A 72,089-nucleotide genomic window follows, 5' to 3' on the forward strand; every position below is an offset into this window, starting at 1 on the left:
TGCTGTCTTTGTTACTCTGGACAATTTACCACTGCTATCCAGTGCTAAAGTGCAAGTGCTCCTGTATAAAATGTGTATGTGATTGGCTTTCCATGATTGGCATATTTGATTTACTGGTGCAGTAGAGGTGCCCAGGGCCTGTAAATCAAATGCTACTAGTGGGCCTGCAGCTCTGGTTGTGCCACCCACATCAGTAGCCCTGTAAACGTGGCTCAGACCTGCCACTTCAGTGTCTGTGTGTGCAGTTTCAAACTGCCAATTCGACTTGGCAAGTGTACCCACTTGCCAGGCCTAAACCTTCCCTTTTCTTACATGTAAGACATCCGTAAGGTAGGCTCTAGGTAGCCCCATGGGTAGGGTGCAGTGTATGTTTAAGGTAGGACATATACTAATGTGTTTTATATGTCCTGACAGTGAAATACTGCCAAATTCGGTTTTCACTGTTACAAGGACTATCTCTCTCATAGGTTAACTTGGGGGTTACCTTTAAAAATGATTAAAGCGTAGATTCCCTTTGGGAGCAGATAGACATGTGGAGTTTGGGGTCTCTGAATTCACAATTTAAAAATACATCTTTTAGTAAAGTTGGTTTTAAGATTGTGTGTTTGAAAATGCCACTTTTAGAAAGTGTGCATTTTCTTGCTTAAACCATTCTGTGACTCTGCCTGTTTGTGGATTCCCTGTCTGGGTCAGTTTGACAGTTGGGGTGTAGCCTGCATATCCTGATGAGTCATCCGTGCTGGGAGGGAGGGGAGGAGTGGTCAGTTACACCTGAAAGGGCTGTGCCTGCCCTCACACAATGCAGTCTCCAACCCCCTGGTGTGTGTCTGAGGCCTGGCCTGGGCAAGGCAGGATTTCACAAACAAGAGAGACTTTCCTTTGAAGTAGGCGTACTTCAAAGGCCAAAATGGGGATAAGAAGGGCACCCAGAACCACAGACTTTAGATCACTTCTGGACATCAAGAGGAACCTCTGCCTGGAAAGGAGCTAAAGAGCTGAGGAGAAGTGCTACCCTGCCTGAGACTGTGCTTTGTGGAGCTATCCTGCAGTTGCTGCTTCTTCCTGTGCAAGAGGACAAAGATTGGACTTTTTGTGCCTTCCTGATTGTGAAGAAATCTCCAAGGGCTTGTCCTGAGCTTGCCTCCTGTTGTTGAAGTCTCAGGGCCATCAAAGACTTCTCATGCCAGCACCTGGACACTCTGCTGAGATTCCTGCCCTGCCAAGTGGTGCCCTATCCAGATCCTGGGGCCTTGGAAGGTGAAGCTGGCAGACCAAGACTGAAAATCCACGCACAGACCGCTGTGCAGGGAAAAATTAGACGCATCTTCCGAGACGCGGCTGAAAAATGGCACGCCGCTGGCTTTGTGGCAGAAATCAATGCTCCACCGGCATCGCAGCTGGAAAATTAATGCACGGAATAGGAAGAACGGTGTGCATCTCCTGTGGATGGAGGCTGTTAACGTCGCAACCCACATTGTGCGGTTTTGCTGATACCGTGCAGCAGGATTTTTGTCGCAAACCTTGCTGGGTACGGAAAAACGACGCAATGCCTACCCGGACCCGAATGCTGCTGGATCGACGCATCGCTCCCCTGTGGGGAGGGAAAACAACGCACACCGACCCGACCGTAGAAGGAGAAACGACACACGGTCTCTCTTGCGGGTGAGAAATCGACGCACCGCTTACCTTTTTCGACGCACACTCACCCGTGCGTGTTATTTTGACACTACCCAGGTACTTTTCAATGCTAACAGTGTTTTACCTGTTTTCTCCAGGATTTAAGACTCTTTTTGCTTTTTAATTAATAACTTGACTTGTGTATGTTGGATTTTTGTCATTTTGGTCTTGGTTTGTTTAGATAAATATTTTCTATTTTTCTAAAAAAGTGTTGTGTCATTTTGTAGTGTTTTCATTAAGTTACGTTGTGTGTTGGTACAAATACATTACACCTAGCGCGCGGAAATTAAGCCTGCCTGCTCGTGCCAAGCTACCAAGGGGCTGAGGGTGATTCTCCTTTACCCTGACTAGAGTTAGGGTCCTTGCTTGGACAGGGGGTAACCTGACTGCCAACCAAAGACCTCATTTCTAACTGTGCACGTCTCACACACTGAAGTGGTCTCACTCAGTACGTTTGAGCCCTGAGTCTGCAGCTAGTGTGCCTAGCTCGTTGGGTGCTGCTCTGAATCTTAAAGTGTGAGTTTCACACCTTGGAGCACTTTTTCCCATCTAGTCTCACACTCTAATGTATTGTCTCACTACCCTAGCACGAGCCTCAGAAACTGAAGCCCTGCTTGGCCTGAGGCTAGGCTCTGGAGCACAGCCTCACAACTTGCAGCACCGGCTTGCGATTGGCTAGTGACTTGGGCCCCTCCGCCTGCCTCTCTGGGATGTGGAAGCATTTGTGCCTCACACGAGAGTTCACTTAGCTTCTTACCCTCTGACCTCGCGCCAGGGCTAACAGGAGGAAAGTAGAGCAATCTGAGGACCTTCCTCCAGGAAACACAAGTGCAGGACATAGTGATGGCTAGTGTGCTGCTAGTGTGCTACTAGTGTGCTGCTAGTGTGCCACTAGTGTGCTGCTAGTGTGTTGTTAATGTGCTACTAGTGAGCTGCTAGTGTGCTACTAGTGAGCTGCTAGAGAGCTGCTAGTGTGCTACTAGTGAGCTACTAGTGTGCTACTAGTGAGCTGCTAGTGTACTAGTAGTGAGCTGCTAGTGAGGTGCTGTTGTTCTACTAATGAGCTGCTAATGTGCTACTAATAAGCTGCTAGTGTGCTACTAGTTTGCCACTAGTGAACCCCTAGTGAGCTGCTAGTGTGCTACTAGTGAACTCCTAGTATGCCGCTAGTGTGCTACTAATGAGCTGCTAGTGTGCCCAGATGAACTACCCCTCGGTCAGTGTAATCCAAGCAAAACTCAACACACACTCCGACAAGTTACTGTGTAATACATCCAACAACCAGGGTGCACACTGTATTCCGGAGGAGAACTCGGGTGTTTACAGGTAACCTGGTTCTGAAGTTGTGGGCACGCTAGAGCAGCGGTTCTTAACATTTGGACTACTGTGGACCCCCAGTGACTCATTATTGGAAGTTGAGAACCCCAACATATGTAATTTCTAAGATTCGAACCTCAGAACAATACACAAAAATACAGAAACAATTATACATCAGGCAAACCTGCAAAATATGAAATATTTTATGTAAAAATACAAAAGCTAACATTTTAATTTTAATGGAAAAGTTGGAGCTTTTCTAAAATGTCACTTTGTCTTTTTTCTCCTAACATGCTTTCTTTTTGGCGGTAAACACAGGTTCTTCAGCTGAGGCCGCAGATGGTCCATCCATCGCCCCCCCCTAAATTGTCTGCTGTACTTGTGCTCCCACAACAATCCAATCTAAGGACCAAGGTCATGTTTAGCCTCCTAATTAAAATTCCTCCACATTTTCAGAACATTTTAAAGATGTCGATTTTACTTGTTGCCTTTTTATGTATCTATACTTTATTAATCTGCTAACATTTAATTGTCTAAACAGTGGTGGCCCCCTCGGTGAGGTCTTCGGGTTCCAGGCTGTGAGTCACTGCACAAGAGTGTACATTTGGAATGTGATTTGCACACTTCAAACATTTATGGAATGTGAAGTCTGAAGTTTTTGCATTGACTTAAACATTTGAATACAATTTTAAAAAAGGTCATCTGGTAGGTGACAAAGTAATTCACTGGCTAGGGATGTCCACTTGCATTTTGGGTGGTAAACAGGTATAAAGTCTACAGAGATCCTAAAAAGGTATAGATTTCTAAATAAAATAATCCAATTTATCAATTCAGCAATTTGTATAGATTGCTGAAGTGCTTCCCAAACAAAATAGTTGTTGAAACAAAAAAATAGTGTCGAAAAAAGAGATATGGGCAATTCGGTTTCTCCCATAACTTTTTGCACATCAGACAGAACACCCCCCCCACCCCCCCAATTGTGTGCCATTGGACTCTTCTGCTGGCGGAGTTTTCATGGTTTGCTCCATAGCCCACGGTGGCCAACACCGGTTATCAAGCCCTGCTTTACAATATTTTTCAGTACAGTAAAAAATATTATGGGAAAAAATAGACTCAAAAAAGTTGTGTTAAAAATATTGTCTACTGACAAAATATAAAGAAAAAACTTGTGGCTACAAAAAAATCCGAAAATGTGGTGTTATAGGGGTTGGTAGGGTTCAAGGGCCGGCGGCGTAAGAAGGTACTTGGGAGTTTTTATGCTTCAGGGAAGGGTAGGGTTTTTTGGGGTGCATTGAAGGATAGCTGGGGCTTTAAGGGTTCAGTAATTGGAAGCGTTAAGGGGCTCTATGGGGGTTATTGTAAATGTAAATTAGCACTTGTATAGCGCACTACTCACCCGTTAGGGTCTCAAGGCGCTTTACTCATACCACTATGGAACCCCTCCTGGCTTTTCCCTGTGAGGCGCCCACTCCTGAGCACCCCCAGGGTGAAGCCAGGCATCCAAGCGCTGTTGGGGCCGTTGTGGAGATTAAGCAAGCTATTGCCCAGAGTTGCAGAGTGGGACCCATGAATTAGATTAGGCACCAAGGCGAGAATTATCTGGTCAAGGGGAATTGAGCCCAAGACTTGCCGAAGCAGGACTTGAACCCTGGTCTTGAGCCAGATCTCTGCTTCAGGGTCTGCCGCTCTAACCATTGAGCCACACTTCTCCATTAGGGCGTTTGATAAATCAAAGAACGCATCTAATAAAACGGCTTTTACAATTCACCATTTTTGGACTAGTCAATGGTAATAATGAAGGGCACAACATTATTATCATGACAATTTCAAGTCAACTCTTAAGGAGTCAACATTTTAGAAGTCAACTTTATTGCATACAACCATTTATTTGCAGTATGCTGACTCAGCATGTATCTCTTGATAATGAAAAAATGAATGAATAAAAAATTGTGGGGAATGAAAACTGTATCTTCATAATGTCCCCAAGATTCTGAGTTTAGGTTCATGGGGTTATTTGAACCACTTCACATACTGCATTGCCTAAAATGCCAAGTAGTTCTCAGGAGTTTTGAAAAAGTGTTATTGAAAACATTGATTTACAACAAGAAGTACAAAATATAGCTAATAGCATGATTTTGGGATGTGGGTACATGAGGTATTTTGGGCCTGGCGTGGCTGGCACTTACTGAACACACAAGCCCCAGCTATTCCTGAAAAATAGACGTATAGAGGACTCCTGAGTCTGAGGTGTGGCCTACATAGATATTACTACTTTTTTACAGCTTGCAGGGAATTCTGGGTAACAAAAAGTGGCAGCAACCATGCAAGCCACACCACCCAGGTTTGCCCTCTGGAGGCGGCAATGTCCCTATGTCAATACATAGCGAAAACTTTTAAAAAAATCATTAAACTTAAAAAGAAATGTAAAAATTGTGTATTTATAGTTGTTTTTATGTAGGACAAAACACAATGTTACAACATTAATAACTTAATTTAAATTTAAAGTTGAACTACCTAATTATTTTGAATATATTCAATTACATTTATTTTTCAGAAGTTTAAATTAGAATGAAATGTCTCACCTAAAATGAAAATAGTTTAAAAAATATATTAATAATTATATATCAATAATTAACAGCGATGCATAGAATTCTTTTAAAGTAATTTAATTATGTTTTAATAAACAATGTCATTTTTAAATTCAAAAAAGGTTATTAGGCTATGTTCAAATAAAATAAAAAATGCTTCATTTTTAGATACTTTTTAACATTAAATTATAATTATTTATGTTTTTAACAATTTAAAATACACGAATTAACTTTAACATTGTTTCATATGGGATTTCACTTTAGGTCCCTAACTCTGACATTTTCTATGGGGGTGGGGGCGCTGCAACACCAGAGGTTGGCCATTTGTGGTGTTGGACTTACTCCAGCTCTGAGTTAGAACATGTTTACTACTCTTTTGGGCCTTGTTTGCTGCAGTAACTTTAGAAGTGCAGTTTGTGAATAGCATTAGGCATAATCCTTTGCTGGGGGGGGCATGTCCCTCACTAAAACCCTCCATAGACCATTCTAAACTCCTCCTTACCCCTCCGTAAATCCCTCCCATTTCATGGTAATTTCATGGCCACTTTTACAGCCACTCCCCTTGGTCCCTCCCACATTTACTACTAAGTAATAAACCTTCATATGGGAGGATCTCTCCATAGGAAAGATAGGAGCGGTGGAAGTGTAGATTTACCCTTGTAGGTTTGTGAATAGCATTTCAAAGCACTTTTTAGAGGTATTGCCATAGCACTACTAAACATATCCCAAGATGCAGCTTGTGAATAGGACCCTATATGTTGACTGTTAGTGGCATTGTCTGATTGTTCCTCTTCATGTAAGTTCACCAAACTGTTAAACATTTTTTCTAACTAATTGTGCATGGGTGAGTCTTGCTTCTGGGTTGGTAATCCCTGTAATACCTGTGATCTGTAGCTGAGCTGGAGTAAAGCCCTGGGCAGTGCCATTCCTGTTCTAGAGCTGTGGTGGGATAGGCTTCCTTACCATGCGTTGCCTCTCACTCTTGTGTCTGTCTCCGCTCTAATGCCTCATCTCCTCCCTTTCTGATCCATGATCCACCCTCTCCCTCCCTTGTCCCCTTTTTTCCCCCACCCCTCCCTGGCCCTGGCCACGTTGAGCGCTCAGCCAGTTCACTTCCTGCCTGCGGCTGTGTGTTTCTCTTCTGTTTTCTTTCTGTGCCCTCACGCCGCCTCCTACCCCAGGAGCGGAGGTGACCTTTCCTGCTCACCGTCGGCCTGGAGATGTGTCTGAAATAATATCCTGCCGCGTCTCCAATTAGTGTGAATTATTGTCGATTACAACCCAGCGTCAGCTCATTAATGATGCAAGCCCACACCGACACCTCTGGTCTGCACATGGCGGAGGGGGTGTCTCAGTCTCTCCTATTGGCATCCTGTATGTGGGGGATACAGGAGGCAAGGAGGTGCCGTCTGGTGAGGGTGGAAGGGGCTACAAGAAGGAAACAGGAGGGGAAAGGAGAAATGGAAGGAGGGTGGGGTGGGTATGTGATAGGAGAGAGGAGATGGCGCTTGCTAGGTGCTGGCAATGGTTAGAGTGGGAACAGATGGAGAGACAAAGGAATGCAATGCAGTGTTTTATTAGCATGAACGGTCAAACACGTGCTGCCAAGGAATTTATGTACAACACGTTCAACATTAATGACCTCATCCATCTTCCTCTTGCCAGTCCCAAACAATGAGTACTTTGTGTCTCACCCACAGAATTCACCCATGCAAGTAAAACATTCAGGGCCTGATTTAGATGTTGGGCGTAATGGTCCTGCCGCCAACTTTTTAATTGAAAACCTGTCCTCCGCTACGACGGTCCGCCCGCCATATTTAGGTGTTGGAGGTCCCAAAGCTGAAAGACTGCCTGAGTTCTGCTGACTCCGCCCAGAAACATCACCCATGTCAGTGGCACAATTGGATATACTGCCTGACGATGGAACTCCGGCTACACTTACCCGAGATCTGGATCCGCTTTACTGCCAATGAAAAAGTGGCGGTCCGATCTCCAAGTCTGAGCTGGAGTATTGGGGGGGGGCAAGGGGGTGAAAGCTCACCTTTATTTCACTCCCCCCCATCTTTGACTGGATACAACTGGACAAGTCCTGCCATCACTGCTCTCACTGACCCACTGTGAAAACATAACCCCCACCCCTCATAGACAGACTCAAAGATAGGGACACCACATTGCCAGGTTACATTGGGTGGGCATTGCACAGGAAGTGGGGACTACTGCAGGCATATGCAAGTCACATGATTATGTGGGGTACACAATGGTGTCCACATGGCTGGGGACACACTGGCACAACACGCACATCACACACATACACAAATGACATTGTGGTGTCATCATTCATTGCAAAATGAATGCTGCCCCCACAATGATGGTACACTTCCATTGGACAATGGTGTCCACGTGTACACATTGCAAGGGGGCCCGTACAGGTGAGTTTGTGATATCTGTTGTGTATTTTAGTGTGTTTGTGTATATGTGTGTGGATTGGTTGGTTGAGGTGGAGGGAGCTGGAGTGGGTGGTGTGATTGTGTCTGTATGTGTGTCACATGCTTGTGAGACTGATGTTGTGTATGTTGTGTTGCCGTGTGATCCATTTGGGGGATTTTGGTTGTTATGTGGCAGGCATGATGTGTGTAGTTGTGCCTCGTGTCAGTGTGTTTGTGTAGCTGAATGTGTAGTTGTGTTGGTTGTTGTGTCATGTGTGGGTGCATTGTCAATGGTGTGTGTATGTTGTGTCATGGATGTATGTCAATGTTTGTTTTCAGCATGTACAGGTTGTGTTATGTTGGATTGGCAATGGGTTATTTTGTCAATGTGTTGTGTTTGTGGTGTGTTGTGTGGTGGTACACATATGGCTAAGGTAGAGTGTGTGTGTGACTGACTTACATCTATTCCATATCCACTACAATTGTACGAAGTCCATTGGGTCACGCCATCATCTCTCTTCGTCAGCGAACCGCCACCATTCAATTCGCTTGCAGAGCTCTAACATCTTAATAGGGTGGGCGGAAGACCGCTGACTTGGCGGTGTTCTCGGGTCTGCCGCCAACACAGCTTGCCTATGCGACCACCAAGACCTAAATCAGGCTCTTAGTTATGCCTCATCCAATATGGCCCACAAGAAATGGATAACACATGACCTGTGAAGGAGGGGCTGAGAAGATGTTTCTTCCTGTATCTTCCTGTTTTTTCTTCTGTGTTCTTGTGCAAGAATCACTCAGATACAAGATCTAGGATACATTTTATTAGTAAACATTTTGTATTTGATGTTCTTTGTTTACAAAGTATTTGGCATTCCCAGCAGATACCTGCTATGGTGGCCAGTGTTTGGTTTGGTATGAGGTCACATGCAACCTTCTCTGCAGAGTGATTAGGAGGTAGCCGCTGCCTTTGTCCTACAAGCAGTCTTCCTTTTAGCGGGTTTGAATTACCAAGCTTGCGGGACTGCTCTGCCGGGTCCTATGATGGTAACACAAAAGGATGATGGACGGAACGTTAAAACTTTTCAAACACTCATCCCCAGCCACAGATCTGCGTTTAATCCATCGTTCTTTTGCTCACCATGCCACCCCAGTTTGGACCCAGCCATCTGCAAATCAGTCTTGACCCTGTTCCCCATGGGAACAGACCAGCCCGAACTGCCAGGCCAGGTCCTCCCTGGACCGGAAACAAGCATCCTAGGACCAGTTTCAGGGTATCACCCTGCATCTGCTACACTAGCTTGAATCCAGTGGCACAGTGAGCAAGGGACCCACATCTGGGCATCATCTGTTTTTGCATTTGTCGTCCCAAGTGGGAAGGGTATGCCCAGATGTGGCTCCCGTGCTTGCTATGCCACCAGGTTCAAGCTAGCCTGGTTGATGAAGGGTGATACCCTGAAACTGGTCCCAGGATGCTTGTTTCTGGTCCAGGGAGGACCTGGCCTGGTAGTTCGGGCTGAACTGTTTCCATGGGGAACAGGGTCACAACTGATTTACCTATGGCTGGGTCCAAACTGGAAATGCATGACAAGCAAAAAAATTATGGATTAAACCCAGATCTGTGACTGGGGGTGAATGTTTGATTTGCTCTGCAGTCTGTCCCTCATCTGTTGTTTTTGCATTTGGGTCCTGTGATGGTGGCGGCCCGCAAGGATTTCCAAAGATCAGGTCTCTGTTGCCTAGCAACATGAGAAAATAGGATCTGAGGTCAGCCATCTCTTTCGGTACATTAATGCACTCGATCTCTTTCCATTGCTGCTGCTGGTTTTAAAGTTGGAGCACAATGGAGGGAAAGCGAGCCGCCAAACAGAGGCATATACTTGAGTTCAGCCCAGCGAGATTCTGCCTCCACGCCGCTTATCCAGGGGGTGATTTTGGACTGGATGTGGCCCTTTTACAGGTAATGATCAATACAGCTGTAGAGTTGGCCTTTGCTTCAAGAGAAGGCCAGCCTGAAGCAAAAGTCCCCAGGCCTTCTCCTCATGCAGACCCAGTCTCCGGTGGCTTAGAAGGTGAGGAGAGGAGGGCAAGGTAAGTTAGGGGATCTGGACCAAAAGATTGAAAGACAATTTCTAATTCTCTACTGTTGATCCTCAAGCTGACGAAAAGGATTTTTTCTACCTGTACAGGAGAAAGGAACTGGAGACTCTGATCATTCATAAAGCAGTCAGAGGATTGTTATGTAGAGAATTGGCATAGGTGCAAATATCTAGCTTTTTGAGATTCCTTGCTACAAAAACACCCTCTACAGAACTTTCAGGAAGAGTTTGCTGCTAATATAAAGGCTGTGTCTCCTATGGATGGGTTGGCCTCAAGCATTACTATCATCTTTGAGGATGTCTCTCCTGTGGATCAAGTTGATAAGAAAGTAGTGTGGGTAAGAGAGCACACTCTGCCTTACATTTTGCCCTCTGCCACATATACATTTCATTTCCTTCTTGGCGAATTCCAGGCATTGGCAGAAGAGCTGAAGCTTGGAGAAGATGCAGGTGGAAATGTGTTGATTATAATGGACAACAGCTCAGATTCCTTTCTGACATAACTTTGATTCATATCTGCTGCTGCTGCATCTAGTTCTATCATTTCAACTGAGCAACACATCTGGGTGTGGTCATGAAAGGTGGACAACTCCCAAAAAGCTCTCTTGAGTGAACTTCCCTTCAATGGCTCTAAGCTTTTCATCCCTCAGTTTGAAGATCTTGTAAAGAAGTCAGTAGAGGATTGTAACGACCTAGCCCCAATGAAACCCCTTCTAGCAGAAGGGGTTTTGAATTCAGGTGACATTTTGGTCCAGCATCTCCCTCCAGGGGGGCTAGCCAGTCCTTTTGTGGAAGGGGACGTTGGGGTTGTTTAACCTTAAATCTCATAAACGACTCTCAGTGTCTCCAGCTCTTACAGCTAATCCTAATGCATGACTATCCGGAAGTGAGAGGAAGAATGAATAATTTTTTTTTTTTGGTCTGAGAAAGATGTTTCAGATAGCTGATTCCGCCAATTGGTACAAGGAAGTGCAAGATTGAATTTTCCTCCCGTCTGATGGATTTCTTTGTTTCAGCTTCCAATCCTCACAGCCCTCAAAAGCCTGAGGGTCTTGCCAGGGGGATTCAGAACCTTTTAAAAAGTGGCCATCATTCTGGTGCTGGAACAGGAAAAGGATTAGGATGCAAGTCCCTAATGGTTTTAGTACAAAAAAGCTTGGGAGAGTACCTTCCCATCCTGGACTTAAAGCCTATTAACATTTGAACACCTTACTGAAGATTTGAAATGGTGAATTTGCAGCATAGGTCGCCTCTAGCATCCTCAGGTAAGTTTTTAGCAGCTATTGAATGCTTACTTCAACATTCCCATTCATCCTCTTTCCCCAAGATATCAGAAATACTTTGCACTGAATCAGAACGTTCAGTTCTTGTCTTTCCTCTCTGGCCTTGCTTCTGTGCTGAGGATTTTTACTAAGACCCTGGCACCTCTGGTGGGGAAGCTCCATTCCTTGGGTATGTTGGTCTTTCCTTATTTGGACAACTGGTTAATTTGTGCCTCTTTTTGGCTTAGGGGTCAGGAAGCCATCCAATTGCTCTGCAATTGCCTAAACAATCACAGTTTTTGCTCACCCATGGGATGTTTCACTTGATTCCATTGCAAGAGACCCAGTTCATCAATGCCCTGTTCAACACAAGGATCAGGAGGGTCTTTCTTCCTCCTCTGAAGCAGTCGAAGCTAAGGGGTTATCTGAGGAATCTCCTGGACTATCAAAGTGCCCCAGCAAGGGAGTGGTTGAGGTTGCAAGGTGACATGGCTGCTTCTCTACTTGTTGTTCCTTGGGCTAACAGTCATTTGTTCAGTCTTGTCTATCACCTTCACTCGTCTGGAACCCGAACTCTCAGAAGTAGGACCTCTTGGTCCCGTTCCCAAGACTGGTTTCTCAGAAGCTGCAATAGTTGCTCAAGCTATTGTATCTGGCAAAAGGAATACTGTTGACCCTCTCCTCCAAGGAGGTGCCAGCCCACTGGAGGATCAATCGGCCCAGGCTCTTTGGGCTTCACTAGTGTTCAGGATATCTCCGAACTGGAAGAAGTTGGCATCTGTCTGCAAAGCTCTGTTGGCCTTTGCTTTTGGACTAGAGGAAAAGCAGTGCAGCTCAGAACAGACAATCAAGTCCGGGTCCTATGTAAACCATCTGGGAATCACCAAGGTCCCTTCCCCAGTGTTGCTAGGGAAGCAGATCGGACCTGTGCGGAGGACAATCTTTTGTCTTTGATAGGGATTCATCTACCGGGGAAGGAGAATGGGTGTGCAGACCAGCTGAACCGGTCCTTTCCCTCCTTGGTCTTGATGTCCTTCCCTCTCCAGATTTACAAGACTTTAGGTTGGATAGGTGTCCCATGCCCGGACTTATTTGTGCCTCCTCCTGATGCCCTTCTTCTGAGCTTCCGCTACTTCCTTCTATGCTAACATTAGTGGAGGGTGGACATGGTCATCAGGACTCCTCGCCGCTTTTCTTCCTTATGCTATGCTCAGCAGAATGTTGTTAAAGATCAAGAGGGAGTGGCTAGATGTCTTACTGGGGTCCCCTCCTCGACCCATTATCCATGGTTCCCCTTACTGCATCATCTATTGATTCTAAATCCCTGGATCTTTCCAGCAGCACCATCCTCTCTCAGATTTTCTCCTTTTCCACAGAGGACTCTCAGTTGATTGTCCCTGGATGGAGGAGGAGCTTAGAAATAGTAGTTTATTCATTTGAAATTGCGTTTTCTATCTAGATCTCCAGTAGAGAGAGCACTTTTAAAATTTATGAGACATTGGACGATTTCTCCCAAATGGTGTTCATCGAGGGGGTATCTTCCAGTTCCTTGTGAAGACAGTAGGATACTGGAATTCCTCAGGGATGGTTTCCTTTTGTGTTTATCTGCATCATTGTTGCGTAGCCAGTGGATGGCAATCAAGACCCTCATGGGTCCTTCCATCCCACACTTTGCTCCTTTGGCTTTTAATTTGCTTTGAAGCTTTGCTTTAAAAGACTAATTATCCATTCCCTGGTCTCTTTTTGGGGCTTACCTCTTGCAAACTTCTCTGTTTGATCCTCTGTCTTCCGTTTATCTGAAAATTCTAACTCTTATGGATTTTTTTTCTGGTGGCCATAACCTCTGGCCATAGGCTGGGAGAAATTGGAGATTGACTGTGCCATACTTCCTTTGCAAGATTTTTATTAAGACAAAGTGGTAGTACGTCCTTGCCAGAAGGTTCCTCTGCCTTCCACTTATCCCAGGATTTGGTGCTTTCATCTTTTTACCATCTCCTTCTGCAGAGCAGGGGTCTTTCTGGCATTCTCTAGATCGTCCAATGGCCCTTTCTGTCTATCTTGAGAGAACTTCCTCTTTTAGAGAGGTAGACTTTCTTTTCATTATTTTTTGTTTGTCCAACAAGGGCCATCACCCTCTTACTTTGTTGGTGGCTGATGTCGTTGGATAAGGACGATGATTTCCCGTGACTATCGGAATTCTGGAGTCCCCCTTACTCCCGACATTCAAGGGTGGTCCACTACAGCTATGTCTTTCTGATGGCAGCTTTCAGAGGTACTTCATTAAAGGACATCTGTACTGCAGCTACATGGTCCATCCCTCACACATTTATTTCACACAACCAGTTAAGAATGGGAGAGTTTTTTTCTTCTGATTTTGTGGCAGTTGTTCTGTCCACAGTTCATTACAAGATTATGGCTTCATTTCATATAAAGAAATCACTTAGGTGTTGCATTAACTCTTGTTGCATTGTGTAATTGTTTTCTTAAGCAGCTTTGGTATTTGCTCACTGGTCAGGACCGGGACATGTGAGATGGACAAGGTAGGTAGTGACTTGGTTACTTACTGGTAATCTTCATCTCTCCGAGTCATAGTCTGCCTTGTCACAGTCCTGATTTACCTTCCTCCTTCCCTGGCATTTCAGGAGGAGACATCATCCCACGCCTCCTTTTTCTTCTTTCTTTTTAATACCAAAGCCCTTGCAGAAATGTAGGGCTGTTGGTGTCCTGGGAGTATTTGTAACCAGTCAGGTAAGGAGAAGTGGCTTCTGTCCCACTTTGGGCAGATTCTGCCCTCTCTTGTTCGATGGTTGGTTATGTGTCAGCCGGTCTGTACGGCCACTCACTGGTCACGCAGTCTGGATTTGGTGTGCGGTGGCCTGTACTCTGGGTTATCTCCACAGTTTGGGGGCTTTGCAAGGATGAAATCTCTTCCCAGTGATCTGCAACATTCTACTGTGTTGTCTTCTTCCAGGTGTATCTCACTGTATATTCGGTGGTGCTAACTTTGGGTCTGCCGTAAGTCTCCGTTGCCCAATGTTAGGGTTTTGTGGGGGTGTTGTGTAGCCATTTTAGTTATAGCTTCATACACGTTATTTTAGCTCACTAGGCCTTCTGCTGTGCACTTTAATCTAGACATATTTTATTCAGCTTTGTTTATTATTTTAACAATTATTTCTCTCCATGTAGCTGTTCTTTGCCTAGGTCAGCACTGCGTTCTTAAACAAGAATTTTCTTTCACTCTGTGCTTTTCTCAAGGCTGCAGTAAGATAGGTTGGTAACGGTTTGTCTCTAGCGTTCATAGAAACATACACATTCTTACATAGGGACATTTTCTCAGAACATCAGAAGTTTCATTATGAAAACCTTTCTCTGTCCCATACACGTTGAGGAGAGATTCCAGGCAGATGACCACGACTGTATGCTGATTGCTGAACGCTTCGCTACAGCTGCTTCTGTAGACTACAGGCCTCTTGCTCAGGTATGAGGGATGATGTCTTCCCAGGGAACCTGAAGGGCAGAACTAGAGCTTAACATGCTGTGCTCTAACATAGCCTGGGTAGGAACTATTTTAACGATTTTAGTGACAATATGGTAGCGTTATTTTTAAGCTTCACTTTCCTTGTCACAATTTTAATCCTGTCATGCTTTATCGTCCTAGTTATTGCAGTACATGCTTTATTATCTAAGATGCAGTTGCTTCATTAAAACCTTATTTAAACATATTCTACTTCTGATTGTCCTTGCATATGTGAGACTAATAACTGAGAGAAACTGATGCGATCTGAGTGACCACGATTTCCCTGAGGAGTCAATTGTGTCCTGCGCTCGGCTGCACAATCATCCCTGCTCTTGAGTGGAGATGAGGCACTGCTAGGTAGCCGGAGCAAAACCCGGATTAGGCCGAAAGATGTCACCTGTAGTGGGTCAGACTCAGTCTCCTACACAGGAGGTGATTCTGCCGCTCAAATCCAGTAGTCTCATTAGGATAATGAGAGCCTACGCGACAGGGGGTCATCTAAATCGCACAGGTACGTAGAAGGGGAGTAGAGTGAGAGCGAGGTAGGAAGGAGGAAAAACAAGGAAAGAAAAGAGGGAGACAGATGGGGCAGGAAATAATGGATGAATTAAGGGGGAGAATAGAGAAGAAAGAAGGGTGACACAAACAAGAAAGGGAGAACGGGAAGGGGAAGAAGGGAAGCAGGTAATTAGGAACGAGTGAGGAAGGAGAAGGCATGGATCGACTAGCGCTTGGATGGTGGTACTGGCCCCCTCCACTGCCTCCCAGACTATCCACTGGCACCTCTTAGGGGGATCCTACACGCTGCAGCACATCATCCAGGACGAGAAGAAGTATCACATCATCCCCAATCTGATGGAACTCCATTAGCTGTCCCAGCTGCGTCGCCTACAGAGCCCTGACGACCAGCACCCTTTCCTATTCAGCTAACAAGCTCACCATCTCTGGACACAGGAGCCAGGAGACCATCAGACTAAGAAGCGTAAAAATGAAATAACAAGACACCAGGCCTTTCCCATCCATGCACCCAGGATCTGTAATAACATCTGTGTATCCATCGGAACTGCCGCAACGCTGCTCCAATTTAGGGAACAGTCAAAGACGCTCCTCTTTAAAGGACACCACATCACAATCCCTTAACCTTCGGCAACCCAGCTACCTCTCCGTTGCTCCATGCTTGTCTTTGACACTCTACAGCACTCCACTGCCTTTGCGCTAGGTTTCTGCTATAGAAATAAAATACACATGCATAAGTACATACATGGATAAAGGGCCAGAAGGAGAAGAGAGAAGCCACGGATAGAGGAGATGAAGGTGCCAGATGGAGGTACAAAGAAGGAAGAAAGGTAGGGATGAGGAGAGGAGGGAAGGAAAGCCGGAAGGCTGTCGTTGATACACCACACAAGCCCTGCTGACGAGCGAGCCGCAGTTGCCTAAACCCTGCACAAAGCCCCTTGCATAGGAGTTGGAATTTTCAGTTGTGTGGAGTTTACTACCCATGGTAATAGTACCTTCCCTGTGTGGTACTCATAATCAGAGACTTAGGGCCTCATTACGAGGCTGGTGGGCCGACCGCCGGCCCACCAGCCCTAAGGAGAGGAGACCGCTGCGGAGCTGGCCGTCACCCCCGCCACCTGCCCTGTTACAAGGTTTCCACTGGGCCGACTGGCTGAAACCTCAAAAATCTGAGGCATTGGCCTCAGCTCGTCATGTAGCTGAGGCCAATGACGCCGAACAGAGAGTGCTCCCTGCACCCTCGGAATGCAGTGTGCAGTCCAGGGGATCTGGGCAGGGCAGCCCCTGCACTGTCCATGAGCTGTATTGTTCTCCAAGACCGACAAATCACCTACCTTCAACAGAACACCAAACTCTGCCCAAATATTCACCTAAGTGGATACAAGGGCAGCCAACACTACATGCATGCACTGGCTGCCTAACACACATGTACATCTGCTGGGCAATGGGCATGTGCACTGAATGAGAAGAAATGAAAGTGAGCTGCCGTGCCCTTTGACCTCACCCTTCCAGACCTGCCAAGTTTCACAGTTCCATGCGTGATGCGCTGCTCCAGTCCCTGTTTTTTCTTTTAATTCTGGGACTTGTCTTGTTTATTCCATTATAAATCAGAACTACAAGTCCCAAAATTCAAGAAAAACCCTAGACTGGAGCAGCACATCACACCTGGGAAACATGGCATCTGTGACTTCAACCCCACAACCACTAAGGCAGACACACTCACTTATGAGAGGGACACACCTTCCATCCGCTGACCACTGACTGTACATCTCCACAAACTGATTCAGTGACTAATTGTGTAGTTTACATGTGACAAACAAAAGGAAGGAGGAAGGAAATGATGGGAGAGCGGAAGGATGAGAGTGAGAATGAAAAGATGGATGGACTGAAATGGACACAGCATTCAAAGGAGGCGGCAAAGAAACAATGCACTAGAACCATACACAGCCTGTGCTGCCCGTCCCTTTGTTGCAAGAGTACACTGCCCCAGGTATCAGGATACCCTGTCACTGACAGTACTAGGGGCATATTTTCAAGGAATGAGCGTAGGGTAGCACTGCACGTATTTTTGCTGCATTTCCCTATGCCAATTTGAAAGGGCAGGAATGCAGTGTATTTATGTTATGTTATGTTATGAAAGTTTATAGAGCGCATGGCTACCCAAAGGCCTCCCAGCACTACACAGAAATATTCTAAAACAATGCCTTAGGTACAAAAATGAAAACAACCATGTTTTCAGTAGCCAACGGAAGGATAACTCGTGGCTAGTTTGACGTAAGGCCAAAGGTAGAGAATTCTACAGTTTGGCGCCAAGATAGGACATAGATCTTCCGCCCGATTTGGCCTTTTTTATTGACGGAATTACCGCTAAAGCGGCGGATGATGATCTAAGATGTCTGACAGGCTTGTGTAAAGTGTCCAGAGTTCGCAAGAACGGAGGACCTTTGACATACAGAGCTCTCTGAATGCAGCCTTATGATTTGAACTTTATCCGTTGCTCCAATGGGAGCCAATGCAGGGCTGAAAGAGCTGGCTTGGCCGATTCATGCCTGGGTATATTGAAGAGAAGGCGGGCAATGTTCTGCAACACCTGCAATTTCTTTTTGACATATTTTGGAGCCCCAAGAAACAAGACATTCCCATAGCCCAGGTGAGAGACGATTAATGCCTGTATAAGTCTCTTTGTGATAAATGGAAGTATTTTCAACACCTTTCTGACAAGTCTGAATATGCCAAAACAAGTGGAAGATATTATCTTCGCCTGATGGTCCATGGTCAGCCATGGGTTGAGCCATACACCAAGACTTTTGATGTGTCCCTTGGGCAAGGGAAGGTCTCTTAGCGAGTGCAAAACAGGTGAGATTAGATTTGGTTGTGCAAGATGACCCAAGATCATAACCTCTGTTTTGTCTCCATTCAACTTGAGTTTACAATCAGACATCCAAGTGGATACTGCCCGTAACCAAGAGGCAAGCAATGAGTCAAATGAATTCTGTGGAGTGGAGAAGGATACCACAAGCTGGGTATCATCTGCATTTGATGCTAAGGAGAGGCCATATGGTTCCACTACCTTTGCCAGTGGCGACATATAGATATTGAACAACGTAGGGCTAAGAGAGGAGCCCTGTGGCACTATCGAAAAGCTATTAAAGCAACTCGAATAGAAAGAGCAATCAAGTACCTGGAATGATCTTGCATCTAAAAACTTGGTAAACCAACTTAAAGCATTCCCTTTGACTCCAATTTCCCTCATTCTCCGAAGTAAGATACTGTGATCTACAGTGTCGAAGGCGGCACTGAGATCAAGAAGCACAATTGCCGAAACCAGTCCCTGATCCAGGCGCTTCCTGACTTTCTCCGTGACTCCAGTCAATGCCTATTCCATGCTGTGTAAGGGTCTAAAGCCCATCTGGGAGGGGTGAAGAATGTTATTGTCTTCCAGGAAGGTAGAGAGATGTGTGTTCACATGTTTTTCAAGTATCTTAGCGAGAGCTGGCAACATAGAGACAAGTCTGTAGTTATTAAGTATAGACGGGTCTAGGTTGGGTTTCTTAAGCAGAGGTTTCACAATAGCGTGTTTCCACTGTGGAGGGATGGTACTACTAGCCAGTGAGAGCTTCAACAGGTCGGTCAAAAAGGGGACTATTACTGATGATCCTTGTGCTAAAATTGACGGGGGTGCAGGATCCAAAGGAGATCCCGATTTAAGGATGCCCAATCATGTTAAAACCTTTTCCGGGGAGAGAGGCGGAATCCGTGCTAGCCTCACTGAGCCCTTGAAACATTGCTTGTCTATAGCTTTAGGGCTACGGGATCCCGTCGGGAAGGCTGAATAGATATCTGACATTGTTTTCTGAAAGAATAAAGCTAGGTCATTGCTATGTGTATAAGAAGCTTTTACGTCTTCAATTTGAGGATGTGGGGAGGCAATTTTTCTTAGTAAATGAAAAATTTCTTTGGGAGAGTTGCCACTCTGTTTTATTTTGGCCGCATAGCAGGCCCTTTTTGCTGCTTTAATTTCTGCATGAAACCCTCTTATAGCCTTCCTATAATCTTCTCTAAGTAAGGTGTCATAGGATTTTCTCCATAACCTTTCCAGACGTCTGCAGTCCCGCTTTCATAGACGAAGATGGGTGGAGAACCAAGGAGCACTTTTTTTCCGATGACCACCCTACCTTGCCTTATAAGGGAGCGTAATGTCTAGGATATTAGTGATCCAATTATTACATATTTCTAAGGAACTGGCCATATTTCCCTTCAGGGCAGGTTTTAAACTCTCTAGGACACCAATCCACTCATTAACCTTCAGCAAGTACCAGCGCCTATAGGGTTGGGTTATAATTTGGAGAGAATTGCCCAGCCATGAGGTAGGAAGGTTAAAAGAGATTTTAAAATGGCCCGACCAAGCTAAAGGGGTGGGAGGTGAGGCAGTCAGATCGACTATATTGATTTACGAGATATGGCACATTCCTGTCCTTTCAGCCAGCACCGTCACACAATTAGGTGCCCAGCGCCAACCCAGATACCCTTGCACAGTAGTGCAAGGGTGTCTGGGTTGCATCCAGGATTGTTTTTGTGCAGGAAGGAGTACTGTCCTGCACAAAAAGAATCTCTTGAGGCTTTTTCCTCTTTCTACGTGTGCTGCAGAATGGAAAAAATGAGGATAAATAGAGACATTTCGTACGGTTTTGATGCATTCCCAGATTTATACGTCCTGGTAAATCTGGGAATGCGTAAAAACCCATGGATGGTTCTTGGGAAAACCCACTGCAGTGCCAATGGAAAGCCCCCCCTGATGCAGAGTAAAGCAATGGAGCGACTTGTGCTGTGTTGACTTACTCCATATCAAAGAGGCCATGAAAAGCCACTGAAAGTGCCTTTACATGGCCTCATAGATATGGGTCTGCACTCTGCACTGCCGATGGATCAAAAAAGTGACGCACCAGCGGCATAAGGGGCTTGTAAGTAAGCTCCTATGTATTTAAGGTCTTGGGTGTCCAAGTCATGGCAGTGGCATAATGAAACTTGAGGGGGCCCCCCTGCAAAGTCCTTGGGAGGACCCCACTCCGGGCTCACTCAGGAGGTCTCAGGCCACGTTACTGTGCTGAGGGGGCCCCCTGGAGCCTGGGGCCTTCGAGGTAAAATCTGAATAGGTGAGTCATTAAATCCCTTATGAATTCCAGGATTTTCAGTTTCTGTGACCTATTGTACCATCATCATCATCATCATTATCACATGACTTTATTTCGGTCCTAAAAGACCAGAGAAGTACATGATCAAAATATATCACATTTAGAAACCAATGATAAACAGTAGAATATATCTAAATAGCAGCTGAAGATACAAGAACAGATAAAAGCCGTACATATGCGACCCGTGCTGCTGATGAAAAGAACAATAAATCCCAGGTGCCGGGTACCATTTTTGAGTTTAGCAGCTCATGTAATATCATAAAACACAGTCCCCTATGAAAAGACCAAATTAATTGAAAGCACGTAATGCTAGGCGTGCCCCATTTCCTGGGTCATTGTTCAAGCAACAACAGTTAATCATGACGACTCCCCGTTGAGGAGCACTTGCGAAGCCCAAGCTCCGTACAAGAGAAGCTGTCATAGTGAGAATTACATAGGCCAGGCCTGGGCAGAGTTTGCAGAGATCTGCTATGCAGAACTCCGCAAAGTGTAAAAAATGACTCTCCTGTGCTACGCTGAGTTCCGTGAGCGGCAGAGTTTGGATAAGTTGTGCTGTTTGCACTGATTTTCAGTGGTAGGAGTTTATCCTGCGATGTAAAATCAGACATCAAACAGTGCGCCCTTACTTCTTTCTGCCACTCATGTCGATTTTCTACTCGAGCGGCAGCTTCCTCAATGTGAGCGGTAGCGACCTGACACGACCGCCCATGCTAAAAAATCGCGCTCACCAACTTAGCCATTTCTCTCGCTCACCAACTTAATATTGGTGAACCGCACAGGAGAAAAACTCCACTATGTCACTTCGTGGACTTTTTCGGGACTCCATGCGGAGTGGGTAAAACTCTGCAAACTCCACCAACGGAGCAGAATTCTTCATCCACGCCTACAATTACACTTCCATTTAAATCTTAGACTGGGCTTAATGCTAGGATCTAGATATTTCTGTTTTCAGCAGACGTGAGAAAATACTAAATACAATTCTGCAAAAGGTTTTACAATTTCAAATATACACTTTACCCAAGTAGAGGGGAACTTTTCTTTATCAAAAAAACTATAATACCTCATCTTGCCATAGTCAACTTAAACATCTAACTGACTAGACAGGAGAAATTCTTATTCACCAGGTACAGGATCAAATAAAGGAAAAAGACTCAAAAGTAAATTGTATAATCAACTGTGACATCTCAGGTCCGAGTCTTCAGTGCAGCTGCTCGGAGTGACCAAGCCCACTTCATATATCTTGCGGCATTTCATTTTCACCATTCAGGAGCCAAGAATGAGAAAGCTTGGTTTATGGCTTTGGTATTCTTGCCCTAACATATCTAGACCTACCAACTCACGCAGTGTCACTGTGTGTCACACAATATCAGATCAGTTCACACGGTCACCCGGCGAGGAGCCGATGTCACACGGTGGGAGACATCGAGAACTGGAAACTGCGGTGCATAGCGCCTTGCTAGCTTCAGTGTCGATTCTGTGCACAGCTGATCTCAACGGCGGAGTTTCCAATCTCCCCAGAATTTAAAGGGACAGCCTTGAAAGCTTATGTTTGTTTTATTATTTTTTTTCTTTAAGAGGAGGGAGGTAACAGTATCTCTGGAGAAGTGGTGAAGTGTGGCACAATGGTTAGAGTGGCAGACCCTGATGCAGAGATCTGGTCTGGGACCAGGGTTCAATTCCCACCTCAGCGGGTTTTTGGCTCAATTCCCTTGGACCAGAAAATTCTCGCCTCAGTGTTTAATCTAATTAATGGGTCCCACTCTGAAACTCTGGGCAATAGCTTGCTTAATCTCCACAATGGTCCTCACAGTGCTTGGATGCTTGGCCTTACCCTGGGGCTGTCGAGGAGTGGGCGCCTCACAGGGAAAAGTCAGGAGGGGTTCCACAGTGGTATGCATACAGTGCCTTGAGACCCTAACAGGTGAGTAGTGCGCTATACAAGTGCAAAGTTTTAAAGCAGTATTAAGCCCTGCCCCCTCGTGGCTAGTGATAGTAATGGGCCCAAGGCTCCATCCCTGTCCAGAAAAAGCCCCTTGAAGCCCCCTCCTTCTGACAGAAGATTGTTTTCAAAGTTGTTAGCATGATGTACCTCCAGCATCTAGGCCCTCATTATGAATCTGGCAGTCCATGGACCGCCAGACTCATGGTGGCGGGCGGACCGCCGCAGTAGTGGCAGTCCGCGCGCCCTATTATTACAGTGGCAAAAACGCCACAGTGGAAACACCGCCACCGCCAGGCTGCCATCACCAGTCAGCCTGGCGGTGGCGGCGTTTCACATCCAACAGGGCAGCACTGCACGCAGCGCTGCCCTGCGGATTATGAGTGCTATTCCGCCAGCCTTTTCCTAGTGGTTTACACCACCTGGGAAAGGCTAGAGGAAAGGGTGACTCTGGGCCCCCCTGGGGCTCCTGCACTGTCCATGCATCTGGCATGGGTAGTGCAGGGGCCCCCATGCACAGCCCCATCGTGCATTTCACTGCCAGAATTACCGGCAATGAAATGCGCAACAGATGCTGCTGCACCCGCCGCATTGCCGCATTGCCGCTGGCTCCATTTGGAGCTGGCGTCAAGGTAAAGGCCCTGTTTTCCACTGGGCCAGTGGGCGGAAACACAATGAATTCAAAACTCTACCGCTAGACTTGTCCTACATGTAAAGCCACAATCACACGTCTCCTGCCTTGAGGGCGCTACACTGGTTACCAGTTGCCAGAAGATTCTCCTTCTAGCTGCTTTGTATCACACGCAAAGCAGTACATGGCAAAAGACCACTTTATATCGGGACAAAAATCAACAAATACATGCAACGAAGGAACATACGCTCAAGACTGGCTGTCCACCTCTTAATTCCTACACACAAGGAAAAGAACATGAATGAAATATCTGTCACTGTTCAAGCAGCCAAATTATGGAATTCCTTACCGGCAAACATAAGATCCACAGACAACCATCTCCTCTTCAGAATATTAGTCAAAAGCTAGCTCTGTTCCTCATGATGAATATGCTAACAACTCCTGAATGTACCACAACAGTATACACAGACATGACAAACTGTGCTTTTTACGATATAGAAAATACTATTGCCATACAAATTCATGTCACTGCAATCTGAACTATGCCTCCTGTTATAAGCAGACCCATTCCCATTCATATTAGAGAAAATTATATATGGCACCGCAGGATACAAGTGTATATCAGACCATGTCAGATTTGCTGCTTCTATGTAGATATAAGTACTTGGATAGAGCATTACGCCTGCTACTAATAACTACAGTAACTGCTCTGTGTATATGTTTCTATATATAAGGTAATTACAGTTATTTAAAACCATACAAATTTCCCACACCATAAATGTGGACAGTAGACCATGTGAATATTGCAACTTCAATGTACCTACGTGTACTTATATACAGGGTTTTAATGAAGCAAACAAAACTCTGCCAAAGATCATGTGTGTGTGTGTTTGTGTATGTATATATATTTTGCTTTTATTTAAAAAAAAAAATTGTCCCTCCTATCCCTTCTCCCTCTGACTCATACCAAATGTTCTGACTACTATGATCTCTCAAACACCCTTTTTATTCTTTCACCCCTCCTTTTTAAACCATGCACCCAACTAACAAGCACATACCACTGATACTTACAAAACAACTCACTACTTCCCTTTTCAACCCCACTTCTACCTTTCTATTCCTACCCCAAACTCTACTAAGCAGTTAAAAGAAAATCGAGAGTACAATCCTAACAGAAGTAATGCAAAAAAGAGAAAAAATAAGAATAAATTAAAAACAAAATGTTACCAACCTACTAATGACTAATCTTGGTTTCCGAGTAGTGTGCTACTCGCTGCATTAGCATTTCAGTGCCTCATCAGGGGTTGTAAGCGCCATAAAATGCATTTACAATATATTCTACAAAAGCATATTTTTATTCTTGACATAATTATTCAGCCCCTGTGCTCTCATCAGCCGCATTAGTAACAAATTCACTTATCTGCTTTAAAACATATCATTCACCAAAGGGCATGTTCCATTTTGTGAAATCCTTGGTATTTTACAGGAATGATGGCCTGTGCCTTGGTCACAGCTCAGTAATACTAATACAGTAGAGTATATACAGGCAGAGTGTACCCCATTGTACTGATGGATAGAAGGTGTCAGAGGCCTCGTCTTTAACCCATAGGTTGCTTATAGAGCAGGTGACTCCATGAGCGTGCCTTGTTACACTGATGATGTGCCATTTTTAGGTCTCGCCTGGGCAGCCCATGCGCTGTCTCTTCGAGACATGCTGTCTTTACTATGTGGGCTTTTAGCACGCCCGCTGCTTGTCACAAGTTCCTTCGTGTGCCTTTAGAAATTCCTTTCTTTTTAGTGGTGAATTGTTGCCATTTGTCCCTCCTTTTGGTGTCTCATTCCATCCCATGGACACTGGCCCTGTTACATGTGTCATTGCACTTCTGTCTATTTAGGTTAATTTATGGGCACTATTTCTTTTGTTGGTTTCTGGCTGTAACACAATGTGCTCGTGTTTTTGGTTGCTCCGTTCCTGTTTATAATGTTTCTTGACCATGACATGAGCAAGCCCACCAGAGCAGCTGACCTCCAATAAAAGCTGCTTAATGACCTCTGCTGTTGCGGGCCCCATACACCACCACTGATAGCCCCTCCCTTTCAGCCAAACGGGACACAACGGTTTCACAGCTTCATTTACTTTTTATATCTCAGTAGCGCTATCTGCTTTTCCTTTACACATGCACAAGAGCTTTTAATAACGTGTATTTGTGTGTCGTAAAACGCAGTGAAAAAATGGACATGCATGAGCAATGTTGTGAAACTCAGTTTGTTGTTCATGTTCTGCACATCTCTGGGACGGGCTGGGGCCTGGACCCCTCGGATCTCTGCTTCTATTGCAGTCAGATTGCCGTGGCGATGGAGGATTTCATGGCAGTGGGTTCCTTCCTTCAGTGCTGGTGTTCCACGTCAGGACAAAAAGATGCCGCCGCCCCTCCCCTCAAAGTAACCTAAAGAAATGTCTTGCCAGCCTCAGGGAGGTGCAACTCACCCCTCATCCCAACGTACACTTTTACTGCTTCACCATCACTGCACAGCGTGTGCCACGCCCAGAAAGAGACATGTACATAGAGTGCAGGACACCACCGGGCTAACGTGTGAGCGGAGAGGTGTCTTCATCAGTTTCTCAGACATCACCCCCTAGGCCTCCACCCGCTGAACAGTTGGAGGCTTATTTACAAGCCCTGTGGCACAGGGCGGTGCAGCAAGTGTCTTGGTGCCCCACGCTGTGTCACTGGGAAAGGGCAGAGATGTGCAGTATCTACAAGGTAAGGCATATTCCTGTCCTCTTCCCCTGCGCTGGCACACAAATTGCTGCCTAGGACCAAAGCAGGCACTCTTGATCCATGGTGCAAGGATGCCTGTTGTGGGGGTGATTGTTTTTGCACAGAAAGGGGCACCTTCCTGCACGAAAACAATCAAGAGAGGTGTTTTCCTCCTATGTTTGCTGCAGAATGCAGCACACATAGAAAGAGGGTAAATATGGAGAAATAAAGACATTTCTCCCTGTTGTGTTACTTCTATGCCACCTCTGAGGTGACGTAGGAATCTGACGCATTCCCAGGCTTGTAAATCTGGGCATGCGTCAGGTTCCTTAGTGTTCTATGGGTGTTGCATGGGAACACCCACAGCAACACCCATAGAACGCACCTTTCATGCTGTTTTGTACGTGAAAGTGGCCCACATTTACAAGGTGGCTTTGGTGGCCGGCACACTGTGCCACCAGAGCAGTAAAAAAAATGATGCCCCATAGCACAGTGTGCCGTAGGGCCTCAATGTTTCACTTTTCCAAGTGAAGGACTGTTTTTTTCAGATGATATAATTGTTGTCATCCTAATTCCTCTGCATATTTTTGGGCAATTTCATAACTTAACATGTTTGATATGGTTTGTAAATATGGTATTGTTTATGGCAGTGGTTCCCAAACTTTTGACTTCTGTGGACCCCCACTTTATCATTACTGGAGCTCCAGGACCCCCGTGAATCATTATTGGAATCTGGGGACCCCTCACTGAGTCATTACTGAAAGCTGGGGACCTACTCTGTTAATATTATTTAATTTTCTATGCAGTCGCGGACCCCCTGAACAATGCCTGGAAAAATGAATTTCTCATTGCAACTAAATAGCATTAGAACTCGTCATGCTAACTGTGGTAAAATATATATATATATATATTTATTCGACATTCTCTTAACAAAGAACACTCCGACAAGGTGTGATCCTTAATTTGGCTCGACGTTTATTTTCCTGAGGTATCCGTCACCCGGTGAGTCCCTTCTCTTGCATCTCCCCAGTTTTACCACCCCTCCTCTCATATACATCCTCCCAGCTCCCGTTCAAAAGTCGCCCCCCGCGCACCCACGAGCCAGCACTCATCATCTCTCCAAGCCGAGCATTACACCGCACGTCCCGCTCGTGAATATCGCATTACAACTTGTAATGTAAGGTAAACACCCGCGCGACACGGAACAGTTACCCCACGTCGCGCTCCGGCACATAACGCATCTCCCCTAAAATGTTTTTATTTATTTTTATGTTAAAACAAAGCCTGAAATGTCCTCGGTGGGCGCCGCAGCCTCGCGCCCTGGTGTTCTCCTGAACACTGCCTGCTTCTCCAGTACTGATCTCCCCACTCAGTCCAGGGTCACTCACGCATTCTCGTCCCGTCACGTCTTAAAAACATTACTTGTGCACCTGTCGGGAAACAGCCATGATCTCTCCAAGCCGCCAGGAATTAAACAGTCACGAGCATTACAAGTCACGAGCAGTGCAAGTCTCGAGCGTTGCACCCGGGTTCTTGCTCGTGACTATCCCGTTACAGCGCGCACCTCATGAATGCAAACACGAGCATTGCAAGTCTCGAGCATTGCACCCGAGTTCTTGCTCGTGACTATCCCCTTACAGCGCGCACCTCTATGAATGCAAACACGAGCATTGCAAGTCTCGAGCACTGCACCCGGGTTCTTGCTCGTGACTATCCCGTTACAGCGCGCACCTCATGAATGCAAACACGAGCATTGCAAGTCTCGAGCGTTGCACCCGGGTTCTTGCTCGTGACTATCCCGTTACAGAGCGCACCTCTATGAATGCAAACACGAGCATTGCAAGTCTCGAGTTCTTGCTCGTGACTATCCCGTTACAGCGCGCACCTCTATGAATGCAAACACGAGCATTGCAAGTCTCGAGTTCTTGCTCGTGACTATCCCGTTACAGCGCGCACCTCTATGAATGCAAACACGAGCATTGCAAGTCACGAGCACTGCACCCGGGTTCTTGCTCGTGACTATCCCGTTACAGCGTGCACCTCTATGAATGCTGTTATTGAAAATATAGAAAGAGAGGGCCCATTTTTGCTAAAGCAAGAGTTGGGAGGAAAATGTGCAGAATCATATGTGCTCAGAGAGAAATACAGGCCCGAGTGTTCATGGCATCCAAGTAAAAGGCCAGTGCAGGAGACAGAGAAGAGAGACAAAGGCATAGTTATCCACAAAGCAGCTACACGTAGAAAGGCCTAGAAGCTTGCAAATGATATAGTTACAGGAAAGGCACGCATTTCAAATCCACGTTAATGAGGAAAGGGAGTTACTGGACAGGAATGTAAAAGCTTTGATGGTAGAAGGTCAGCAGCTGTGTGGAGGAGGTCAGACAGTCGGGGAGAGCTCCAAGCCTGGAGTTAGGAAAGGAGGAGCTACAGACAGCCTTTAGAACGTGAGATAAAAGGTATTGCTGTTTTTCACTAAATGTGCACGTGATAGATATGTAACCTTCGCTTTTCTGCAAATGTGTAATTAGACACTTTCTCATGAGAAATGCGGCTTCATGCTGACGAAAGCAGTGACACAATGTACCACGTGAGCGCTTAGATCAAAATGCATGACAAGTGATAAGATGTATTCAAGGTAGCAAAAGTATATAAAAAGGGCTGCTTGAGTTGATGATTTTGAGGACGGTTTCAGACTTAGAGCTGTGCTGTCCTCCCGGCCGTTATTCATAAAGGTTCATATTACTTGCCAAACTGAATCCTGTCTTTCTTTATTCGTGACCTGCCAACAACAATGCAAACACGAGCATTACAAGTCACGAGCATTGCAAGTCTCGAGCGTTGCACCCGGGTTCTTGCTCGTGACTATCCCGTTACAGCGTGCACCTCTATGAATGCAAACACGAGCATTGCAAGTCTCGAGCGTTGCACCCGGGTTCTTGCTCGTGACTATCCCGTTACAGCGCGCACCTCTATGAATGCAAACACGAGCATTGCAAGTCACGAGCACTGCACCCGGGTTCTTGCTCGTGACTATCCCGTTACAGCGTGCACCTCTATGAATGCAAACACGAGCATTACAAGTCTCGAGCGTTGCACCCGGGTTCTTGCTCGTGACTATCCCGTTACAGCGCGCACCTCTATGAATGCAAACACGAGCATTGCAAGTCTCGAGTTCTTGCTCGTGACTATCCCCTTACAGCGCGCACCTCTATGAATGCAAACACGAGCATTGCAAGTCACGAGCACTGCACCCGGGTTCTTGCTCGTGACTATCCCGTTACAGCGCGCACCTCTATGAATGCAAACACGAGCATTGCAAGTCTCGAGTTCTTGCTCGTGACTATCCCCTTACAGCGCGCACCTCTATGAATGCAAACACGAGCATTGCAAGTCACGAGCACTGCACCCGGGTTCTTGCTCGTGACTATCCCGTTACAGCGTGCACCTCTATGAATGCAAACACGAGCATTACAAGTCTCGAGCGTTGCACCCGGGTTCTTGCTCGTGACTATCCCGTTACAGCGTGCACCTCTATGAATGCAAACACGAGCATTACAAGTCTCGAGCGTTGCACCCGAGTTCTTGCTCGTGACTATCCCGTTACAGCGCGCACCTCTATCAATGCAAACACGAGCATTGCAAGTCTCGAGTTCTTGCTCGTGACTATCCCCTTACAGCGCGCACCTCTATGAATGCAAACACGAGCATTGCAAGTCACGAGCACTGCACCCGGGTTCTTGCTTGTGACTATCCCGTTACAGCGCGCACCTCCATGAATGCAAACACGAGCGCGACGTGGAACACGGTTACCCACGTCCGGCTCCAGCACGTGACACTGACACCCCATTAACAACGTAACGAAAGTACGAACCCGGAGTATGTCATTTGAGCATTGCAATTGTCGTATAAAAAGGTTGTAACATCAAGAATAATAATGAGCCCCTAAAACTTGTACTACTCCTGTGAATTGTGTCCATGTCTTTGGGTGGGTGAAGGGTGCTTAGATCACCAGTTTCAAGACATTTGCTTTTGTGGGGCTGGTGTGAAATAGCGCCCACTTCTAAGAGACCAACCATCCTCTGTCAGCACTGTGCTTGTGGCCTGTAGCCCTGTGCTTAATTTGTAAATAAAAAGGTGCGGTGCCCAAAGCCCTATTCTTAAACACGCGGCTGCTGCAATTAAATGTGCGAACGCGGAATACTGACGCAGCTAATCCTGAAGCCATCTCGGGCCTCTTTAATCCATTTACAGCCACTCCCTGCCCCTTCAGCTCACTCTTACAGCTTTCTGCTTTCTCCCTTTGTGACGATTTCTAGTTTTTCTCTTCCTACATCCTTCCCATATATCTCTTTTGCTCGCAGTAAATACTTAAGGCAGAAATATAAGTGCCGGCCCTAAAAAATAAGTGCCGGTGCTCTGTACCAGAAACCATCGGCTCAAACTAAGCACTGCTAAACCTGCATCTTTGGGTCTCAGTCTCCCTACTCCCTCCTTTTCTTATCTACTCGCTACAAGCTGCGCCCCATCACTCTCCATCTTTTTAAACTGACACCCTCCCGCCTGGGCCACACCTCCCTACATTTTGCTGCAACTATTGTCTGTGCCATGCACTCCCATAAAGAGACATGACCTTTTATTGTGCAGCATTGTCCAAAGAAAACATGCTTTGCTCACCTCATTATGTATGCAGCGATGTCTGAAAATAGCAAAAGTGTAAGTACTGGGTAAACATTTTCTGATATCCCCCCAAAAATATTTTACGCACCATGGTTGCCTAACTGCCATCATTTCTAAGGCATGTTTGTGGCAAAGTCACTTTCCACCGCATTTCCGAAAGGTTGCAAAAAGCCTGTTGCAGATGAATTTCAGCCGTAACCAGGATAAGGCCGTGGTCCATGAATGGTGGTCGTAGTCCATGATCATGGTCCATGAATGGTGGGCCAGAGTGGTTCATTGTCTTATCTTAGAGGACTCTGATGTGACTGATGCAAATGTTGCATAGATTACTAGAACGCAGCCAATATTGATCCGGGCAGCACTCAGGTCCGGGCAGGCATTGCATCACTTTTCCGTGCCCAGCAAGGTTTGTGTAGAAAATCCTGCCGCACCGAATCAGCAAAACCGCGCAATGTGGGTTGCGACATTAACAGCCTCCGTCAGCGGGTGTTGTGTGTCGTTCTTCCAGGTACATGCGGCGATTTTCCAGCTGCGATGCCGGTGGAGCGTCGATTTCTGCCGCGAAGCCAGAGGCACGTCGTTTTTACAGCTGCGTCTCAGAAGGTGTGTCGATATTTTCCCCGCACAACGGTCTGTGCGTGGATTTTCAGTCTTGGTCTGCCAGCTTCACCTTTCAAGGCCCCAGGAACTGGAGAGGGCACCACTTGGCAGGGCAGGAGTCTCAGCAGAGAGTCCAGGTGCTGGCAGGAGAAGTCTTTGATGTCCCTGTGACTTCAACAACAGGATATAAGCTGAGGACAAGCCCTTCGAGATTTCTTCACAAGTAGGAAGACACACAAAGTCCAGTCTTTGTCCCCTTGCACAGGCAGAAGCAGCAACTGCAGGGTAGCTCCACAAAGCACAGTCTCAGGCAGGGCAGCACTTCTCCTCAGCTCTTCAGCTCTTCTCCAGACAGAGGTTCCTCTTGATGTCCAGAAGTGATCTAAAGTCTGTGGTTCTGGGTGCCCTTCTTATGCTCATTTTGGCCTTTGAAGTAGGCTTAATTCAAAGGAAAGCCTCCATTGATTGTTAAATCCTGCCTTGCCCAGGCCAGGCCCCAGACACACACCAGGGGGTTGGGGACTGCATTGTGTGAGGGCAGGCACAGCCCTTTCAGGTGTAAGTGACCACTCCTCCCCTCCCTCCTAGCACAGATTGCTCATCAGGGTATGTAGGCTTGCATATTATGAAATTAAACCTAAAACAGAACATGAACTTAAATCTAAGGCAGAATATGAAATTATTTCTAAGTAAGATGAAACTAAATCTAAGTCACAATACAAAATTAATTATGAACCAGAATAGTAAATTAAATCTAAACCAAATTCTGAAACTAAATATAAAACAGAATAACTAACCCTAAAACAGAATATGAAAGTAAATAAAGTAAATCTAAACCACAATCTGAAACTAAACCTAAGCAGAATATGAAACTAAACCTAAGCCAGAGTATGAAACAAGCCTAAGACAGAGTATGAAACTAAACCTAAAACAGAATATGAAACTAAATCTACGTCAGAATATGAAACTACTTCTAAACTAACATATGAAACAAAATCTAAGCCACAATACAAAATTAAATCAGAACCAGAATAATAAATTAAATCTAAACGAGAGTATGAAACTAAGGGGGTGATTCTGACATTGACGGGCGGCGGAGGCCGCCCGCCAATGTTCCCCCGTCAAAATACCGCTCCGCGGTCACAAGACCGCTGAGGGTATTTTGAGATTTGCCCTGGGCTGGCGGGCGGCCGCCAAAAGGCCGCCCGCCAGCCCAGGGCAAATCTACCTTCCCACGAGGAAGGAGCCGGCGTAGTGGGAAGGTGCGACGGGTGCTGTTGCACCCGTCGCGTATTTCAGTGTCTGCAAAGCAGACACTGAAATACCTTGCGGGGCCCTCTTACGGGGGCCCCTGCAGTGCCCATGCCATTGGCATGGGCACTGCAGGGGCCCCCAGGGGCCCCGCGGCACCCCCTACCGCCATCCTGTTCCTGGCGGGAGACCCGCCAGGAACAGGATGGCGGTAGGGCGTGTCAGAATCCCCATGGCGGCGGAGCGCGCTCCGCCGCCATGGAGGATTCCCCCGAGCAGCGGAAAGTCGGCGGGGGACCGCCGACTTTCCGCTTCTGACCGCGGCTGAACCACCGCGGTCAGAATGCTCGTGGGAGCACCGCCAGCCTGTTGGCGGTGCTCCCGTGGTCGGTGGCCCTGGCGGCCGGTGGCCGCCAGGGTCAGAATGACCCCCTAAATCTAAAACAGAATAACTAACCCTAAAACAGAACATGAAAGTAAATAAAGTAAATCTAAACCATAATCTAAAACGAAACCTAAGGCAAAATATGAAACTAAACCTAGGACAGAATATGAAACTAAATCTAAACCAGAATCTGAAACTAAATCTAAACCAAAATTTGTAACTAAATCTAAGCCAACATATGAAGCTAAATTTAAAGCAGAATACAACTTTAAATCAAAACCAGAAAATTAAATTAAATCTAAACCAGAATATGAAACTATGGGCCTGATTTAGAACTCAGAAGACTGGTTACTCCATCCCAACGATGACGGATATCCCGTCTGCCAACATATTAATCCCATAGCATATAATGGGATTTAGGTTTTGGCAGACAGGCTATCCATCACCGTTGTGACAGAGTAACCCATTGGCCAACTAAATCAGGACCTTAATATAAGCAGTGTAAATTTTAAGCAAAACTAAAAGGTGGGTTAGCTCAAGAGAAAGTAGTGAAACTGAAAATGATGAAAAAACATACCCTTCAACTGAACATACCTACTCTGTGAATCATTTAACCTATTTAGGAAACTTGCAAGAACTCTAAGCATTACTGGCAGGATTCTCCATGAAAGCCATATATAAAGTTGAGCTTTAGGTTTATATAAAATAACATTTGTACTGTACCAATTATGCTTTGAACCCACCTGGCTGGATGCTCCTCTGGTGCTTCTTCCTATAATATTCCTCTGGATTCCTCGCTGAGCCATCCTTTACCCAGCTCTCAGGCCTTCCTGATAGCTGGAGGTCTACAAGTTTTCTAGGACCTTTACAAGCCCCTCCGTTACTTAGAACCTGGTAAGTCCTGGACTGGAATGGGGGTTGTGGCTGGGGGTGGTTCCGCCTTGTAATAACTGTCTCCTTTGTCCTTTTATGTAGATTGTTCTAGAAGGGCATGTACGAGTAGATGTGTGTTAGACTTTTCATCCTTGGTGTGTTCTCCCTTAACTTTTTGCCTCTGTTTCCCAGGTTGTTGATGTGTGCTGGATACTGATTTTGCTCTTTTTGTTACTCTGGGCACTTTACCACTGCTAACCAGTGCTAAAGTGCAAGTGCTCTTATACAAAATGTGTATGTAATTGGCTGTGGTCTGGGCGCTGAAGAAGCTAAGACGCTACTTGTTTGGGACTCACTTCTGAGTTCAGAGCAACCACAGGCCCCTCAGATGGTTCATGCATATGACGGGTGAGAATCCAAAACTGTTGAGGTGGTCCATTTCCCCACAGGGGATGGACTTTACGTTGGAGCACTGTCCTGGTACAGAGCACGCCAATGCTGATGGTGTGTCCAGGTTCTTCCGCCTTAGTGATGAGGACTCTCCTGAGGGTGGGTAGTTGCTCCCCACTTTCAGCTGGGGGGGACACGTGTTAGACTTTTCATCCTTGGCGTGGTCTCCCTTAACTTTTTGCCTCTGTTTCCCAGGTTGTTGATGTGTGCTGGATTCTGATTTGGCTGTTTTGTTACTCTGGGCACTTTACCACTGCTAATCCGTGCTAAAGTGCAAGTGCTCCTTTACAAAATGTGTATGTAATTGGCTTATCCATGATTGACATATTTGATTTATTAGTAAGTCCCTAGTACAGTGCACTAGAGGTGCCCAGGGCCTGTAAATCAAAGGCTACTAGTGGGCCTGCAGCACTGGTTGTGCCACCCACATAAGTAGCCCTGTAAACATGTCTCAGACCTGCCCCTGCAGTGTCTGTGTGTACAGTTTTTAACTGTAAATTCGACTTGGCAAGTGTACTCACTTGCCAGGTCAAAACCTTCCCTTTTCTAACATGTAAGGCACCTCAAAGGTAAGCCCTAGGTAGCCCCAAGGGCAGGGTGCAGTGTATGGTTAAGGTAGGATATATAGTAATGTGCTTTATATGTCCTGACAGTGAAATATTTCTAAATTCGTTTTTGACTGTTGCAAAGCCTGTCTCTCTCATAGGTTAACATGGGGGTTACCTTTAAATATGATTAAAGTGTAGATTCCCTTTGGGAGCAGATGGACATATGGAGTTTGGGGTCTCTGAGCTCACAATTTAAAAATATATCTTTTAGTAAAATTGGTTTTAAGATTGTGTGTTTGAAAATGCCACTTTTAGAAAGTGAGCATTTTCTTGCTTGTACCATTTCTGTGACTCTGCCTGTTTGTGGATTCCCTGTCTGGGTCAGTTTGACAGTTGGGTTGGTTGCACCTCACACTAGACAGTGACACAAAGGGAGCTGGGGTGTAGTCTGCATTTCGTGATGAGCCATCTGTGCTGGGAGGGAGGGGAGGAGTGGTCACTCACACCTGAAAGGGCTGTGCCATGTCCACAATGCAGTCTCCGACCCCCTGGTGAGTGTCTGGGGCCTGGCCTGGGCAAGGCAGGATTTCACATTCAAGAGAGACTTTGCTTTGAAGTAGGCTTACTTCAAAGGAAAAATTGGGTATAATAAGGGCACCCAAAACCACAGACTTTAGAACACTTCTGAAAACCAAGAGGATCCTCTGCCTGGAGAAGAGCTGAAGAGCTGAGGAAGAAGAGCTGCCCTGCCTGTGACTGTGCTTTGTGGAGCTATCCTGCAGTTGCTGCTTCTGCCAGAGTAAGAGGGCAAAGACTGTATTTTGTGTGCCTTCCATCTTGTGAAGATCTCCAAGGGCTTAATTTAGAGCTTGCCTCCTGTTGTTTGAAGTCTCAGGGACAGCAAAGACTTCTCTCTGTCAGCACCTGGAGTCTCTGGACTCCTACTCTGCCAAGTGGTGCCCATCCAGTTCCTGGGACCCTGAAAGCAAAAGCTGGCAGCCTGAAGAGGAAGAAATCCACGCACAGAACGCCATGCGGGGAAAAGATCAACCCGACTCTGATCTGCAGCTGAAAAACAACGCTCGCCTGCAACGCGACCGAAGAATCGGCGCACAGAGCTGGAGAAACGATGCGCAGCATCACTGACGGAGGCTGGTGAGATTGCAACCCGGGCTGCGTGGTTTTCGCATCATCGTGCGGCTGGATTTCTGACGCAAGTACCACTGGGTGTGTAAAAACAACGCAAGGCTTGCCCAGACGTGAGAGTGCTGACCGGATCGATGCAGCGCTCTCCTGCGGAGAGAAGAAACTTCGCGCCCGACCTGACGAAAGGAGAAATTATGCAAGGTCTCGCTCGTGAGTGAAATTGACGCATTCCAATCCCTTTTTGACGCACACTCGCCCGTGCGGGGTTATTTTTGACGCACCCAAGGTACATTTTCATGCTAACAGTGTTAGTGTGTGTTTAAAACTACATGAAGACTCTTTTTGCTTTTTAATTGATAACTTGACTTGTGTATTGTGGAATTTTGTCGTTTTGGTCTTGTTTTGTTTAGATAAATATTCTCTATTTTTCTAAACCTGTGTTGTGTCATTTTTCAGTGTTTTCATTGAGGTACTGTGTGTGTTGGTACAAATACTTTACACCTGGCACTCTGAAGTTAAGCCTACTGCTCGTGCCAAGCTACCAAGGGGGTAAGCAGGGTCTAGCTGAGGGTGATTCTCTTTTACCCTGACTAGAGTGAGGGTCCTTGCTTGGACAGGGGGTATCCTGGCTGCCAACCAAAGACCCCATTTCTAACACTGTGGATCTGAAAAACCACCAGTAGTATAAAGTTGGCATTGAACCACCAAAGATGCCTCTGGTGTTTCGCTAACCCTTACCCCCATTGTCCCGTAATCTAGAGCATGGTCTCTGAGTTCCTGTCACTCAGAACTGCATAAATATATATAGGTGGAGTATTGGGTATTAGCATCACAATCCACCAAAAACATCCTTTTCAGGGTTGAAACTCAAATAAGCCTTTTATTAACATGGCATTCCTGTGCCAAACTATTCATGGAAGCCGAATGAGGGAAAGTCAAGGGTCTGCAACAAGAGGAATGGGTCCCCAACTTAACCATCTCCTGCCTCTGATACAACTAGAGGTGATGGTCACCAACTCAACCATCTCGGGCCTGTAGGACAACTAGAGTAGAGAGTTCCCTGCTCAACCATCCTCTGTCTGTGGGTCAACCTGAGACTCAGCACTTCTGCTCACCATCTTCTGCCCGTGGGACAAAAAGAGATGAGGGCCACAATTCAAACATCTCTTGTCTATGGGACAACTAGATATGAGGATTTCAACTAAACCATCCTCTACCTGTGAGACAACTACAGACACAGCATTTCTGCTCAACCATCTTCTGCCCGTGGGACAAATGGAGGTGAGGGTTCCAATTCAATCATCTTCTGCCAGTAGCACTACAGTCCTCCGCTCAACCATCAACTACCATTTAAAAACTAGAGGGCAGGATCCCGGAATCAATCAGCTCTTGGCTATAGGACAACCAGGGGTGAGAGTTCCCAACTTAACCATCTCCTGTCTGTGAGATAATTAGAGGCAAGGGTTTCCCTCTGAATTATCTTCTACCAGTGGGACAAGTAGAGGTAAGGCTCTTCTACCTACCCATCTCCTGGCAGTGGGACAACTTGATCTGAGGGTCCCTAATTCATCCATCTCCTGTCTGTGGATCATCTAGAGGTGGGGGTGCCCCAATCAATGATCTTCTATCTGTGGGATTACTAAAGGTCACGGTCTACCGCACAACCATTTTCAACCAGATGCCCAGAGGCTGCGATCCCCAACTCATCTGCTGCCAGTGGGACAACTAGATGTGAGGGTGTCCCGCTCAACCATATTCTATTAGTAAGGCAACTAGAGGCAAGGTCCCCCTACTCAACCAACTCCTAGAGGCGAGGGTCCTCTATTCAACCATCTCCTGCCAATAAGTCAACAGGAAACAAGTGTCCTCAACTCAACCATCTCCTGCCTGTGGGGCAACTAGAGTTGATGATACCACAACTCAACTATCTTCTACTAGTGAGACAGCAAGAGCTGATGAACCCCCAGTCAACCATATCTTGCCAATAAGTCAACAGGAGGCAAGTGTCCCCAATTCAATCATCTCCTGCCTCTTGGACAACTTGAGCCTAGGGGCCCTAACTCAACCATTTCCTGCTCATGGGACAGGAGGTGAGGGTCCCTGACTCAATATTTCCTGCTCACAGGACAACTAGAAGCATGGATCCCCAACTCAATGAATTCCTGGCAGCTGGACAGCTTGAGGTGAGGATCCCCATCTCACTCATCTCCTGCCTGTGAAACAACTCGGGCAAAGAATCCTAAAAAAAGAATTTCTTGCCTGTGGCATAACTAGAGTTGAGGATCTCCCACTCAATCATCTTTAACCAGTTAGTCAACTAGAGGCAGGTGTCCCATACTCACCCATCATCTACCAGTAGATGGATAGGGAAGAGGATCCCCCACTCAATAATCTTTTACCACTGGGATAACTAGATGTGAGAGTCCCAACACAACCTTGTTCCACCAGTGGGACAACTTGAGAGGAAGATCCCCCACTCAGCCATCTCCCACCAGTAGGATGCTGAAAGGATCCCAAACTCAACCATCTTCCACGTGTAGCACCGCTAGTAGTGATGGTCCCAAATGCAACTGTCTTCTACTTGTGGGACATCTGGAAGCTAGTAACCTGAACTCAACAATTGAAAAAACCTAGAGTTGAAGGTCCTCAACTCAATTATCTTATATCTGTGGGACAACTAAAAGAAATAGTAATGAACTAAATTATGTTCTATCTGTGGGACAACTACACATGAAGGTCTGAAATTCAACCGTCTTCTACCAGTGGGGCATGTCAAGACAAGGCTCCCCAGTGTGATCATCTCATACTAAAGGTGAGGGTCCCCAACTCAACCTTCTTTTATGAGTGGGACAACTAGAGGAGAGGGTCCACCATTGAACTATCTTCTATCAGTGGGAAAACTAGAGTTGAGAGTACCCCACTTAACTATCTCCTGCCTGTAGCTCAATTAGAGGCAAGGACCTCCCACGTAATTATCTGCTACCATTGGGACAGCTAGAGGAGAGTGCCCCCAACTCAATTATCTTCTGCTTATGGGCCAACTAGAGGCAAGGACCTTCCACTCAACCATCTGCTACCACTGGGTTAACTAAAGCCAGGGTCCCAAAACTCAACCATGTTCTTCCAGTGAGACAACTAGAGAAGAGCGTTTTCTGCCCCTAAACAGCTATATACTTCTAGTAGGGCAACTAGAGGTAACTACCATTTACCAGTGAGATATCTAGAGATGAGGGTCCCTCACTCAACCCTCTCTTACCTGTACGTCAACTAGAGGCAACAACCCTCCACTCAACCATCGTCTACCAGTGGAACAACAGGTGGCAAGGGTCCCTAATACAACCATGTTCTACCAGAGGGACAACTAGAGATGCGGGCCCTCAACTAAACCATCTCCTGCTTAAGGATCAATTAGAGGCAAAGACTTTCCACTCAAATGTCTGCTACCAGTGGGACAACTAGAGTAGAGCCTGTCCCACCAATCAACTATCTGCTACCAGTAGGATAACTGGAGGCACGGACCCTCTTCCAAACTACCTTCTACCAGTAGGATAATTAGATGTGAGGGTCTCTCACTCAACCCTCTCCCATCTTTAGATCAACTAGAGACAATAATCTTCCACTCAACCATCTGCTACCAGTGGGACAACTAGAGACGAAGGCCCCCAACTCACTCATCTTCTACCAGTGGGACAACTAGAGACGAAGGGCCCCAACTAAACCATGTTCTACCAGTGGGACAACTAGACACGAAGGGTCCCAACGCAACTATCTTCTACTAGTGGGACAACTAGAGGTGAGGGACCCCCAGCTCAATCCTCTTTTACCAGTGGGACAACAAGAGACAACAATCTTCCACTCAACCATCTTCTATCAGTGGGAGGACTAGAGGAGATCCTCCACTCATCCATCTTCTAGCAGTGTCCAACTGATAGAGATTTCAAAATCAGGACTGGAGTAGGAGGTAACACCAGGGCAGGCATCTGAATAGACCCCTCAACAATGAGGTAGCTGTTTCAGACTCAGATGAGGAAGACTGAACTCTACTTTGTGCTGACATGCCAGAGCCATTGGTGGCGAAGGGACCACTGGCAGAGTCATCCGCAGACTGGCAAATCTGAGCCGCTGTCAAATTATACTTTTCATTGCCTCCTAATGGTTCCATTTATTATTGATGCAAGATGCCAGGGAGTTCACTTTGTTAATATTTGTTTGATTTTTTTTTTGTACATTTATTTTTTATTGTTTTCAAAAACAAAACATGAAACAAAACATAACAGCCAACAGGCATCAAATCATATTACAGTAGCTACTAGAAGTTCTGAAATTTAATCGGCACATATCTGAACAAATCTATCTGTTGTGGGTAATGCTCATTTTGTTGTGTTTCCGCTCCCAGGCCACTTTTTTTAGTGTGTCTCATGTAATCAGCTTGTGAAGTCTCTCCCTGGCAGCCTCTTTGAGCATCTTCCACTGTGTTCATGGCTCTCACCCCCGGATATCCGGGATTAAACGCGCGCGCCCTGTGATCAAAGCCTGCTCATTCCTTCACATCTTCATCTGGTGGCTGTGCCAAGGCTCAGCTGTCATTTACTTCCAAGCTGGGCATTAAGGAGCATTCCCAAGGACATGTGCAAGGAGGAGGTTTATCCATTAATATTCAGAAACACAAAGAGGGATGAATGTTAACATAGCCACGCTCCAGAGCTGGAAAAAGAAAGTTAATTAGATGTTTTTCACTGCAGGGCATCCTTCCAATGCAGCATGGCTGCTTTAGGGAGAGCAAAGACTTTAAAAGGCATAAACACAATAGCTGTGTGATGTAATATGTTATGCATTGCTGTGTTATTGTGTGTATGTAGGAAAGTGCCCTTTTTGACAGGGTTGCTCCCACTTTTTGCCACAGGTACTGAGGTTTCTTGACTGAGGGTGCACTGGGTTTCTGCTAACCAGGCCCAGGACTGGAATAGGACCTCAAAGCAGCCCTGGCAATTTTGTCAGCCAACCCTCAGGGTGGGGGTGATTGCAAGTGTGAAGCACTGTTGCTTTTGTTACTGGAGGCTGATATTTCAGCACTGCTGCAAAACTGACCCCCAATAACAAAACTGGCCCCCACTGCTTCAAAACCATCCCCCATCCTTCCAGGCTCCTTGGAAAATGTCCAATGCCCGCTACGGCCAGTCCGTCCCTAACCATGTCCCCAGTGTTAGTGCTCTTTCCCTAAAACAAGTCAAAATGGTCCAATTGAGTTACAAATGGCACACACTTTAGCACCCCTGCAAATCCCTAGTAAATGGTACCCTTTGAACCTAGAGCATTGGTACTAAGAGCTGCAGCATGTATTGTACCACCCTAAGGTACCTCCCTACAACTTACATGCAGACTGCATTGCAGGCTGTGTGACATGGGGCAAACCATGTGGGGAAATACAACATGGCAGTCTCGTTGTGAGCCATGCTAAAGTCACTACATACAAATCCAGAATTTGTAAAACACTGCAAATCACCCTTGAGAATCTCAAGGCTATGAATTGTAGGCATAGGGAGATCAAGTGATTTGCCCAGAATCACAGGAGATTGAGCCAGCGCCCAGACTCGAACCTGGTTCCCCAAGCTTTGAAGTTGACAGTGCAGACCATTACTCCACATCCTCTCCTCCTATACTATGGGGGTCATTACAACATTGGCGGTAAATACCGCTTACCGCCGTGCAGAAGACCGCCAACACACCGCCGCGGCCGCAGTATTCCGCCACAGCTATTACGACCCACAGCCCGGAATCCGCCAAAATCCAGACACCCACACAAGTCCGCCACACCAAAGGTCAGTGATAAACTGGCGATAACAAAACCGACACTGTCACGCCAACAGGAATACGCCCACACTATCACAACCCACGAATCCACGCAGCGGTCTTTCAACCACGGTATTCCATTGGCGGTACACACCGCCGCGCTCAAAATACACACACACTTACAAAACACAACCACATTGGACAATTACAAATACACACACCTGATGCACATACACACACCACACACCCAATCCAATATAAAGCACACACCCACATCACCCACAAACCCTTACTACCACAATTGCGACTGAAAGCCAGAGAGAGACACCACCATCTAAAAACTAGCATTCACAGGCACTCAACACCATCACTCACACAATATCCACGCACAAAACACCACACACCCCTAAACATCACCCCACACATCACAACACACACCACCCCACACATCACGCACACTACCCCATGGCACCGCAAAGACACCCCAGGTTTTCTGAGGAGGAGCTCAGGGTCATGTTGGAGGAAATCATCCAGGTAGAGCCACAGCTATTCGGATCACAGGTGCAGCACACCTCCATAGCTAGGAAGATGGAGCTATGGCGCAGAATCGTGGACAGGGTCAATGCAGTGGGACAGCATCAAAGAACATGGGATGACATCAGGAAGAGGTGGAACGACCTACGGGGGAAGGTACGTTCCGTGGTCTCAAGACACCAGATTGCAGTTCAGAGGACTGGCGGCGGACCCCCAGCTCGTCCCCCACAACTAACAACATGGGAGGAGCAGGTCTTGGCAATCATGCATCCTGAGGGCCTCGCAGGAGTAGCTGGAGGAATGGACTCTGGTAAGGCAAATCTTTACATACTTCATCCCCCACCTTACCTGCATGCTAACACATACCCCCACTCTCGCCCTCACCCCATCACTCCAACTCCTCACACATGTCCCACTATCACAAACCACACATCCCAACACCAAGCCCTGCATGCAACAACAAAGCATGGACACCCATCACCAGTGCATGGCCACTGCACATACCCACACAGACCCCTAAACAATTAGCACACAAGGTTTTACACAGGAATGCAAGTACTGGGTAACAGGGTCATTCACCCATTGCACACCATGGCACACACATATGCAAATATCATGCCTTTACACCCCTGCAGGACCCCTACCCAACGTCACCGGACAGGAGGTTCCAGACATGTCCACTACACCCACAGAAGAGGCCCACAGTGATGACAATAGCTCTGTCCAACTGGATCTAGATGACCAGCCCGGCCCATCTGGGACCTCGGGACAGTCGGTTCCCCTCACACTGGTACAAGCCACAACAGAGCCTCCCCCTCTGGAAACACCAGCACAGCACCCACCCAGCGGGCCCATACCTCTATCCCGGGACACGTCAAGCAGCAGTGTGTCCACTACTACAGGGAACCCAAGCTAACCCACCACCCCAACAACACCAGGGACCTGGGGGCAGTGGGCACACGGTTCAGGGGACAGAGGCACAGGAACACAGGGGAACTGGGAGGGCTGCTGTGTGACAGGGGGAGGACAGGCCCAGGGAACCCACTCTCCACGAGGCCCTCTCAAACATATGGGGGCCTACCACCATTCCCAGGAGACGATGGCAACGGTACTGGTGAAGTTTCAGGAGACCCAGCGGCTGCAGGAGGAACAGTATTTGGGGTTCAGGGAGGAACTCAAATCCATCAATACCACCCTGAGCACCATTGTAGGGGTGCTGAAGGAACTCGTCAACACCAGGAGGGACACTGTGGCACAACAAGGGCCCCCTGACACTAGCCAAAAAATGAAACCACCCTGATTGTCATCCTTCTGTCCCACTTTGTCACCATGTCCATCCTTAAACTGCCCCAGCTCCACTTCCTATGCCCCTTTGGACAATGCACCTGTGAGACTAATAGACTGGACTCTGCCATGGACATTCCTCCACCATCACCCCTGACCATTTTACAACCCCCTCCACTATTTAGCAATAAATAAACACCCTTGATTCACAAAACTATCAGGAGTCAGTCTGCGCTTTCGAAAATGTGTATTTGCAATAACTGTGGAAAACTCTATATCCATTGTATTGTCAACATACCTATTTCACACAGCTCTAGTCCATGAGTGTGAGAAAGTAGCCTCTTTCTAGCCTTGTTACCCCCACTTTTGGCCTGTTTGTGAGTGTATGTCAGGGTGTTTTCACTGTCTCACTGGGATCCTGCTAGCCAGGGCCCAGTGCTCATAGTGAAAACCCTATGTTTTCAGTATGTTTGTTATGTGTCACTGGGACCCTGCTAGTCAGGACCCCAGTGCTCATAAGTTTGTGGCCTATATGTATGTGTTCCCTGTGTGGTGCCTAACTGTCTCACTGAGGCTCTGCTAACCAGAACCTCAGTGGTTATGCTCTCTCATTTCTTTCAAATTGTCACTAACAGGCTAGTGACCAATTTTACCAATTTACATTGGCTTACTGGAACACCCTTATAATTCCCTAGTATATGGTACTGAGGTACCCAGGGTATTGGGGTTCCAGGAGATCCCTATGGGCTGCAGAATTTCTTTTGCCACCCATAGGGAGCTCTGACAATTCTTACACAGGCCTGCCACTGCAGCCTGAGCGAAATAACGTCCACGTTATTTCACAGCCATTTTACACTGCACTTAAGTAACTTATAAGTCACCTATATGTCTAACCTTTACCTGGTAAAGGTTAGGTGCAAAGTTACTTAGTGTGAGGGCACCCTGGCACTAGCCAAGGTGCCCCCACATTGTTCAGAGCCAATTCCCTGAACTTTGTGAGTGCGGGGACACCATTACACGCGTGCACTACATATAGGTCACTACCTATATGTAGCTTCACAATGGTAACTCCGAATATGGCCATGTAACATGTCTATGATCATGGAATTGCCCCCTCTATGCCATCCTGGCATAGTTGGCACAATCCCATGACCCCAGTGGTCTGTAGCACAGACCCTGGTACTGCCAAACTGCCCTTCCTGGGGTTTCACTGCAGCTGCTGCTGCCAACCCCTCAGACAGACATCTGCCCTCCTGGGGTCCAGCCAGGCCTGGCCCAGAATGGCAGAACAAAGAACTTCCTCTGAGAGAGGGTGTGACACCCTCTCCCTTTGGAAAATGGTGTGAAGGCAGGGGAGGAGTAGCCTCCCCCAGCCTCTGGAAATGCTTTCTTGGGCACAGATGTGCCCAATTCTGCATAAGCCAGTCTACACTGGTTCAGGGGACCCCTTAGCCCTGCTCTGGCGCGAAACTGGACAAAGGAAAGGGGAGTGACCACTCCCCTGACCTGCACCTCCCCTGGGAGGTGTCCAGAGCTCCTCCAGTGTGCTCCAGACCTCTGCCATCTTGGAAACAGAGGTGCTGCTGGCACACTGGACTGCTCTGAGTGGCCAGTGCCACCAGGTGACGTCAGAGACTCCTTGTGATAGGCTCCTTCAGGTGTTGCTAGCCTATCCTCTCTCCTAGGTAGCCAAACCCTCTTTTCTGGCTATTTAGGGTCTCTGTCTCTGGGGAAACTTTAGATAACGAATGCAAGAGCTCATCCGAGTTCCTCTGCATCTCTCTCTTCACCTTCTGCCAAGGAATCGACTGCTGACCGCGCTGGAAGCCTGCAAACCTGCAACATAGTAGCAAAGACGACTACTGCAACTCTGTAACGCTGATCCTGCCGCCTTCTCGACTGTTTTCCTGCTTGTGCATGCTGTGGGGGTAGTCTGCCTCCTCTCTGCACCAGAAGTTCTGAAGAAATCTCCTGTGGGTCGACGGAATCTTCCCCCTGCAACCGCAGGCACCAAAAAACTGCATTACCGGTCCCTTGGGTCTCCTCTCAGCACGACGAGCAAGGTCCCTCGAATCCAGCGACTCTGTCCAAGTGACCCCCACAGTCCAGTGACTCTTCAGTCCAAGTTTGGTGGAGGTAAGTCCTTGCCTCACCTCGCTGGGCTGCATTGCTGGGAACCGCGACTTTTGCAGCTACTCCGGCCCCTGTGCACTTCCGGCGGAAATCCTTTGTGCACAGCCAAGCCTGGGTCCACGGCACTCTAACCTGCATTGCACGACGTTCTAAGTTGGTCTCCGGCGACGTGGGACTCCTTTGTGCGACTTCGGGTGAGCACTGTTTCACGCATCTTTGTAGTGCCTGTTTCTGGCACTTCTCCGGGTGCTACCTGCTGCTGAGAGGGCTCTTTGTCTTGCTCGACGTCCCCTCTCTCTCCTGGTCCAATTTGCGACCTCCTGGTCCCTCCAGGGCTACAGCAGCATCCAAAAACGCTAACCGCACGAATTGCAGCTAGCAGGGCTTGTTGGCATTTTTTCGACGGGAAAACACTTCTGCACGACTGTCCACGGCGAGAGGAATCTGTCCACCAACGGGGAAGTCTCTAGCCCTTTTCGTTCCTGCAGAAACCTCAGCTTCTTCTGTCCAGTAGAAGCTTATTTGCACCCGCAGCTGGCATTTCCTGGGCATTTGCCCATCTCCGACTTGCTTGTGACTTTTGGACTTGGTCCCCTTGTTCCACAGGTACCCTAGATTGGAAATCCACAGGCGTTGCATTGTTGGTTTGTGTCTTTCCTGCATTATTCCTCTAACACGACTTCTTTGTCCTTAGGGGAACTTTAGTGCACTATGCACTCACTTTTCAGGGTCTTGGGGAGGGTTATTTTTCTAACTCTCACTATTTTCTAATAGTCCCAGCGACCCTCTACAAGGTCACATAGGTTTGGGGTCCATTCGTGGTTCGCATTCCACTTTTGGAGTATATGGTTTGTGTTGCTCCTATCCCTATGTTTCCCCATTGCATCCTATTGTAACTATACATTGTTTGCACTGTTTTCTAAGACTATACTGCATATTTTTGCTATTGTGTATATATATCTTGTGTATATTTCCTATCCTCTCACTGAGGGTACACTCTAAGATACTTTGGCATATTGTCATAAAAATAAAGTACCTTTATTTTTAGTATAACTGTGTATTGTGTTTTCTTATGATATTGTGCATATGACAGTAAGTGGTACTGTAGTAGCTTCACACGTCTCCTAGTTCAGCCTAAGCTGCTCTGCTAAGCTACCATTATCTATCAGCCTAAGCTGCTAGACACCCTATACACTAATAAGGGATAACTGGGCCTGGTGCAAGGTGCAAGTACCCCTTGGTACTCACTACAAGCCAGTCCAGCCTCCTACATTGGTTGTGCAGCGGTGGGATAAGTGCTTTGAGACTACTTACCACTCTTGTCATTGTACTTTTCATAAGAGAAAAATATACAAAACAAGGTCAGTGTATATACACATAGCCAAAAAGTTTTGCATTTCCTCTTTTCACTCTTTTCTAAGTGCTGAAAAGTACTTCTAAACTTTCTAAAAAGTTCTAAAAAGTTTAAAAAGTTTTTTTTCTCTGTCTTTCTAAAAGCTCTGACAAACTTTTTTCTCTTTTTCTATCACTTTAACTCTCTCTAAAAATGTCTGGCACAGGCCAAAATGTTGATCTGTCCAAACTTGCATATGACCACCTTAGCTGGAAAGGAGCAAGGAGTCTCTGCATAGAGAGAGGTTTGAGTGTAGGGAAGAATCCTTCCTTGGAACTGTTACTTAACATGCTTAGAGAACAGGATAAGGCTAGAAGTGCCCCATCTGTTGAAAAAAATAGCTAATGGTTCTCAATCTGATCCAGGGACTCCCCCAGGAAAAGATTCAGGAAAGAAACTTCCTAGCCTGCCCATTACTAGACAGTCTAGCATAGTTGGTAATGATGAAAAGCCACACCATATAAATAGTGTTGTCTCACATCATAGCAAAAGCATTTATTCTCACCATACTGGTAGTAATGTTTCTGTTAGCCAAGCTGTTAGGGTTGCTTCTGTAAGGGACAGGTCTCCTTCTGTTCATTCCCATCATACCTCTGTATCTAGGAATGTCCCTCCCACCAACCCTGATGACAGAATGTTAGAGAGGGAACTCAATAAGTTGAGGGTAGAACAAACCAGACTGAAGCTTAAAAAGCAACAGCTGGATTTGGATAGACAGTCTTTTGAACTAGAGAAGGAAAGACAGAAGTTGGGTTTAGAAACCCATGGTGGCAGCAGCAGTATTCCCCATAGTCATCCTGCAAAAGAGCATGATTCTAGGAATCTGCACAAGATAGTTCCCCCTTATAAGGAGGGGGATGACATTAACAAGTGGTTTGCTGCACTTGAGAGGGCCTGTGTTGTACAGGATGTCCCTCAAAGGCAGTGGGCTGCTATCCTATGGCTATCATTTAGTGGAAAAGGTAGGGATAGGCTCCTTACTGTGAAAGAAAGTGATGCCAATAATTTTACAGTACTTAAGAATGCACTCCTGGATGGTTATGGCTTAACCACTGAACAATACAGGATAAAGTTCAGAGAGACCAAAAAGGAGTCTTCACAAGACTGGGTTGATTTCATTGACCATTCAGTGAAGGCCTTGGAGGGGTGGTTACATGGCAGTAAAGTTACTGATTATGACAGCCTGTATAACTTGATCCTGAGAGAGCATATTCTTAATAATTGTGTGTCTGATTTGTTGCACCAGTACTTGGTGGACTCTGATCTGACCTCTCCCCAAGAATTGGGAAAGAAGGCAGACAAATGGGTCAGAACAAGGGTGAACAGAAAAGTTCATACAGGGGGTGACAAAGAGAACAACAAGAAGAAAGATGGTGAAAAATCTCAAGATAAGCATGGGGATAAGGGTAAAACCAAAGATCCCACTTCAAATCTTAAACACTCTTCAGGGGGTGGGGATAAAACAAATTCTTCCTCTTCTTCTCAACCTACACAATTTAAAAAGCCTTGGTGCTTTGTGTGTAAAAATAGAGGCCATAGGCCAGGGGATAAGTCCTGTCCAGGTAAACCCCCTGAGCCTACCACCACTAATACATCAAGCTCTAGTGCCCCTAGCAGTAGTGGTACTAGTGGTGAGACTGCTGGCAACAGTCAAGTTAAGGGTGTAGTTGGGTTCACTTATGGGTCCATAGTAGAAACTGGGGTAGTCAGTCCCAAGACAGTTTCTGTCACACCTAGTGGCATTGGCCTTGCCACACTGGCTGCTTGTCCCCTTACAATGCATAAGTACAGGCAGACAGTTTCAATAAATGGTGTTGAGGCCTTGGCCTACAGGGACACAGGTGCCAGTATCACTTTGGTGACTGAAAACCTAGTGCATCCTGAACAACAAATCATTGGACAACAGTATAAGATTATTGATGTCCATAACTCCACTAAGTTTCTTCCCTTAGCTATAATTCAGTTTAGTTGGGGTGGACTTACTGGCCCTAAGCAGGTGGTGGTATCACCTAGCTTACCGGTAGATTGTCTCTTAGGTAATGACCTAGAGGCCTCAGGTTGGGCTGATGTAGAGTTTTATGCCCATGCAGCCATGCTGGGCATCCCTGAGGAATTGTTCCCTCTCATTTCTACTGAAATGAAAAAGCAAAGGAGAGAAGGCCTGAAAACTCAGGATCCCTCTCCATCAACAGGTAAAAAGGGTATCACAGTATCCCCTAACCACCCTACCATTCAGGATACCATTCCTGTGGTGGGAGAAACCTCTCCTGGGGTGGCACCTGTTTCAAGGGAAACATCAGCTGGCAAAGCTGTACTCCCTGAGGTAGAAGTACCTCTCTGTGGGATAACTAACATTGGTGACAAAAAGAGCACCATTTTTAGTTAACATGGAGCATCCCTCCAACCCTCCCAGAGAAACTTTAGTGCAGAAACCCTGCACTGCCTCACAACACTTAGGACAGCATCCCTGCCCTAGTGTGGAGCTCATAGGACAGCATCCCTGCCCTGCTCCAACTCAAGAGAAACAGCATCCCTGTTCTCTCTTCCAGCCATATGGACAAAGTTTTTGCCCAGCTATGGCTTTTCTGAGACAGCATCCCTGTCTGGCATTTCCATCACTACAAATAGGTTCAGTGGACAATTCCCACTGCTCTAAACTAAAACTTACTGATAGAAACTCTGAAAATACATCTTCACATTGTTGCTTAGCTAAAATACTTCAAACAGGGTGGTTTACATCCCCACAGGGAAGTAACCATATAGTGGATGATAAAGGGAGTAACCAGTCTATTGCAGAGCTACTCTCTACTTATCACCACTTAGACAATAAAGTCTCAACTGGCCAAGGTTAGCCTTATTGTCCTTCGTTTGGGGGGGGGTTGTGTGAGAAAGTAGCCTCTTTCTAGCCTTGTTACCCCCACTTTTGGCCTGTTTGTGAGTGTGTGTCAGGGTGTTTTCACTGTCTCACTGGGATCCTGCTAGCCAGGGCCCAGTGCTCATAGTGAAAACCCTATGTTTTCAGTATGTTTGTTATGTGTCACTGGGACCCTGCTAGTCAGGACCCCAGTGCTCATAAGTTTGTGGCCTATATGTATGTGTTCCCTGTGTGGTGCCTAACTGTCTCACTGAGGCTCTGCTAACCAGAACCTCAGTGGTTATGCTCTCTCATTTCTTTCAAATTGTCACTAACAGGCTAGTGACCAATTTTACCAATTTACATTGGCTTACTGGAACACCCTTATAATTCCCTAGTATATGGTACTGAGGTACCCAGGGTATTGGGGTTCCAGGAGATCCCTATGGGCTGCAGCATTTCTTTTGCCACCCATAGGGAGCTCTGACAATTCTTACACAGGCCTGCCACTGCAGCCTGAGTGAAATAACGTCCACGTTATTTCACAGCCATTTTATACTGCACTTAAGTAACTTATAAGTCACCTATATGTCTAACCTTTACCTGGTAAAGGTTAGGTGCAAAGTTACTTAGTGTGAGGGCACCCTGGCACTAGCCAAGGCGCCCCCACATTGTTCAGAGCCAATTCCCTGAACTTTGTGAGTGCGGGGACACCATTACACGCGTGCACTACATATAGGTCACTACCTATATGTAGCTTCACAATGGTAACTCCGAATATGGCCATGTAACATGTCTATGATCATGGAATTGCCCCCTCTATGCCATCCTGGCATAGTTGGCACAATCCCATGACCCCAGTGGTCTGTAGCACAGACCCTGGTACTGCCAAACTGCCCTTCCTGGGGTTTCACTGCAGCTGCTGCTGCTGCCAACCCCTCAGACAGGCATCTGCCCTCCTGGGGTCCAGCCAGGCCTGGCCCAGAATGGCAGAACAAAGAACTTCCTCTGAGAGAGGGTGTGACACCCTCTCCCTTTGGAAAATGGTGTGAAGGCAGGGGAGGAGTAGCCTCCCCCAGCCTCTGGAAATGCTTTCTTGGGCACAGATGTGCCCAATTCTGCATAAGCCAGTCTACACCGGTTCAGGGGACCCCTTAGCCCTGCTCTGGCGCAAAACTGGACAAAGGAAAGGGGAGTGACCACTCCCCTGACCTGCACCTCCCCTGGGAGGTGTCCAGAGCTCCTCCAGTGTGCTCCAGACCTCTGCCATCTTGGAAACAGAGGTGCTGCTGGCACACTGGACTGCTCTGAGTGGCCAGTGCCACCAGGTGACGTCAGAGACTCCTTGTGATAGGCTCCTTCAGGTGTTGCTAGCCTATCCTCTCTCCTAGGTAGCCAAACCCTCTTTTCTGGCTATTTAGGGTCTCTGTCTCTGGGGAAACTTTAGATAACGAATCCAAGAGCTCATCCGAGTTCCTCTGCATCTCTCTCTTCACCTTCTGCCAAGGAATCGACTGCTGACCGCGCTGGAAGCCTGCAAACCTGCAACATAGTAGCAAAGACGACTACTGCAACTCTGTAACGCTGATCCTGCCGCCTTCTCGACTGTTTTCCTGCTTGTGCATGCTGTGGGGGTAGTCTGCCTCCTCTCTGCACCAGAAACTCCGAAGAAATCTCCTGTGGGTCGACGGAATCTTCCCTCTGCAACCGCAGGCACCAAAAAACTGCATTACCGGTCCCTTGGGTCTCCTCTCAGCACGACGAGCGAGGTCCCTCGAATCCAGCGACTCTGTCCAAGTGACCCCCACAGTCCAGTGACTCTTCAGTCCAAGTTTGGTGGAGGTAAGTCCTTGCCTCACCTCGCTGGGCTGCATTGCTTGGAACCGCGACTTTTGCAGCTACTCCGGCCCCTGTGCACTTCCGGCGGAAATCCTTTGTGCACAGCCAAGCCTGGGTCCACGGCACTCTAACCTGCATTGCACGACGTTCTAAGTTGGTCTCCGGCGACGTGGGACTCCTTTGTGCGACTTCGGGTGAGCACCGTTTTACGCATCCTTGTAGTGCCTGTTTCTGGCACTTCTCCGGGTACTACCTGCTGCTGAGAGGGCTCCTTGTCTTGCTCGACGTCCCCTCTCTCTCCTAGTCCAATTTGCGACCTCCTGCCCCTCCAGGGCCACAGCAGCGTCCAAAAACGCTAACCGCACTAATTGCAGCTAGCAAGGCTTGTTGGCGTTCTTTCGACGGGAAAACACTTCTGTACGACTTTCCACGGCGAGCGGGATCTGTCCACCAAAGGGGAAGTCTCTAGCCCTTTTCGTTCCTGCAGAAACCTCAGCTTCTTCTGTCCAGTAGAAGCTTATTTGCACCCGCAGCTGGCATTTCCTGGGCATTTGCCCATCTCCGACTTGCTTGTGACTTTTGGACTTGGTCCCCTTGTTCCACAGGTACCCTAGATTGGAAATCCACAGGTGTTGCATTGTTGGTTTGTGTCTTTCCTGCATTATTCCTCTAAGACGACTTCTTTGTCCTTAGGGGAACTTTAGTGCACTTTGCACTCACTTTTCAGGGTCTTGGGGAGGGTTATTTTTCTAACTCTCACTATTTTCTAATAGTGCCAGCGACCCTCTACAAGGTCACATAGGTTTGGGGTCCATTCGTGGTTCGCATTCCACTTTTGGAGTATATGGTTTGTGTTGCCCCTATCCCTATGTTTCCCCATTGCATCCTATTGTAACTATACATTGTTTGCACTGTTTTCTAAGACTATACTGCATATTTTTGCTATTGTGTATATATATCTTGTGTATATTTCCTATCCTCTCACTGAGGGTACACTCTAAGATACTTTGGCACATTGTCATAAAAATAAAGTACCTTTATTTTTAGTATAACTGTGTATTGTGTTTTCTTATGATATTGTGCATATGACACTAAGTGGTACTGTAGTAGCTTCACACGTCTCCTAGTTCAGCCTAAGCTGCTCTGCTAAGCTACCATTATCTATCAGCCTAAGCTGCTAGACACCCTATACACTAATAAGGGATAACTGGGCCTGGTGCAAGGTGCAAGTACCCCTTGGTACTCACTACAAGCCAGTCCAGCCTCCTACAATGAGGAAACAAAGCAGATGTCACACAGTGGGACCCACATCTGTGAAGTTGAAAGGGAAAGTGACAACTCAGGGTCCATACACTGGGTGAAAGTGACAGACAGATGAGAGGTAGAACAAGGGTATCAGATGTAGCAGGCAGTTACCTGTGTCTCACTGGAAGTATTGATGAATCACTGTGTTTCTGTTGTCGACATCCTCTTCTTCTGCTTCCTCGTCTTCACTGTCCACAGGCTCCACAGCTGCCACAAGACCTCCATCTGGACCATCATCCTGCAGAAAAGGCACCTGTCATCACAAAGCCAAGTTGTGAAGCATACAGCAGGCCACGATGATCTGGCACACCTTCTTTGGTGAGTAGAATAGGGAACCACCTGTCAGATGGAGGCACCTGAACCTGGCCTTCAGGAGGCCGAAGGTCCTCTCTATAACCCTCCTAGTTCGCCCATGGGCCTCATTGTAGCGTTCCTCTGCCCTTATCCTGGGATTCCTCACTGGGGTCAGTAGCCATGACAGGTTGGGGTAACCAGAGTCACCTGCAAATGTTGAGGGAAATCTGTTAGACACACACTAACCCTTAGGGATATCCCCAGACCTAGACACCTAGTCGCACTGTATAGGGTCTATGTCCCTACCTAATAGCCGCACACAGTGCCTCTGGAGTTCCCCATTACATGAGGGATGCTGCTATTCCTCAGAATGTAAGCGTCATGCACTGAGTCAGGAAACTTAGTATTCACATGGGAGATGTACTGGTCGGCCAAACACACCATCTGCACATTCATCGAATAGTAACTCTTCCGGTTTCTGTACACCTGTTCACTCCTGCGGGGGGACCAAGGCCACATGTGTCCTATCAATGGCACCAATGATGTTGGGGATATGTCCCAGGGCATAGAAGTCACCTTTCACTGTAGGCAAATCCTCCACCTGAGGGAAAATGATGTAGCTGAGCATGTGTTTCAGCAGGGCAGACAACACTCTGGACAACACGTTGGAGAACATAGGCTGTGACATCCCTGATGCTATGGCCACTGTCGTCTGAAAAGACCCACTTGCCAGGAAATGGAGTACTGACAGGACCTGCACCAGAGGGGGGATTCCTGTGGGATGGCGGATAGCTGACATCAGGTCTGGCTCCAACTGGGCACAAAGTTCTTGGATTGTGGCACGGTCCAGTCTGTAGGTGACAATTACATGTCGCTCTTCCATTGTCGACAGGTCCACCAGTGGTCTGTACACCGGAGGGTGACGCCATCTCCTCACCTGCCCCAGCGGACATGCTTATGGAGGAGAACAGCGAGCAGAGAGTCAGCCAACACTGAGGTACGAAAACACAACTTTATTCCACAAATTTTTAAATCTGCTATGTGCCTGTCTTAGTGTGTGCAAGGCCTAGATATGTGTGACGCATTTAAAATTACTGCCATTTGGCCCCCTGATATGGCGGCTGCCTGACCTGTAATGTGGGACAAGGGGATATGAGGTAACTGCGCTGGCGTTGTACACCGTCGCGGTAGGCGGTCGAAGACCACGGCGTAATCCTGCATTGGTTAACATTGGTCCCTATGGGTCCCAGGAGCCAATGACGATGTACGCTGGCGGTCACGGTACGCACAGCTACGGACGTGACCGCCATTTTCTCTCTGTTCACTCACTTGATACCTGATGTTCGACAGGAGAGGACCTACACTGCAAGTGCTGCTGTGACAGTGTGGAAGAGACAATGGCTCATGTGTCTGGGGAACGGGCCTCTACCTTCAGCACGGAGGAGTTGGAGAAACTCGTGGATGGGGTCCTACCCCAGTACATGCTACTCAATGGTCCTCCAGACAAACAGGTAAGTACACTGTGAGCATGCTGTATGGGCAATGCCTGTGTGGAGTGGTGTGGAGGGAAGATGGGGGGGAGGAATGAGGCATGCATGAAACGACGGTGAGTGCATGTGCGTCATGGCAAGGGTAGGGATGCGGGCCAATGACTGTGATGGTCCGGACGGTTATATCCTCTCCTTTTCCCCGGTACTATTCCTGTGGGTCAGCGCCCACCAAAAGAAGGATATTTGGCGTGCCATCGCCAAGGACGTCCGGACCCTGGGGGTCCACCACAGACGGAGCACCCACTGCCAGAAAAGATGGGAGGACAGTCGCCACTGGAGCAAGAAGATGGCGGAGGCCCAGCTGGGGATGGCCTCCCAACGTGGGAGGGGTGCCCGTCGCACCATGACCCCCCTGATGTTCCGGATACTGGCAGTGGCGTATCCGGAGTTGGATGGGCGCTTGAGGGCATCACAGCAGCCACACGGGGGTGAGTACACTCTCATTCAGCAGACTCTGCGCGCATTGGAGGTGTCTGGGTGAGGGAGGGGGGCTGTGGGTTCCCCTAGGCCAAGGCGTGTTTAGTAGACAAGGTCCCTTCGTAAGGCAGGCCATGTGGCACCCCACCCCTCCTGTGTACAGAGGCAACTACATCTAGTCAGGCTCCTGTGACTTCCATGTGTGCAGCAATCGGGCATACGCCTTGTAACCCATGTCCCTGTGATTAATTCGGGTACTCAAAGTGCACGGCTTAGTGCAGGGGGTTCTGTGTCTGTAGTGTCCGGCGACGGTAGCGGTATTGCATGCACTGAACATGTCTTTCTTCTGTCTCCCCCCCTTTTTGTGGTCTCCCTGTTCTTGTGTGCATTAGCATCATCAGGCGGAGGAGCAGTGCCACCGGAGCAGGAGGGAGCTACATCCCACATGGCCCTGGAGGGGGCGAGACAACGGAGTCTTAAGCCACCAGTGGGACGGAGGGCGAGGGGAGCTCCACGGCGGGGACAGGAGGTGACATCAGCGACACCGACTCCTCCTCTGATGGGAGCTCCCTTGCAGTGGCGGGCCCCTCTGTGCCCCCCGCATCTACAGGTACAGCCGCCACCCCCCCCCTGCCAGCACCGCCCTCCCAGCAGCCCCTCAGCGTGTGCTCAGTGGACGCTCACCCTGGAGGGTGGGCATCTCCTTCACCCCAGACACCTCAGCCCCTGCCAGCCCTGCTGCCCTCAGTGAGGAGGCCATTGACCTCCTCAGATCCCTCACTGTTGGGCAGTCTACCATTTTGAATGCCATTCAGGGTGTAGAGAGGCAGTTGCAACAGACCAGTGCATACCTGGAGGGCATTCATTCTGTTCAGACAGCCCAACAGCGAGTTTTTCAGACTCTGGCCTCAGCACTGATGGCAGCCATTGTACCTGTGTCCAGCCTCCCCCCTCCAATTTCCTCCACCCAGCCCCAATCCCCTGTACCTCAGCCTATCCCAAGCACACCATCAGACCAGGATGCACACACCTCAACACACAAGGGAAGCTCTGGCAAACATAAGCACCACACATCCCACAAGCACTCACACAAGCATCACCATGCACACATACCAACATCCACTGTCTCCACTGTGTCCCCCTCCTCCTCGTCTCCCTCCTACCCTCCCTGTCTCGTCTCCACTCACACCTGCATACACTACATCTTCAGCCACTACGTCCAGCACACCCATCACCACACCCCGCTCACGTGCACTCACCACCCCCACTACCATTCACACATCCCCTGTGTCCCCTCCCAGAGTGTCAGTGAGCCCACCTCCCAAGGTACACAAACGCAGCCACACACCCACCTAACAGCCATCCACCTCGCGACAGCCTCCAGCCCATGCACCATCACCCAAATTCAGCAAACGTACACCTCCTACAACCACTACCTCTTCCTCCACTCCCAAACCCCCTCCATCTACCCGTCCCAGTGTGTCCCAAAAACTTTTCCTGTCCAAACTTGACCTCTTCCCCTCACCTCCCCCACCTCTTCAGTCCCCTAGGGCCCACCTTTCCAGGTCCCAACCCAGCGCCTCAGCCCCCACATCACCAGGAACAGTGGTGCCAACAGTAACCGGCTTCTGGAGTGCGCCAAGCAGCAGGGCAGCCAGTGTGCCAAGGAGCCAGACCACGGACAGTCCCCCGCCTCAGAAGCATAAAAAGTTGGCCACTGCCCGGCGGGAGAAAGGCAAAACCTCTGTCACCAAAGGCTCTCCCAGGAGTACATCTGGGAGTGGGAAGACAGCTGCACCACCATCCAAAGTAGGGAAGGGGCACAGAAAGAAAGGCAAGTCGCCGCAAACCTGCACGGCGGACAAGACCGCCACCAGAACCGCTGCCAAGGACACCGCCGCCACAAGCACCGCTTCAGAGGACACCGCCGCCACAAGCACCGCTGCCAAGGACACCGCCGCCACCAGCACCGCTGCCAAGGACACCACCGCCACAAGCACCGCTTCACAGGACACCGCCGCCATCAGCACCGCAGGCCAATGAGCGCAGAAAGCTCCGACGCTACTGAGTCTGCCACAAGCAGGTTGTAGCACTCTGGGCACAAAGCCCCCTCCAGAACCAGTGAAGAAAGACATCCACTACCTCAGTCCTTGGCAGGATGAAGCACTCTGGGCACAAAGCCCCCTCCAGAACCAGTGGAGACTGTTATCCACTTGAGAGACTGTGGCTTTGCACTCCCCAGGAAAAAGCAGTGGGCAAACCACTGCTGGAAGGTGGGTCATCAGTTGTGTGGCCTGCACAAGTAACGAGTCCGCACACGACCGCCACTGGGAATCAAACACCCCATTGTAGCGCCTGACTCTCATAGGGTAGCGTTGCAGAGCAGTCCAAGGCTTACTCAAGGGAGGTGGTGTGGGCTAGTAATCCCCATTCACAAGCACGCAAGCATGACTCTCAATAAATGAATGTCCAGTCTGTGCTTTTTCTTTTGATAAAGTAAAAGTACATTTATTATTCACACACACTACTCAATACTATGCAACAATCTACAAATATATGCAAAGTGATAGAATCACTCTGGGCAAACATTATGTAATCTCTCAGGTCTCCTCAAGGGAGAATATAATCCAACAGTCCACATGGCAAAACAATCCCAGTGCCCCCCTTGCAACATTTGAACATTTTGACAGCATTCAACAGTACAGTGCAATGATAACATCTACATTTGTGATTAAATACTTCCATCTTGCCAAGAGATGGCTGTCAGAATCCTTATTCAAATTAGCATAATCAGGGAACATATGAGACCAAATTCTAGCATTATAACCATCAGGATTACTTTTCGATTACTTTTGGATTATTCCTAATTGACCGTAAAATAACCATAGAATAAATGGGGCCATGCCAATCTTTACCTATGATAGGCACCCTTGCACAAACAGGAACAAAAGTTCACTGAAGCTTGTGCTTCAAATATCAATCCACCCCTTGAGGGGTTATCTCTCATGTGTCCCACCCTACCTAGGGTGGGACACCAACCGATGTTGGGGGGAGGCTGCGCTGCTCCTGCAGCTCCCCCTGTCTCCTGGTACTCTTTTGGTGGTGGCCCCATCTCCCTGGGACCACCACAGGCATTTTGGGGGCTCAAATAGCAGCCCCCTGCCCCGCAAAGCATGCTGGTGCGGCTGCATAACTGATGAGCGGCTCTCCCGCTGCTCTGGGGAGAGCCGCTGTGCCCTTTTCTTGCTGACTTTCTTCCTGGGGGTGCCGGTCCCACCCGGACACCCCCGCACCACAGAGAGAATCCCTCGTTAGAGGGCGGCCCAGGGAGCCCACCCCTGGCCGCCGGCTCCCCGCACGGCCAGCACCTCCGGGTGCTGCCGCGGGAGCCGGCCTGCTGCCTTCACAGAGATGCTCGCAGCCAGGCGGGCCGCGCGGGGGGAGTGCAGCGGCACTCCCCCTTCCTCCTTGCGCCTTCGGGGCCCCTCCTCGCGGCGGGGAGCGTGACGGAGCTCCCCGAGGTCGTTGTCTTCTCGGGCCCCGGGATGGGGTCCGGGGCCCGAGAAGACGACGACCTCGGGGAGTGCCGTTGCACTCCCCGCCGCGACGAGGTGGGGCCTGGGGCCCCAGGATGGGGTCCGGGGCCCCTGCTGGCCACCTTCACGGGGAGCGCGACGGCGCTCCCCGACTTCCGCTTCGGTCGCCATCCTTTGTCCTGTGATATCTCGGGCCCCCAAGGGCCGATTTTCATCATTCTTGTGTTGTTCCGCTCCTGGTGACAAGCCCTTGCCACCAGGAGCTCTCTCCTGAGGCCTTGGAAGGGTCCCAGATCATCAGGGAGCCAGTCCCACTGACCCCCTGCGCCAATCTTTCCTCTGGGTTCCCTCTTTTCCCTTCTGGGCAGCGCGCTGTCCTTGCGCTAGCCCAGTCCTTCCCCCAACTAGTCCTCTGGGGGGTAAAGGGGCCAGCTTGCCTGGCCCTGGCATTCGCCTCGCTGGCCTGGAATCCTTCAGGGGCAGAGTCCCTGCCCCAAGGGCAGTCAGGAGGTTCTTCCTTCCAGTTGTCCATGACGCCCGTCTGCAGTCCCAGTGTCCAGCAGTGAAGCACAGCCAAGAGAGAGAGCTCTCCCCTGTGCAGGACCTTTAAAGTGGGGGCGGAAGTGTCCAGCAGGTCTGCACCTCTGGCCTATCCAGCTGTGCCACATCACTTCCTTGCCCCCGTCCCCGCCTTCTTGCACAGTCTTCTGGGATAGCTCAAGATGGCATCCTCCAGGAGTTAGTTGCCACATGTGCTCTGAAAGTCTCAGCCCCTCCTACCTGACATTCCTCGCAGGGCCTCTCCAGCCTGCTCCTGGCACGGAATGACAGCTGGCTGATTGATGCAAGGCCCTGCTCCAGCAACTGGACAGAGCAGTAATTGGCCCTAATCCTGAGCTGAGTCAGAGAAAGATGACATCCCTGGATGACCCATAAGTTGTACAACTATGCTCCTGTAACCTACTGCATCATTCTTTTCTTACAGGTTACAGTGTACTTTGGTGTGACTCTGGTCTCGGTGGACCCCAGAGAACTGGAGTTGCACCCTAGGCCCTCCTTTCCCATTGACATTCAATGGAGTATCCCTCCAATGCAAATACCTTAAGCACCCTGACATTGGCATTGAACTGGGTGTCCCTACAGTGAAAAGACAGTAAGCACACTGACTCTCCCTCACATGTATACACCCCTCTCATGAGACCTACTCCCGGTCACCACCCACTCTGCATAGTTCCTCCTGCACCAGGACTACCTAAGCGCAGTTCTAGGGCTGCGCACACTAGGAATCCTCCTCCCACAGCCCTCACATGGGTGCACATCCATGCGCACACATGATCACATGTAACCTGCCCGGGGCCTCCTGCCTTGCTGCGCCACAGCAGCCTTTCCTTAGCACGACGACACCAGCGGTAAACATGTGCAGTCCATTTTACCATGTATTTATTGTGCGGGAGTCACCTCATAGGAGGCGTCCTCACAGTAAACAGTCAAAAACCAGGTGGTCAAAAATCGAAAAATCAGGGCAGACCTGATGGTCAGAACCGTCCTCTAACACCCACCCACTGAAAAGACTTGAGAGACTGTGGCTTTGCACTCCCCAGGATAAAGCAGTGGGCAAACCACCCACTGAAAAAACTTGTGAGACTGTGGCTTTGCACTCCCCAGGATAAAGCAGTGGGCAACCCACCCCTGGAGAGACTTGGGAGCCGGTCCATGCAAGAACTCTGGACTAGCCGTGGACTTTGGTGCCAAGCCCTGCCTACCTGCTCCTGTCCCGACAATTGGAAAGACCCAACTCATCCTGCAGCTGAACATCCTCGAAATGCGTTGGAGGCCTGCCAGCACTTTGCCAACCAGTCAGCATCTCCCTTGGAGTGGAAGAGCCACTTCCCTGCACTAGCAGGCACCAGCAGTGACTACCTGATTTCCTGTTTTGCTGACCATCGGGTCCACAGAGGAAGCAGTATCCCAAGTGTCCATGAGTGCAGATTCGTAGACCCATCCTGTATTCCAGATGCTGAGCCTGCCCAGAGCATCCCTGCACCCATTCCTGGGGTAGCATAGCCAGCTGCAAGCACTGAGGCTTTTTTGTGTTCAACCAGAACACCACTGCTGCCAAAACTTACCTGCGCCTCCAACTCGGTGGGCTTTGATGTGTTATACTTCAGGGATGGTCAAGAGAGGGATATGATGCCTGAAGTTACTAACCCCTGGTAACCCTGAAGCGACCTCTTGGTGCTCTTCATCACCACCTCAGATGATACACTGAAGCTCAGTCTCTTCGCCTCTCTTACCACCCTGATCATATTTGTTTGTATGTGTTGTAAACATATAAAAACATGGCACCAATCTTTGCATTGATTAAATCTCCAATGTTTCAGTTGTGGTCAATTGTTATTTATTTAAAATTTCATCCTATACTGGTGGAAATGCCAAGTCAAGGTTTGTTTCAATTCTCCACAGTGCCTGAATGGTCTTTCTGAAAACAAGCCCAGCAGATGAGTCCTTCAGACTCCTCCCTCAAGACTAATAACCTGTGACCAAGACCTCCTAAAGGTTCCCTATGACACATGTGAAAGCTTTTCTTGTACCCCACGTGTCTGCTGACTCTTTCTCCCTCATGACCAGTGACTGGCGACCAAGACTTCCTTGGTTTCCCCTATGACACATATGGAGGATTTTCTTCCACACCATGCGTCTGCGGTGGTGCTTTGTCATTTGTCCGGGTCTGCAGTGGCTATCAATTGAATTACATTTCTTCCAGGTCCAGCCTGGTTTGTTTGTGTTCGATATCGGAGAGCTCCCAGGTTGTTCTATTTTTACTATTTAGATGTTTTATAAGGCATTGTCATGCGGACTCTTCACTTGGGTACACGGGGTCCATTCTATGGGGTCAGCACAGGGGGGGTGATGCGGGTCCAACCTCTGTGGTAAATGGGAAAGTCCTGTTCAGGGTGGTGCTTCCACCCCTAATGATGAGGACGGTCTGGAAACCTCAGCGCGGATGAGCCAGCTGGGTGGGGAGGAAGGGTGAGGGGTCGTCACTGAAGGCACGCCCTGGTCTACCTAAATGCATGCTTGGCCGACTCTCAAGAGTGGGTTTATCATATATTTCAAAATACTAATGACCTGATTCTGAGTTTGGAGGACAAGTGGATTGGGATATAATGCAATGGTAATATGACAGACGAGCTATCAGTCACGCAGGTGACGGAGTACACATCCACCAAACTCTAAATGAGGCATTAAGGCCCACATTAAGACATGGCGGTATAAACCGCCTACCGCCACAGTGACTGCTGCCAAAGGAGCGTCACCACGGCTACCATCCGTTCATCAGATTATGACCACAGCCGGACTCCCGCCACAAGAAGGGCGGAAATCTGACCATGGCCATACTGGGGGATGGTGGTAAGGTGGCGCTGCTACCACCAGCACCGCCACGCCACTAGACTGCCGCCAGCTGTATCATGACACATGATATGGCCTCGTGGTGTTCTGCTGGCGGGGCACTGCTGGTGGTAGCAGCGCTCCGTCCCTTTCCCTGCCGAAAGACCACCTGGATGCAGGTAAGTTGGGCTTCTGACAGAGGAAAGGGGTGTTGTGTGTGTGTGGGGGTTTGTGTGCATGAATGTGTGAGTGAGTGCGTGAATGTGTCTGTGTGTGTAGTGTTGTTTGCGTGGGTGCATGAATGCATGTAAGAATGGAAATGTGAATGCGTGTCTGCATGTCAGTGTGAATGTGTGTACGGATGTGTGTGAGCATGAATGGATGTATGCTTGAATGAATGTGTGTATGCCAGTGTGAGTGAGTGGGTGAATGCGTGGTGCGTGTCTGGGAGTGTGTGCATGTATGGGGGTGGGACATTGGAAAGGGGGGGAGCATGGATGGAGGGAGGGTGGTGGGGTGCATCTGGGGAGTGTTTGGGTGCTGGGTGAGACTCCTACCAGTGACAGGGAAGGAGTTCCCTGTCACTGGTAGGGCCTACCGCCATGGTTTTAGTGGTGTTTCTAACGCCACGAAAACCATGGCAGTAGGCTGGCTCAAAATCCCGCTGGCGGTACTATAGCGACCGCCGGGCTGGAGATTGTTATCTCAGGCCCGGCGGCTGCTACCGCCAATGTCATAATGTGGCGGTATATACCGCCAGCCTGTTGGCGGTACTACTGCCACATTACCACGTAGCGCCGGGGTCATAATGATCCCCTAAATGTTACCTGGCGGCTATACCTGTGTTTGCTTATTTAAAAGAGCACCCTAGACAGTTCTAGAGGAGGATGCAATGCTGCTGGAACAATTTCCAGAGCGGGGGTGCTGGCAATCAGTGTCACCCCGTGGAGGGAAGAGAGGCAAAGGGTTTGTAAAAAATCCACCTGTTTCCTAAAGAATGACTGTACACAATGGGGCAAGCACACTCTATGGCAGAGAGTTTGGGTGGTGCAGGTGCCGTGTATTATAGGTGACATTTTAAGAAAAAAATATATGTTGCTAATTGTGATCTGGAAGAGTAATTATATATATATATATATATATATATATATATATATATATCTATATATATATATATATATATATCTATATATATATATATATATAATTACTCTTCCAGATCACAATTAGATATATAGATATATATATATATATAGATATATATATATATATATATATATAGATATATATATATATATATATATATAGATATATATCTATATATATATATATATATATATATATATATATCTATATATATATATATATCAATTCTACATACTCTGTACCAATGTCTTATTTTTGCAAAGCAATTACCCAGTGGACTGGAAAGTCAGTCTGACTGAGGAATAAGATGTCCTTCATCGCTTTCACTGGTTACCATTGTCTTAAAGAGGATCCTGGAAACTTTTTGTGTCTCAGCGTGATTGGGTGTGTGCTACAAAGCCCACCACCAACAAGGCAGCACATGGCTCGTTCATGTCAACATGTGAAATGAGTAAACTTGTGAGATGTGTCCTGTACATTTGACTATTAGTCAACCTAAGTATAAAAACGTTCCCAATTCTGCAGCCAGTGGGAGCAGTGACCCTCGAAATTGTTGCATTATGCAAAATAAAAACACAAGACGCCTCTTGGACCAGACTGAGGGACTGATTTAGAGCTTGGCGGAGGAGGTTACTCCATCACAAATGTGACGGATATCCCGTCTACCAAAATATAAATCCCATTATATCCTATGGAGTTCGTAATACGGCGGACGGGATATCCGTCACGCTTGTGACAGAGCAACCCCTTCCGCCAAATCTAAATCAGACCAAAGCATGTTCAATATGGTGGCCTGGGCTCAGCATGAACAGCATTTTGTTGGAGCCAGGGTCCAGCTAGGATAGTGTGTTATGGACCAACGGATTGCCTCTAACTAGGGTTAACAAAGTGTCCCATGTCACCTTGCACCATGTTTACAATTCTGTTTTGCAGAACATGATTTTTGGTGTGTTAGTCCACATGGTGCCACGGAAAGCAAATGAAATACAGCTCCCAGAAAGCACTTAGGGCCAGATTTACAAGGCCCTTGGGCCACTGGAGCATCACTTTTTGTGTTGCTCCGGTGGCGCTGTGCAGTTTGACACATTTACATGACGGCGCTAAGCCACGTTTTGTGCCTTAACGCCACCTTGTAAATATGGGCCACTCTGACTCAGTTTTCTGCATCAGAGGGGTGTACAATGGGTGTGCTGTGGGCGTTCCACCCCAACACCCATTGCTTTTGACGCTGCCCCAGATTTACAAGAAGCTGCAAATCTGTTGCAACACCAAAAACCAACGCCACCCAGGGATGGTGTTAGCATGGCATAACGAAGAGGAATACTTTTATTCCTCCTCATTTTTGCTTTTTCCATGTGTGCTGCATTTTGAAGCACACACAGAAAGAGCAAAGGTCCATGAATGATTGTGTATGTGCAGGAAGTTGTCCCTTCCTGCACATAAACAATCCTTCAAAAATGACGATTTCCTACTTTTAGAAATAACAAATTGCCATTATAGATTGTTCATATGCAGGAAGGGACACCTTCCCACACATAAACAATCATTCCCTCCAGCACAGAAACCCTTACCCTATGGGGCAAGGATGCCTGCATGGGCGCTGGCAGCTAAATTTAGCGCTGGCGCAGGGGGAAATACAGGGGTGCGCCATATTTTAGTGAATGCAGTGCATTCCCACGTTTCTAAAATTACGCGGTGCGGTGTTGCACATTTTGCTGCAGGACCGCGCTGCTCCATTTTGTAGTAAATCTGGCCCTATGTTTTTAAAGGATTCCAGTGCTAGAAGTAGGAGGACTAGGGTTGCAAATCTGGCAACCCTGACACTGCCAAATGGCGACAAAGCTGCGAGCAGGCCTGGCCTGCGCAGAACACAGCACAATTGTAATTTTCTGGCGGGTGTGTTGTATCTCTTCACCAACATTTGTGGGGTGGCTTCGCTACTTACTAAAGTGTATGCTCTATATGTGTTTTATTTTATGTACCACCTGACTGTGTAATGTAGAGTGTGATAAGCACTAGACCACAGACACCCTACGTGCAACCAAGGAATCAGGTCAGTTAAAAGAAGTTCAGTGGGTCAATGCACCGTGTGTCAAACAGAGAGAAACAATAACCAGGGGGCAGTAAAATACTGTATAAGATAGGATAAATACAAACAGCATGCAACATACCAAAGAATTGAGTTAAAAGAAACTCTCTGGCGTTCATTTGCTGCGCATTGCTTGATCAGGAGGTAAAGTCCACTAGAAGACAGTCCATTTCCTCTGGGCCATACACCCCAATGTAACATTTTTAGGGTAACATTGAGGCTGGACACGATTTTATCCATTTCTGACTCCGTCTTTCCCACCGGACAGCCCGGTTCACAAAGGTAAGCTTAGACCAAAAGTCTAAGGGGCAGATTTAAGAGCCCCTAGCGCCACCTTGGCACCCCCATACCATCATTTATTTACATTAAGGCGGTGCTAAAGTGGCATTTTCCCCACAACATATTTACAAAGTGGTCCAATTCATGCATTGCGCCACTTTGTAACCCTGTGCACCACATTACGCCTGCGCCAGGCATAATGTATGCAAGGGGGCGTTCCCCCGTTAGGTGTCCGAAAAAATGGTGCAAGAAATCTAAAAGATTTCCTTGCACCATTTTTTTCTGCACTTTTAATGCTTGCTCAGAGCTGGCAATATAAGGGTGAACGCTATTATTTATAATGGGCCCCTATGTACTCTTCAGGAGTAGCACCAAATTTGGGTGCTACTCCTGCAGAGTACATCAATAGCGTAAAATAATTGCCCATACCCCGCGCCATGGTGCGCCGTATTCTAAATATGGCGCACACATGGTGGTGTTAGGGGAGGTGCTAAGGGGCACAAGGAAAGTGGCGCTGCACTTGGTACAGTGCCACTTTTCTTAAATCTGCCCCTAAGTTTAGACCTGAACTCAAAACCAAAAGTCAAACTTTACTAGCAGTAAAGTTAGACTTTTGGTGTAAGTTTAAACTTTTGGTCTACATTTATCTTTGCGAATAGGGCCCAATGATTGCAGGTGGTAATGGGGACCATGTGTGCCATGATCAAGTTTCACCTGTACCCTATGTGTGGAAAGTGTGTCAGACAAGTGGACTTTACAGCTAAACTCAGTGTCTGCAAACTGTAATATGTGTGGAAATAGGTCTATTTGCTGTTCTCTAAATAAGAGACAACGTGTATGATAGACGATAAACGGCTTCATAGTAGGATTTCACTGTTACACCAAAAAAGACAATTATTTTGGGGTTTAAATTGTGTGAAATGTTAATACTAATAGGAGCCTCAAAATGCAGCAACGATAAATAAATGGGGTTCATAATTGTATGGATTGTAGGAAGCGACCTTAAATTGTTTTGCAGATACTAAAAAAGGTGTTTCCTTCTCATTTCAGGATAAAGTTTCAAGAGACCTTGACATGTTGGTGAGACATTTGAAAAACATGTCTTTACCTATCAAGAACTGGTGATACTTGAACAAATAATGTCTTTACCTGTGAAGAATGAGTGAGATATGGGAAAAATTATGTCTTTACCTATGAAGAATTGGTGAGATATGAGAAAGAGAATGTCTTTACCGATGAAGAATTGGTGAGATATGTGAAAAAGAATGTCTTTACCTATGAAGAATTGGTGAGATGTGAAAAAGAATGTCTTTATCGATGAATAATTGATGAGAAGGAGAATGTCTTTACCGATGAAGGATTGGTGAAATGTGAAAAAGAATGTCTTTAACGATGAAGAACTGGTGAGATATGAGAAAGAGAATGTCTTTACCTATGAAGAATTGGTGAGATGTGAAAGAGAATGGTTTTACCGATGAAGAATTGGTGAGATGTGAAAGAGAATGTCTTTATTGATGAAGAATTGGTGAGATATGAGAAAGAGAATGGTTTTACTGATGAAGAATTAGTGAGATATGTAAAAAAGAATGTCTTTATTGATGAAGAACTGGTGAGATATGAGAAAGAGAATGGTTTTACCGATGAAGAATTGGTTAGATGTGAAAGAGAATGGTTTTACCGATGAAGAATTGGTTAGATGTGAAAGAGAATGTCTTTACCGATGAAGAATTGGTGAGATATGTGAAAAAGAATGTCTTTACCTATGAAGAATTGGTGAGATGTGAAAAATAATGTCTTTATCGATGAATAATTGATGAGAAGGAGAATGTCTTTACCGATGAAGGATTGGTGAAATGTGAAAAAGAATGACTTTAACGATGAAGAACTGGTGAGATATGAGAAAGAGAATGTCTTTACCTATGAAGAATTGGTGAGATGTGAAAGAGAATGGTTTTACCGATGAAGAATTGGTGAGATGTGAAAGAGAATGTCTTTACCGATGAGGAATTAGTGCGATATGTGAAATAGAATGTCTTTACCGATGAAGAATTAGTGAGATATGTGAAAAAGAATGTCTTTATTGATGAAGAATTGGTGAGATATGAGAAAGAGAATGTTTTTACCGATGAAGAATTGGTTAGATGTGAAAGAGAATGGTTTTACCGATGAAGAATTGGTGAGATGTGAAAAAGAATGTCTTTACCGATGAAGAATTGGTGAGATATGAAAGAGAATGTCTTTACCGATGAAGAAACCCATTTAATGCTGCAGCTATCTTTCACGCACTCTTGTAGCTTTATATCCAAAGAAAAGAAAAGAAAAGAAAATCAGAGATCTTCGTGATAAAATAATTAATATTAGAAACTCAATCATTAATTAATGATTAGTGATATTAATGCAGTGTTCATCTAATGTGAAACATTACCTTAAAGCTGTTTAAAACCAGTAATAATAATAGTCATTATCACCAGTTAGAAAGGACTTGGATGGTGTTTGAAAGTCTGGGTTTTAAAACACAATAAATGTTACCAGAATTACAACAGTCCAAGGGGCCTCTTTCTTGCTAATGTTTCATGTCAAATGGCCCAAGGTTGTCTGGGGTGCTGCAGGACTCCTGCACCCCTGGTTCTTGCACCACTGCACTGGGGGGCAGTTTCTGGGGGTACTCCACCCTTGCACCCTGGAAGGCTTTCAACATAGGGTCCTGAATGTCTGATGTTCATGTGTGATCCCCCTGAGGCCGGGAGGGGCGGTTTAGAGGGTGTGATGTGCTGGTCTCCCTCGTCAGATGGAGGCAGAGTCTGCCTGCTTGATCTTAAAACCTCTACAGATTTCATATTGTTTGCCCCTCCCCGACATAGACACTTGAATCAGTGTTGTGGTGCTGGCCTCCCAGTGACTTCTACCAAGGAACCGGTTGCCGGCGCCTCTTGAGTTGAACATGTGTGATCTTCAGCACCTGTTGATCTGCAGGGTGAGTGCTTTACTTCCTTAAGGGGTTGCAGAATCTCTCTCAGTGCAGGGGCACTGGCTGCAAGAGTGCACTGCACCCCACCGGAGTTTCGGGGTGCACTAAAATGCACTACAATTTGACTTTGCAGAAGACAGGGCTCTGACTGGAGAGGAATGAGATAAGCTCAGGTCCTCACTATCTGGCCACAATTGGCAAAATCACTCAGGGCCTGATTTAGATATTGGCAGACAAGTTGCTCCATCACAAAAGTGACAGGTATCCCGTCCGAAGAAATATCATATGTTAGAATTTCCTCATTACACAGAGTAATCAGTTTTCTAATTCTATGCTGAGGGGCATATTTACAATCCCCTTACGCCTCTGGTGGGCCACTTTCTTGACGCACCAGTGGCACAGAGTAGAGACCCGTATCTACGAGGCCACGCAAAGCCACTTTGAGTGACTTTTCATGGCCTCGTAGATATGGTGTAAGGCAACGCAGTACAAGTCACTGCCTTACACTGTGTCATAGGGTGTTCAATGGGTGTTGCTCTAGTTTTCCCACGCAACACCCATGGGGTTTGACACATTCCCAGATTTACAAGGATCTGCTAACCTGGCAATGCATCAAAACTGTACGCCTCCCCAGGGGAGTCGTAACGAGGGTAAATGTCTTTATTTTTCTTAGTTTGTTTCCCTCTTTCTATGTGTGCTGCAGAGGAAAAGGACTCTCAGGATTGTTCCTGCACGAACACAATCCTGCCAACAATGCAGACACTCCTGCAACGTAGTGCAAGGGTACCTGCGTTGGGGCTAGTCAGCAATTTGTGCGTAGTCCAGGGGGAAACGACAGAAATGCACCATATCTTGTAAACACGGTGCATTCTGGCCCTTTCGAATTGTCACAGGGCAGGCCTGCAAAGTGTCTTCCGGCACATTCCTACACCATTTGTCATCAGTGTTTGGTCCTTGTTGGTTGAGCTCAGCCCTGTAAATAGAGTGGGTTCCTCAGTGTGAACCAGGCGTGTGAATCTTTTAGTAAAAGCAAGAAATGCGAGATGACTTACTTGGGGTCAGCTGTACTCCTGCTGCAACTTCACTTCCTTGAATAAAAACAAATCCTCCTGTTAATATTTTCCTGGAAGCAGAAGTCACTGCGCATGTGCGGGTCAGGCCACGGAGAGCCACAGGAGGGACCCAGGAAAATAAGCAAGAAACTGGTAAACTGAACACAGAGGCTTCAAACTCAACCCAGGCTTGTCAGAAGTTACTGCGGGCCCTCCCGACGCTTCTTCCCTGTGTGACAGGCGCCTAAAATATTAATAAAGAGAAAACATGGCATCTGGCGCCACCTACCGGGGTGGCCATCCGACCTGCCTTGTTGTTAATGATGATTGCTTCCAATTAAAAATCTGCAAATGGGTTTTACTGACGGAGGGGGGCCGTAGAAAGTGGGGTGCCCCCTCTTATGAAGGTTTAGATTCTATCTTCCATTAACAGGAATTCACCGCCAGCAGCAGCAGACACAACTCCCCCCCCCCCCAGTGGCGTAATGAAACTTGAGCACCCCCCCTGCAAAGTAATTGAGGGGGGCCCCACGCTCTGGACCCAGTCAGGAGCTCTCAGGTCAGGGGTCCGCTGCCAGAGGCTAGTGCCGGAGGGAGACCCCAGGAGCTGGGGGCCCAGGCCACTACCCTCCCCTGCCAGCAGGGCACAGCTGAATTGTGAAAGTACCAGCGAGCCCGGGCACAAACCAGTGAGATGACTGCAGATCCTGTCTCAGGGCGTCCTCAGGGAGCCAGGCAGGCTGGTCATTAAGTGATAGGTCTAATGCCCAATGGGTCACTGCCTGAAAGGCGTTGGACCACTCCCGTGCTGGTTCAGAGCAGCTTCACTGGGGGCGTTCACATTAGCGGGGCTGTAGGAGGCTGGACTGGTTTGTAGTGAGTACCAAGGGGTACTTGCACCTTGCACCAGGCCCAGTTATCCCTTATTAGTGTATAGGGTGTCTAGCAGCTTAGGCTGATAGATAATGGTAGCTTAGCAGAGCAGCTTAGGCTGAACTAGGAGACGTGTGAAGCTACTACAGTACCACTTAGTGTCATATGCACAATATCATAAGAAAACACAATACACAGTTATACTAAAAATAAAGGTACTTTATTTTTATGACAATATGCCAAAGTATCTTAGAGTGTACCCTCAGTGAGAGGATAGGAAATATACACAAGATATATATACACAATAGCAAAAATATGCAGTATAGTCTTAGAAAACAGTGCAAACAATGTATAGTTACAATAGGATGCAATGGGGAAACATAGGGATAGGGGCAACACAAACCATATACTCCAAAAGTGGAATGCGAACCACGAATGGACCCCAAACCTATGTGACCTTGTAGAGGGTCGCTGGGACTATTAGAAAATAGTGAGAGTTAGAAAAATAACCCTCCCCAAGACCCTGAAAAGTGAGTGCAAAGTGCACTAAAGTTCCCCTAAGGACAAAAAGAGTCGTGTTAGAGGAATAATGCAGGAAAGACACAAACCAGCAATGCAACAACTGTGGATTTCCAATCTAGGGTACCTGTGGAACAAGGGGACCAAGTCCAAAAGTCACAAGCAAGTCGGAGATGGGCAGATGCCCAGGAAATGCCAGCTGCGGGTGCAAAGAAGCTTCGACTGAACAGAAGAAGCTGAGGTTTCTGCAGGAACGAAAAGGGCTAGAGACTTCCCCTTTGGTGGACGGATCCCTCTCGCCTTGGAGAGTCGTGCAGAAGTGATTTCCCGCCGGAAGGACGCCAACAAGCCTTGCTACATGCAAATCGTGCGTTTGGCGTTTTTGGACGCTGCTGGGGCCCAGGAGGGACCAGGAGGTCGCAAATTGGACCTGCAGAGAGAGGGGACGTCGAGCAAGACAAAGAGCCATCACTGAAGCAGGTAGCACCCGGAGAAGTGCCAGAAACAGGCACTACGAGGATGCGTGAAACGGTGCTCGCCGAAGTTGCACAAAGGAGTCCCACGTCGCCGGAGACCAACTTAGAAAGTCGTGCAATGCAGGTTAGAGTGCCGTGGACCCAGGCTTGGCTGTGCATGAAGGATTTCCGCCGGAACTGCACAGGGGCCGGAGTAGCTGCAAAGTCGCGGTTCCCAGCAATGCAGCCCAGCGAGGTGAGGCAAGGACTTACCTCCACCAAACTTGGACTGCAGAGTCACTGGACTGTGGGGGTCACTTGGACAGAGTCGCTGGATTCGAGGGACCTCGCTCGTCGTGCTGAGAGGAGACCCAAGGGACCGGTAATGCAGCTTTTTGGTGACTGCGGTTGCAGGGGGAAGATTCCGTCGACCCACGGGAGATTTCTTCGGAGCTTCTGGTGCAGAGAGGAGGCAGGCTACCCCCACAGCATGCACAAGCAGGAAAACAGTCGAGAAGGCGGCAGGATCAGCGTTACAG

This window comes from Pleurodeles waltl, chromosome 2_1, assembly GCF_031143425.1.
Source record: "Pleurodeles waltl isolate 20211129_DDA chromosome 2_1, aPleWal1.hap1.20221129, whole genome shotgun sequence".
Classification (NCBI taxonomy): Eukaryota; Metazoa; Chordata; class Amphibia; order Caudata; family Salamandridae; genus Pleurodeles; species Pleurodeles waltl.